The sequence below is a fragment of the Lynx rufus genome, unplaced genomic scaffold, assembly GCF_022079265.1.
Source record: "Lynx rufus isolate CCGP_SWC_20201006 ecotype Redwood Valley unplaced genomic scaffold, mLynRuf1.p SCAF_5, whole genome shotgun sequence".
Classification (NCBI taxonomy): Eukaryota; Metazoa; Chordata; class Mammalia; order Carnivora; family Felidae; genus Lynx; species Lynx rufus.
Genome location: NW_025814867.1, coordinates 109,588,135 through 109,649,082, shown reverse-complemented (window position 1 = coordinate 109,649,082; position 60,948 = coordinate 109,588,135). Strand labels below are relative to the sequence as shown.

The following is a 60,948-nucleotide window of genomic DNA, read 5'->3' as shown; positions in this document are numbered from 1 at the left end:
CCATTTTGAGTTTCTTTTTTGTGTATGGTGTAAGTAAGTGGTCCAGGTTCATTCTTCTGTATGTTGCTGTCCAGTTTTCCCAACACCATTTGCTGAAGAGACTTTTTTCCATTGGATATTCTTTCCTGCTTTATCAAAGATTAGTTGGTCATACATTTGTGGGTCCATTTCTGGGTTCTCTATTCTGTTCCATTGATCTGAGTGTCTGTTTTTGTGCCAGTACCATACTGTCTTGATTACAGCTTTGTAATACAGCTTGAAGTCCGGAAGTGGGATGACTCCAGCTTTGGTTTTCTTTTTCAGGATTGCTTTGGCTATTCGGTATCTTTTCTGGTTTCATACAAATTTTAGGATGATTTTAGTTCTGTGAAGAATGCTGCTGTTATTTTGATAGGGATTGCATTGAATATGTAGATGCTTTGGGTAGTATTGACATTTTAACAATATTTATTCTTCCAATCCACGAGGATGGACTGTTTTTCCATTTTTTTGTGTCTTCCTCAATTTCTTTCATAAGCTTTCTGTAGTTTTCAGCGTATAGATTTTTCACCTCTTTGGTTAGGTATCCTATGACTTTTGGTGCAGTTGTAAATGGGATCGATTCCGTGATTTCTCTTTCTGCTGCTTCATTATTAGTGTATAGAAATGCAACCAATTTCTGTGCATTGATTTTATAGCCTGCAACTTTGCTAAATTCATGGATCTAGCAGTTTTTTGGTGTAGTCTTTTGGGTTTTCCACATAGACTATCATGTCATCTGCAAAGAGTGAAAGTTTGCCTTCCTCCTTGCCAATTTGGATGCCTTTTATTTCTTTGTGTTGTCTGATTGCTGAGGCTAGGACTTCCAACACTATGTTGAATAACAGTAGTGAGAGTTCCTTTCTTGTATCTTTAAACATTTTTCTTGGAATTAAAAACTGCCCTATTTTTTTTTGGCCCCATGAATATATACTCACTCTTATTTTTTCAGATGCTCCACTAGATCTACTGTACACATTTAACAAGTTTTCCCCAAATAATTTCACAAGTCTGATCATCTATCAGTTATCACTCCCTCCCTGCCCTACCCTTTTACTCCTTTATTCTACTCCTTAGAGTATAGATCCTTCTGCTCTGATGTTCTTTTTGTTTTTTTTACTTTGAAAGTAAAAAAAAAAAATTAAATTTGAAATAGTTGACACACAATTCTGAGAACTGCTTTGCTGCATCCCTTAAGTTTTGGTATTTCACATTTTCATTTTCATTTGTCTCAAGATATTTTTTTATATCCCTTTAATTTCTACTTTGACTCATTAGATGTTCGGGAATGTGTTTAATTTCTGTGTATTTGTGAATTTTCCAGTTTCTTCCCGTTATTGATTTCTAATTTCACTTCACTGTGGTTGGAAACATACTTGATATAATTTCTATCTTCTTTACTTTGTTGAGACTTGTTTTGTGACCTAACATGATCTATCCTACAAAATGTTCCATGTGCCCTTGAGAAGAATGTGTTCTGCTGCTTTTGTATGTAATGTTCTGTGTGTGATTATTAGATCCATTTGGGTCTGTACTGTTGTTGAAATCTGCTATTTCCTTACTGATTCTCTGTCTGGATAATTTATTCATTGTTGAGAATAGGATATTAAAGTCTCCAGCTATTATTATATTGCTATTTCTCCTTTTAGTTCTGGAAGTATTTGTTTTATACATTTATGTAATATATCTGATATTCGGATGCATAAATATTTGTTAGATCTTTTGATGAATTGACCCCTTTATCATCACATACTGACCTTCAAAATTCAGAGAATAGTACACAAAGACTGAAGTTTTATTACATGTAAAATTTACCCCCCAAATATCAAGTAGGATGTCAAGGGGTCTTAGGATGGAGTGTGGACTATGACAACATATATTCACTGAAGGGGGTAGGAAAAAGGGAGATGACCTAAGTAATTTTAGAAAACTGTTTCGAGTGGATAGTATGTGTCATAGTCCATTTAGGGTGCTATAACAGAATACCATGGATTGAGTGGCTTATAAACAACAAGTTTATTTCTCACAGTTCTGGGGTAGGAAATCCAAGATCAAGGTACCAACAGATTCAGTGTCTGGTGAGGGTAGCTTTCTGATTCATAGATGACCACCTTCTTAGTGTGTCCTCACATGGTGGAAGGGGCTAAGGAGCTCTCATGTGTCTTAAGCAAAACAAAGGCATACATAAAGAAAGTCCCACACAGGGCAAAACATCCAACACAAGCTATGAGGTCTCTTTCATCTCTTGGTAAGGAAGTGTTGCAGGCTAAGGCCATATGTATGAACGACTGCATGCATGAGACTGCCTTTCCCAGCAAGAGGCAATTAAGGTTAAATGAGGTCATAAGGTAGGGCACTAATCCAACGAGACTGGTGTCCTTATAAAAGAAGAAAGGAGAAACAAGATGGGGGTGAAAGTAGAGATGCTTCAGATGACACTCTACTTCGCTTCCCTGTGGCTATGTTCTAGATTGCCAGTCAGGCTGGGTGGTTTGAAGATTATGTCATACAGCACAGGAGGGAGCTGAGGCTACCTATGAAGGAGGACCAGCATTGAGAGCTAGAAGGATTCAAAGACAGGATATGGAAGCAGCAGGAGGAGAAGGTCTGTACTGTCCAGAAGAGCTCCTGAGACCTCCAAGTGCCTGAGTCCTAGCCCCTCCACCTATGATATAGCACACACAGTTTCTGAAAAAAAAAAAAAAAAAAAAAAAAAAAGGAGGATGAGGAGACATAGAAAGGTATTTACCTACAAGCCAAGTAGAGAGTTCTCACCAGGACCTGAATCAGCTGGCACCTTGATCTGGGACTTCTAGCTACCAGAACTGTGAGACAATAAATTTCTGTTGTTCGAGCCATCCGGTCTATGGTATTTTATTATGGCAGCCTGAACAGACCAATACAGACACCAAATAATTCTTCCTTCTAGTCTCCTACCCTTGGCAGCATTTTCTTGTGGCCTATGGTGTTTTGGGGGATAGGGTGGTTGGTACCTAATATGACAGTCATCGTTTATTTTGAACAATGGTTTGAGAAGTTTGGGGGCCTAAATTTTAGTCGCTTTTTCAAAGGGTTAAGAAGCAAAGTGACTGAAACAGGAACTGATATGGGATCAGAAGTGCTTGTGTCCCAAGCTTCTGCCATCAGAGATGGAGCCAGATGGCTGGTAAATACCCCCCAAGTTAGCTGCATCAGAAACAGGCTTAATTTGCTTATCTAACTTTAAAAGATCCATGCTTTGTGTTTCTTAGAGAAATAAAGTTTAGTAATATTAGCATCTAAACTTTTTTTGCAGGTAGGTCAGAAGCAAACAGTTCCTTTGGTTTTTATGATGACATACAAACCTTATGTTCATTTTTCCTCCCAGTTCTCAAAGTTAGATGATCATAAATGTAGCTTTTAGAAATTCCTTATGCTATGTCACAACCTGAGGTAGAGGATTAAAGAGGAAGAGATTTGGGACACTGTGCTAGGGGACTTTTCATTTGTCATTTAATTTATTCCTAAATGCAGGTAGGGTTGCCCCTAATTTACAGTTGAGGAACTGAGCTGAGAGGAGTTGAGTACTTTGCCCCCTGCTAGTAAGAGGCAAAGCTGTAAGTCAGACCCAGTCAGGCCAGGATCCAAATCAAATATTTTCTGTATGATGGTATCTTTTCATTGGGAGTGTGGTGACTTTGTAGTCAGAGTTATTTTAATGAATTAATAGTGATATGCAGGACTCTCTGGTCCTAGGCATTCTCATTTGTGGCTACAATGACTATATATATATATATGTGTTCTATATATATATATATATATATATATGTGTGTGTGTGTGTGTGTGTGTGTGTGTGTGTGTCTTTATACTCAAATGCCTCAGAGTTATGAGTGCCTGTGTGCGAATGGGGTTATCAGGGATCACTAATGTGGTCCAAAACCATGACCTAGAAGTCAGCATGTCCTGTTTAAGTATTTGCCACTTGCCAGGCAGCCTAACTGTGAAAGAATAGGTGATGGGGTGCCTGGGAGATAGGACTTACAGCATAAGTTTATCATATGGGGCTCTTCATCCCACACTGAGGCAACGGAAGCCACCTTTTATGAGTAGGCCCTGGAAGACTGAATTTCTCCAGGAAGGAGAATGAAATGGTTACTGCAGAAGAGACAGCCCTGTGTAGAAGGAACCTTCTTTTATTCCACTTATAGGTCTAGGCACCCATGCATGTAGTCCTGCCATGAAAACATCTGAATAAGCACGTAGAGTCCATTGTGGTCAGTAAATGTAAAAATAATTAGTGGTAGTTGCAGTTTATATTAACTCCTCTTCAACCTTGAGATAATAGTCTGGGGGGAGGTCTATTTTTAGAGTCTGCGTTTGGCTTGGATAAATTCCATTAACTCCCCTGTGCACTGAAGAACACAGAGCAGGCCGCAATCCCTTCCACCTTTCTGAGCAGGGCTTCTGTCTGTCTTCCAAGGACTCCTCTCAGTTCCTGAATGTCGCATAGCTGCGCACCTTTTCCCGCTTAGAAGAATGTACAAAATAGGATAACCCGGAACTGGGGGGGGGGGGGCGGGAAACGTATGCAGGCATTTTTGTCCAGAAGTCCTATGCCATATAAAGGGAGAGTAAAAGGGACGGGGCTGTTTTAAGGGCAAATAGACTAAGTCGACTAATTGCAAGCAGGTAAAGACTCAACGACTTGCCGTCTCGGTGCTGGTGCTTGGCCAAGAGTGTTTTCTGGTTGAGGAAACAATAAATTTCGCCACCGACAGGAAAGATGGCCCAAGTAGGGGCTTCTCCGGTTTGGTCACTTTCGCTGACAAGAAAAAAAGGCTTGAAACCGATTACCCGTAGGAAACCTTGGTGTTCGAAGGCGAGAGGAGCCGGTCCCGAGAGTTCAGGTCACAGCGGTGCAGCGAGGCGACCCCCCCTCCTGCACGCAGGAGCCGGGATTCCAACGCTTCCTCGCCTCGCGGCTCAGAGGTTCGCGCTCGGCACCCGCGGCTGTCAGTCAGCGTCCTGGGCCCGCCCCTCCCGGGATTCGACCAATCGTAGCCGGGAGTTGGGGGTGAGGCGACGTAGCGGGGCCAGGAAGCAGGGGCCGGGCGGTCTGGCGCAGCGGCTACAGATCGGGGCGTCCCTATGCCAGGCGGCGGGAGAGCGCAAGGAGAGCAGCTGGGCCTGGAGGTGAGTGCGGGACTGCGGGTTGTACGCGGGCGCCGGCTGGGTCCTTGCCGCTCAAGCGACCCATTGCCTGGCTCCTCGCGTGCGCCTCTCGTCTGCGAAGCCCCTTACTCCGCGCGCGACAGCCCCTGAGTCCCTGGCCTGGTGCAGAGGAGCTCAGACAAGGGGATCGCGACCGGGGGCACTGGAGCCAGAAAGGGGAGACTCTGGCCGTTGGAGGGGGCAGAGCTGCAACCCCGGCAGCCTCGGACCTGAGTTGCCCGAGTCGCTGCAGGTCCCGGTAGGGAGGGGCGGGGCTGGCGCGAGCATCTCGGTCCTCAGTTTTCTGCACGTGCTGCAACGCCGGCAGGTGCAGCTGCCAAAGACCCCTCCCTAACCCAGTGCGGTCCATTTTGCGACGCCTCTCTCCTTATTCCCCAATCTCCGGTTTCGTTGCTGCTGTGGGCCCCAGCTGCCACTTGCCTGGCGATGTTCTCACACTTTGGACTCTTCTGGCATTACTCAGCTGACGCTTTGGGACATCAGATTCAGATCGAATGGGGAGAGAAGAGTGTGACTTTGCAAGGTGTGATGTGGAAACCCTGGCCTGGATCCGTTTGATCAGAGGCCACCAGGGTGGTGGTCAGGGGCATTCTCAGTCAGGATTTATGTGAATTTTGTGTGTAATTGTGTGTAAAATTTTCCTTTCTTTTCATTATTTAAAGGAGGATTGTTGCCGTATTTCCTAAAGATGAAGAATCACACTGCTCAGTGGGCCTTCCCCCTCCTCACTGTGGTTATCATTTGGAACATCAGGGTGTGCTTGAAGCTGGCGGGACTCCCAGACCCCGATCATTAATTGTCTGATTCCATGCAGTGTAGACAGCAACACACTATTATTCCTCCATGGTGTTTGGGTTCTGCTTTTCTTTGACTGTGCTTAGTTCTCTTCTCTCCTTGACAATCTCTGGCCTGATACAGTGCTGTTATTTGTTACTGAGAAAGGAAACGAAGGAAAGGAAACTGAAGTGAGGTCGGCTGTCCCTATTGCCCTGGATTCGGATTGTCCTGAGGGGACAGTGTAGGTTACAATTCAGAGATTATTTTGGAAATGCCATCCCTGACTGAATGATAGGAGTAACACCCCTGGGCACCGCATACTAGTGGTTCCCCTATTTGGCTATATATTATGATTAAATATTATAATATTTGGAGACCTCTTTTAAAAAGCTGTTTCTTGGGACTTGCTCCCACAGATTCCTATTCAGTGTAGTCTGATTCTGAGTCTAGTCTAGTCATTGGCGTTGTTAAAAGCTTACACGATGATATTAAGGGGCATGCAAGGTTAAAGAACACAGCCTATTAATGTGCTTTATATTTTCTCATAGCACTTAATACTCTGTGACTTAGTTAACTGGTTTGTTTACTTCTCAACCCCTCCCCTCCATGGAAGCATGGGGTGCTGCTTTGGTGGAAGGGCAAGGAAGGCCTAGGTGAGTCAGCACTTCGGGTGTGTGAGATGAGGGTACATGAAAGGGAACTAGAATCAGAGGAACCAAGTCCTGCAGACTTCTGCTGTGCTTCATCTTTGTCCAGGAGTTGACCTTGTTTGGTGATCCATCATTTTCACGGTCTTGGATAGGTCTCCAGTTCTTTCTCTAGATCCTGGCCCGTTAAGTTTCAAGGTCTTACTCAGTCCCCTATGAAACATAGCTGCTCTTTGTTATTTATTTTTTGAAGTATAGTTGATATACAATATTATATTAGTTTCAGGTGTATGTCACAGTGATTTGACATTTATGTACATTATGAAATGATCAGCATGATCAACGTAGTTACCATCTGTCACCATACAAAGCTATTACAAAATTATTCACTATATTCCCTGTGCTATATTTGCATCCCCATAACTTATTTATTTGGTAACTGGAAGTTTGTACCTTTTCATCCTCCTCACCTATTTTTCCCATCCCCCCATTTCCCTCCGGCAACCACCAGTTTGTTCTGTATATTTATGAGTTATATAGCTGCAATTTGGAAAGTTTGATATATAAGTATTTAAGTTTGGGAATATTCCTTATAAATCTGTCATTTGTCTCATGTAGGGGTCTGTGTTTTCTAAATTGAAATTCTAGACACTTGGTCTGAAAAGCACAATTATATAAATGTGGATAGCAGTTCAGAGTATTTAGGATGGGGCGTGTGCCAGAAATTGGATGTGTGGTTATCCTCTAATACATTGTCTTTGTGAAATGGTTGTCTAAGAACTTTAGTTCCCTAGAGGATGGGTTTACTGCTTGATTTTCTCTTCAAAGTACTAGCTCAACTATCTCATTGATGTTACTGACAACTGTAATTCCAAGTGATGTAAGCAATCACTTTGTAATTCTCTTATGAAAGAGGGTGGGAGGTCCAGTAGGTAATGACAGTCTAGGGTTGTTGTGATGGACCATAAAAAAGTTAGATTGGCTGGCAAGTAGTCTCAATCAACTTTAGAGAAAGAGACTCAACAGACCACAAATTTTACTTTTTGCTTGTCCTTTGAACATGAATATGAAACATGAGTAAGGGGTGGACTGACAGATCAGAAGGATTTGAAAACAAGACCACTCAAGTTTAAATTCCTCATGAAGTAATCATAACTTTTAGATCTGTCTGGACACGCTTGTTTTCTGTAGGTAGGATGGATTGTTGAAGTACATGGTTATTCTAGTCTTTAAGAAAAATAACATAGGAAGATTTTATCTTTTCTTTTTCAGTTATATTGCTATTTATAAAGTTTTGACCTTCAGCTCAGCTCTGGGAGTGATTTGCCGTGTTTAAGTTCATATATGTAAACATCCAGTTACGGTTTTTTATGAGTAGTAAAGGAAATGTTTCTCCTACTATGTTGTACTGAAATCTATGTGCATCTCAGTAGAAAATTATACTCTTGATTTCAAATACGTTTTCCTTTACGTTCAGTATCTTTAACCTATATATCATGTGCTTATCTCTGCTGGAGCAGGAAGAATGGTATAAAAATGAAAAAACATCAACCTATGCTTTGAATGTGGCAAGAAGAGAATAAGGGCTATTGTCGTGATTGCTTGAATGCAGGACTTCACACTGGAAGAAAAGTTAGATGTAAACTCTAATTTCTTAGTTGTAATAAGCATCTCTTCTTGGGAATTGGAGATTTCAAAAAAGAAAAAGGTAAATTACATTCAATAATATAGTTTATTTTCGGTTGATCTAGGAAACTTTTTCTTAGAGTCATTCCCATCTAGCACTTTTGTTTTTATTCAGTTCTAAGGCAATTTGAGATACCAAATGATATTGTTCTGCTGTCTTGGCAAACAGCTTTCTTGTTATAATGCCTAGGTTTTATATTGGTAGGAAAATAGCAGAGAACTGTTAAACATTTCTTCTTTTCACTTTGAAATTTTTCATTTTGTTTGTTTGTTTGTTTATTTATTTATTTATTATATTTTAAGTGTTTATTTTTGAGAGAGAGAGAGTGCGCACAAGCCAGGGAGGGGCAGAGAGAGAGGGAGACACAATCTGAAGCAGGCTCCAGGCTCTGAGCTTGTGAGTGCAGAGTCTGATGCAGGGCTTGAACTCAAGAACTGTGAGATCATGACCTGAGCCAAAGTCAGAAGCTTACCAAACTGAGCCACTCAGGCACCCCTGAAATTTTTCATTTTAGCTTGAGTTGTTTTCCTATATTTGCTTTAATATTCTGTTTCTCCTTATGGCTTATCTTTATTACTTTTAGAAACCCACTTTTTTTCTTTATATTTGTGATTTTTGTTTCCTGGCAAAAAATTAAGACATCGAGATAAAGATGAAGGAGAAAAACAGAAACTGCTGAGAGGTGACACCTATCAATATTTTAATATATGTCTTTTTAAAATGTTTATTTATTTATTTTGAGAGAGAGGGAGCATGAGCACGGGAGGAGCAGAAAGAGAGGAGAGAGAATCCCAAGCAGGGTCCTCACTGTCAGCACAGAGCCCAACACAGGACTCAATCTCACGACCCTGAGATGATGACCTGATCCAATATCAAGTCAGATGCTTAACCGACCGAGCCACCCAGGCGCCCCTAATATTATGTGTCTTTCTAAAGAGAGGTCTCAGTGCTCCTCAGACCACATTTGCTTAGATGTACAGATGAGTCTCTCACATCTCAGTGCTGTACTTGCTCATGGCGGGAAGTCAGGTCTTTTCTTGGCATGACCTTCCAGGAATGACTTTCAGTTTAAGTCCCTGGCTGTGAGGGGCTTCTTGCATATTTGCATTGCTACCTGTGTCCCTGTGGTCCCTGTAGCTCTGGGGTCTGCTGCCCTTGCCGTCCTTCTCCACCACTGGCTGCCACTGTGCTGCTGCTAACTGGCTCTGAATAACACATTGTCTAAACTGCTGGCGTTTCCACAGTACACAGACTATGCTTCCTATGGTGCTGCTGAATTTCTGTGGAGTGTCATCTTTGGCCTTTTCCCTCTCTGGGCATAAGAGAAACCTATGATTTTTATGGCCAACTCCTCGAGAAGGGTTTCTATAGAGGAGCAGTGTGCCCTGTTGACAGTTATTTCTTCTATTTCACTGCTATTCCTTCCCAGAATTTACAGGCACTTTGAGGTGAGTGGGTGCCTTGGTGTTGGAGAGGGGTGGTGTTGAGGGCTCATCACGTGGTTCGGTGTGTGGTATCCCTGTAGAGGTGGTCAGGAGTGCTGGATCTGTTCTAACTCAATTTAGGAGGGAAACCACCTCTTCCCTAATATGAGTGTTAGCTTTTCCCTGAGAATTTCTGGCGCCTAGTACAGTGTGTGGTACAGAACAGGCTTCCATAATTATTTGTGGCATGGATGGTTGAATCCACATATATCACGTAAGGGAAGACGTCCTGTGAGGGAATCAAGGAAGTATGATATATTGTTATTACGAAGCAGCTTTTTCTCTGATACATGGTTTCTGGTTTGTGTTTAAAAACTTTTTCTTTAATGTTTGTTTATTTTTGATAGAGAGACAGAGTGCCGAGCCAGGGAGGGGCAGAGAGAGAGGGAGACACAGAATCCGAAGCAGGCCCCAGGCTCTGAGCTGTCAGCACAGAGCCCCACGCGGGGCTCGAACTCACAGACCGTGAGATCATGACCTGAGCCGAAGTCAGACACTCAACTGACTGAGACACTCAGGGGCCCTTGTTTTTTGTTTTGTTTTGTTTTTTAATGTAATCATAATTGGTATAGTCTTGTCATGGGGACAAGAACTACAAATACAGAGAAGTGAAATCACTGAGAAGTGAAATGAGAAGAGAGTGCTGTGGGAGTTCAGAGGATGGAGAGCATGCTAGAATAGCTTAGCCCTGTCTCCTTTATGAAGCGCAGGTGAGGAAGAGTTGTTGTGGTCCCTGCGCATGGGAATGCATTGGATAGGTGGAGTGGAAGAGTGAGGGGGTGGCGGGGCATGCCAGACCCCATACAGAGCTAAAGGGAGTGCTGGTGCAGCGAAGTGTTCCCAGATCCTCCCACGGCAGTTATGCACCCTTTCACCTTGCCTTCTCCACCCTGCGCTCTGGTCCTCCTTGGAAAGTCTCGCTAGGAATAAAATATGAGTACTTTTTCTGCTTACCTATATCAAAATAACAACTGGGAGGGGCGCCTGGGTGGCGCAGTCGATTAAACGTCCGACTTCAGCCAGGTCACGATCTCGCGGTCCGTGAGTTCGAGCCCTGCGTCAGGCTCTGGGCTGATGGCTCAGAGCCTGGAGCCTGTTTCCGATTCTGTGTCTCCCTCTCTCTCTGCCCCTCCCCCGTTCATGCTGTGTCTCTCTCTGTCCCAAAAATAAATAAACGTTGAAAAAAAAATTAAAAAAAAAATAACAACTGGGGGAGGGGAGCATTTTGAATTCCTTGTGTGGGAGAACAATTAGGAGCAGCAGGCTCTGACATCCTCCACCTCTAGCATTTATGATGATGATTTGGGTGTCCTCTTAATTGTTGGGCTTAGTTTTTCTCTCCTGCATCTTCAGGGCAAGTGTCTTCCTTTCTGTGCCGTTACTCAGCTGAGGGAGGACCAGTTCCACATCTGCGCTGAGAGAGCTGGAAATCCAAAGGGCATTTCCTATCCCCTGCCATGCAGAGGGACAGCACTGTTTTCTCGAAGTCGGGATGGTTTGCACAGTATCCCAGATCTCCTCCTAAAATCACAAGGTTTCCTCCTAATGCTCTTCAAACACAGTTACTTTAGGAATGTTATATGACTTGAACTATAAGAGAAGGGGAGGGATTTTATTTACTTAGACCTCTAGAAGTTGAACAGTTACTTTAATTTTCTACCTCTAAGAGTTTGAAGACATTCTTCTTTGCCTTTTTAAAAAGTTAAAACCTAAATAGGTTGCAGGACAACTATCACTGTATTTATATGGAAGCCTGGGGTTGGGTTTGAGCAAGTTGTCTGGATATGGAACAGATCTCACTGTGCTCTGGCTCTTTGCTTTCTCCTCATGACTCTGGGCCTTTGAGAAGGTTAAGGAAGAAGAAATGTCATGTCCTTCCTCTTACCCCACCCGAGACCTTTGCAGTTGGTAATTTGTGTTCTCATCTCCCCTCTTTGAAGGAGTCCCTTGAAGAAAAATGTGCTTCTTAAATCAACCCCAGCCTCTCCTCTGTACAAAGAACTCTTTGTGATACTAGCAGAAAAGAAGCAAATTAAACTAAAAGCTTATCTGCAGCTCAGAAGAACAAGGAAATGGAGTTTTGAGGAGTGGAGGTAGCCTGGCGTCAGCCATGGGTGATCAAGACACAGCCAGACAATGTGGATCAATTTCTTCAAACTACGGCTTTTCTGCTGCCTGCTTGCAGTGCTGATGGTGGTGGTGTTGGTCATCAATGTTACTCAGGTGGAGGTGAGTACGTCGTATACTCCTTCATGACTAAGGGAACCAAATTAAGGGTTTGGGGCTAAGTAGCCTGGGAAATGTTGGTCATCAGAAAACTTACCCAGGCCATAGCTTTTGTTTTCATTTTCTCAGTAAGGGTTTGGGTCCCTTCAGTGGTTATATCCTGTGTTGTCACAAAAGGTACAGTGATGAAGATGACAGACATGGTTTCTTCACTTATGGAGCTCATATTCTCAGTGTGCACAGGAGAAAATAATGAGTAGTCATAATCATACAGTAATAATAAATGATAGTTTGAAATTGTGAACAGTACTATAAAGATAGGAAAGCAGTTTACTCTGTAGCAGTTTAGAGAGATGAAGGAAAGCTTACTCAAGGAGGGGACCTTTTAGCGGACTCCCAGCAAAGAGCTGAAGTGTCTCAGAGGAGGGAGTTGATGAGTCTGTTCTGAAGACTATCACACAAGGGCAGAGACTGTGTCTTCCTGAACCCCCTCAACTGCCTGGCACTGCGAAGGAACTTAGCAGTATCTCCCTCCCCCACTCTGCCACTCACTGCACAGATTCATAGGACACCAAAATTTATGGAGTGATTCTGTATAAGATGCTGCTGTCTGTCTTGTTGGCTTGTGGTACTTCTCAGGTCCAACGTAATTATGGTGTTTCTCTGCTTATTGGGTTTTGCTACAGATTGAATGTCTGTGTCCCCAAACATTCGGGCCCTGTGGGAGCTCAGATTACTGTTGTCTTTCATGCTTTCAAGTGGTTTTTTTATTCCGCCTCCAGGAGTTTCATCATGCACTTGTGCCCTCCAGTACTCTGCCAAGTACGCAAGTGGGACCCTCTGTAGATCTCCCAAGATCTCTCTCTCTCTCTCTCTCTCACTCTGTACGTCTCCTCCTGTCACTCTGTCCTGTGGATTCACCTTGGTCTTTCAAGACTCGGCCACATCTCTTCAACTTGAGCAGTTGGCCAGGCCCCACTTGGGTTCTGCTCTCCATGATGCAGCCTGGAAATGCTTTCAAGGGTGCAAGCAAAGGATCACCCCCTGTATTTCCTTTCAGGCATCTTTGTCATTTGTTGTCTGATGTCCAGTGTCTGGAAAACCATTGTTTCATATATTTTGGACTTTTTTTTTTTTTTAATTATTTATTTATTTATTTATTTTTTCTTCCACGTTTTTATTTATTTTTGGGACAGAGAGAAACAGAGCATGAACGGGGGAGGGGCAGAGAGAGAGGGAGACACAGAATCGGAAACAGGCTCCAGGCTCCGAGCCATCAGCCCAGAGCCTGACGCGGGGCTCGAACTCACGGACCGCGAGATCGTGACCTGGCTGAAGTCGGATGCTTAACCGACTGCGCCACCCAGGCGCCCCTATTTTGGACTTTTAAAAAAAAAAAAAGGTTATTTCAGGTGGAAGGGTAAATCTTACTGTTTTTTTATCTTGGCTGGAAGTTGAAGTCTAAGGAATTTGAATTTGAGGGGAAAGTGATAATTAAGAAGCTGGAGGGGAGGGGCGCCTAGGTGGCTCAGTTAAGTATCCGACTTTGGCTTGGGTCATGATCTCATGGTTTGTGAGTTCAAGCCCCACTTCAGACACTCTGTTGTCTGTGAGGAGTCTGCTTTGGATCCTGTGTCCCTACCACCCCTCCCCGCGCCATCCCTCTCTGGCTCACACTCTCAAAAATAAATAAACATTTATTAAAAAAATAAAACTGGGGGGTGTGGGGAGAAGGATTAATGGGCCAAGGAGAGGAGATAATGGGATCTAGAACACAAGTGGAGCATATAACTTTGTAGGATGAGAGACACGGTATATTGTGTCTCTCTTGTTCTTGTTGTTCTTGCAGTATTAAGTATGTAGGGAGAGCTGTGCTCCTTTCTCTGAGCTAAGAAGGAAAAATATCATGGTAGTTGGCAATGTAGATACATTCACTGCTGGAGGGTAAGACATTGAAGCAGTTCTTGCCCGTAGAGGAGGTGGAGGGTGGAAGGAGGAGAGTGCTGCCCAACAGGTTTGTGTGTAGGGCCTTGGAGAACAGGGTTGGGAGATAGACAGGGGCAGTAACTTTTCAAGACCAGAGGTGTGCATGGCACTCACCTTCACTGGTTTTGTGAGTGTGTGTGTGTGTGTGTGTGTGTGTGTGTGTTTTACCACATTCAACAGCCGGGGTATACAAATAGAGAAAACCTTGTATGGGTCTAGGTTCAGTGAGGAGACAGGAGAAGGGACAGAGATTTGAGAGGGCAGGCCAGAGTCCCACATCATTAATATGACAGTCAGGAAGGAATGTGAGAAAATTCCCATAATAGTCCAGCTTTAGTTCTTGAAAACTTCTGGACTGAATGGTAACTAACAGCTCTAATTATCTACACAAACACAAACTCAGCCCTAAGGGAGGGGAGATAGCAGTAATCAATGATTAAGACAATTTTTACCTTGCAAATAGCAAATAGGTCTTTTGTTGGAGTTCAGTAAAACATTTTCCCTGTCTGAAGAGTCATCTTGTCCCAGATGAAAATATTGTCATGGCTTTTAAACTGTTCAATTTATTACTGTGATGAGAACTGACAAAGAAGCTTGGGGTGGGGATGAGGAGTGGGAAAGCCTCTGAAGCTTGGCAGCCTGCCCTCCCTTAATCCCCTTTCCATCCTATGCATCTTGGTCCTGACTATACTTTTCATGCAATTAGAGTATCTCAGCATTTTCTAAAAAGTACACACTCAGTTTTAAGTAAAAATATCACATAAAGTGTATATAGCAATATCCAGCTAAAGATTGTAGAGGGAATCATTATTTCTCTGATAAGCTCTCATTGAGCATGGCCTGCATTTATTTATTTGTTTTTTCCTTCTATTCATTGATATATATACATATATATAGTTTTTTCTGATTATAAAAACAATACCAGTTTATTAGGACTTTTGGCTGCAAGAAACCTGATTCTGGCTGGCTTTAATATTAAGGACTATTTGGGGCACCTGGGTGGCTCAGTCAGTTAGGCATCTGACTCTTGATCTCAGCTCAGATCTTGATCTCAGGGTCATGAGTTGCAGCCCTGTGTTGGGCTCTGTGCTGGGTGTGAAGCTTACTTAAAAAAAAAAATTCACTGGGGCGCCTGGGTGGCGCAGTCGGTTAAGCGTCCGACTTCAGCCAGGTCACGATCTCGCGGTCCGGGAGTTCGAGCCCCGCGTCGGGCTCTGGGCTGATGGCTCAGAGCCTGGAGCCTGTTTCCGGTTCTGTGTCTCCCTCTCTCTCTGCCCCTCCCCCGTTCATGCTCTGTCTCTCTCTGTCCCAAAAATAAATAAACGTTGAAAAAAAAAAAAATTCACATGGCTCAGCCCCAAGTATCTGGTGATTCTTGGATTAGGCTGCTTGGGTCAATCAGCTGGTCTTTAAAAAAAAAAAAATCCAGTATAATTAACATACATTGTTATATTAGTATCAAGTGAAGAATATAGTGATTCACCAATTCTGTGCATTATTCAGTACTCATCCCAGTAAGTGTTCTCTTAATCCCCTTCACTTATTTCATTCATCCCCCTCCCCTCCTCCCCAGCTCTCTTCTGGTAACCACCAGTTTGTCCTCTATATTTAAGTGTCTGTTTTTTTTGCTTGTTTTTTTTTCTTTCTTTGTTTTGTTTCTTAAATTTCACATATGAGTGAATTCATAGGGTTTTTGTCTTTCTCTGACTGACTTTCACTTAGCATTATACCTTCTGGATTCATCTATGTTGTTGCAAATGGCAAGATTTCATTCTTCCTATGGCTGAGTAATATTCCATTACACACACGCATACACACCATCTCTTCTTTCTTCATTTTTCTTTATTTGGACACTTGGGTTGCTTCTATATGTTGGCTATTGTAAATAATGCTATAGTAAACATAATAGTGGTGCATATATTTTCTCACATTAGTGTTTTCATTTTCTTTAGGTGAATACCCAATAGTGCAATTACTGGATCATATGGTAATTCCATTTTTAACTTTTTGAGGAAACCTCCTTACTGTTTTCCACAGTGGCTGCACCAGTTTGCATTCCTACCAACAGTGCACAAGGGTTCCTTTTTGTTCACATCCTTGCCAATGCTTGTTGTCTCTTCTGTTATTGATTTTCGCCATTCTGACAGGTATGAGGGCATATCTCATCATGGTTTTGATTTGCATTTCCCTGATAATGAGTGATGTTGAGGATCTTTTTCATGTGTCTGTTGACCATCTGTATGCCTTCTTTGGAAAAATGTCTGTTCATGTCTTCTGTCTACTTTTAAGTTGGATTATTTGTTTTTTTGTGTGTTCAGTTGTATAAATTCTTTATATATTTTTGGTAGTAACCCTTTATTAGATTTGTCATTTGCAAATATCTCCTCCCATTCTGTAGGTTGTCCTTTTGTTTTATTGATTGTTTTCCTTTGCTGTGCAGAAGCTTTTTATTTTGATATATTCCCAGTTGTTTACATGCGCTTTTGTTTACCTTACCTTGGGAGATGTATCTAGAAGAATGTTGCTATGGCCAATTTAAGAGGAATTACTGCCCGTGCTCTCTTTTAGAATTTTGATGGCTTCCTGTCTTACATTTAGGTCTTTCATCCATTTTGAGTTTATTTTTGTGTGTGGTGTAAGAAGATTCATTCTTTTGCATGTAGCTGTCCAGTTTTCCCAGCATCATTTGTTGAAGAGACTTTTTCCCATTGCATATTCTTGCCATCTTTGTCATAGATTAATTGGCCAAGTAATCGTGGGTTTATCTCTGGGCTCTCTGTTCTGTTCTGTTGATCTATGTGTCTGTTTTTGTGCTAGTACCATACTGTTTTGATTACTTTGTTTGCAGTCTATCTTGAAATCTGGGATTGTGCTATCTCCAGTTTTGTTCTTTTTTTTTCAAGATTGCATTGGCTATTCAGCATCTTTTGTGGTTCCGTACAAATTTTAGGATTATTTCTTCTAGTTCTGTGAAAATACTGTTGGTATTTGATAGGGATTGCATTAAATCCATAGACTGCTTTGGGTAGTATGAACCTTTTAACAATATTTGTTCTCCCAATCCATGAGCGTGGAGTATCTTTCCATGTGTTTGTGTGGACTTCGGTTTCTTTCATCAGTGTTTTATAGTTTTCAGAGTACATCTTTCACCTCCCTGGTTAAGTTTATTTCTAAGTATTTTTATTATTTTTGGTGCAATTATAAATGGGATTGTTTTCCTAATTTCTCTTTCTGTTGCTTCATTGTTAGTGTATAGAAATGCAATGGATATCTGTCTATTGATTTTGTATCCTGACATTGGCTGCTCTTGAATAGCTGGGGTGGCTGCCCAAGGAACAAGAGTAAGAGTGGAAAGGAAGAGAGGAAAAGGGTAGCAAGGAGAAGAGGGGGTGTTGTGAGCATGCGTTAATGGTTTGTTATATCCTTACAACAACTTGAAAAGAGAGGGAGGCTGGAATATTTCCTAATAGGTAATCAGTAGGTAAGGGAAATTTTTTCTTTCTTTTTATTGAGATATAGTTGACATATAACATGTAAGTTTAAGGTATACAGTGTGTAGATTTGATACACTTATATATTGCAATATGATTATGACCGTAGGATTTCATAATATCATATACATATCAAAGACATGTATAACATAGTCTTTAATCCATTTTGAGTGGTGTAAGATACGGATTAGTTTCATTTGTCTGCATGTGATTATAGTTTTTCCAACACCATTTGTTGAAGAGACTGTTTTCCCCGTTAAGTATTTGGGCTCTCTTGTCAAGTATTAGTTGATCCCAGGGTTGCTTGGCTGGCTCTGTCAGTAGAGCATGTGACTCTTGATCTTGGGTCATGAGTTTGAGCCCTACATCGGGCATAGAGATTACTTTTAAAAATTTAGTTGATCATATATGTGAGGGTTTATTTCTGGACACTTGATTCTATTCTGTATTTATGCCAGTACCATACCGTTTTTTTAAATGCTTGTTCATTTATTTTCAGAGAGAGAGAGAGAGTGCACAAGCTGGGGGAGGGGCAGAGAGAGAGAGGGGAGAGAGAATCCCAAGCAGTCTTTATGTTCACCGTGGAGCCCAGTGTGGGGCTGTATCCCATGAACCATGAGATCATGACCTAAGCCGAAATCAGGAGTCAGTCGCTTAACCAGCTGAGCCACCCAGGTGCCCCTGTTTTGATTACTATAACTCTGTAGTGTAGTTTGAAATCAGGAAGTGTGATACCTTCAGCTTTGTTCTTGTTTCTTAGGATTGCTCTATTTGGGGTCTTTTATGGTTCTATACAAACTCTGTTTTTTCTACTTTTTATTAAAAATGCCATTGGAATTTTGATAGGGATTGCTTTATAAATGTCTGTTAGGTCCATTTAATCTAATGTATGTATGGTTCAAGTCCAATGTTTCCTTGTTGATTTTCTGTCTGGATGATCTGTCCATTGCTGAGAGTGGAATATTGAAGTCCCCTACTATTATTTTATTGTTTTCTCTTTCTCCCTGTAGTTCTGTTAGAATTTGATTAATATATTTAGGCGTTCTGATGTTGAGTCGGTGTATGTTTATAATTGTTTTATCTTCTTGATGAATTCACCTCTTTATCATTATATAATGACCTTTTTTGTCTCTTGTTACTGTTTTTGGCTTAAAGTCTATTTTGTCTGATATAAGTGTAGCCACTCTCTCTTTCTTTTAGTTTCTACTTATATGGACTATCTTTTTTTATCCCTTTGCTTTCAGCCTATGTGTGTCTTTAAATCTGGAGTATCTTGTAGGCTGCCTATAGTTGGGTCTTTTTTTTTTTTTTTTTAATGTATTCAGCTACTATTTGCCTGTTGCCTGGTGAATTTAATCTACTTATATTTAGAGTATTTATTGATATGTAAAGGCTTACCATGCCATCTTATTAAGTGCTTTCTGAATGTTTTGTGTTTTCATAGTTTCTTTTTTCCTATGTTTCTGCCTTCTTTTGTAAATTGGTGTTTTTCTATGGTGGTATGCTCTGTTTTTCCTTTCTTTCTCTTGTGAATCTTCTCTATGGTGTTGCTTTGTGAGTACCATGGAACTTACATAAAATATCTCTTCAATAAAGCAGTCCATTTTAAGCTTACAGCAACTTAACTTCAGTAGTATACAAAGCTCCACCCTTGTACTCTCTCCCTTTATATTTTTGATGTCACAATTTACCTTTTTTATATTGTGTGTTCATTAAATTACAGTAGCTATAGTTACTTTTAATGCTTTTTCCATTTAACTTTAATGCTGTAGTTAAGTGGCTAACACACTATTCTATTATAGAATTAGAGTTTTCTAATTTTGACTGTATATTTATTTTTACTATTATGTTGTATACTTTCATATGTTCTCATGTCACCAATTAGTATCTTTTCATTTCAGCTTGAAAAACTCTTTTCAGCATTTCTTGTAAGGCTGATGTAGTGGTGATGAACTCCCTCAGCTTTTGTTTGTCTGGGAAAGTCTTTATTTCTTCTTCATATCTGAAAGCTAACTTTCCCTGATACAGTATTTTTGGCTGGCAGTTATTTTCTTTCAACACTTTGAATATGTCTGTAGGGTTTCTGTTGAGAAATCTGCTGATAGCCAAATGGGTGTTCCTTTGCAGATTATAGTCTTTTCTTCAGGCTGCTTTCAGGATTCTCGGTTTTTTGACAGTTTTATTATATTGTGTCATGGAGAAGGTCTTTTTGCATTGAGATATTAGGGTGATCTATTAGCTTTGTGAACTTGGTCATATAACTTGGAAAATTGGCAGCTATTATCTTTTTAAGTAAACTTTCTGACCCCTTTTCACTCTCTGTTCTTTCTCAAATCCCAATTATTCTAATATTTGTACATTTAATATCATTCTATAGATCATGTAAGCTGTCTGTGTTCTTTTTCATTCTTTTTTTTTCGTCCATTTCTGATTGGGTTATTTTAAAGTTTAATTTTCCAGTTCGCTTATTCTGTTTTCCATTTGAGATGCTCTACTGTAGATGCTTTCTGTTGAATTTTTCATTGCATTCATTGAATTTTTGTTTGCTTCTTTTTTATGATTTCTCTCTGTAGATTTCTTATTTTGTTGAATTATCTGGGTTTTCTTACAGTTTGTTGAGTTTCCTTAAATTCTTTATCAGATGGTGTTAAATTCTGTGCCTTTGAGCTAGGTTATTGGAAGATTATTGTTATCTTTTGGTGATAATGTATTTCCTTGATTTTTCATGTTCCTGTAGATTTGCATTGCTGCTTTTACATTTAAAGTAGCAGACACTTCCTCAAATTTATACTATCTGCCTTCAGATGGGGTAAATTGTTTGTTGGTCCTATGATATCTGGGGTTTTCTCCACTCTTATATGGATACACCTTCCCCACATTTTTCCTTCTTCATATGGCATAATTCCTAAGCTTTTCTCTCTTCTGATTCTTACAACCCAGTAGGCTAGCCGCTCTTAATTTCTTTTGTTTTCCAGAAGGTGGCACTGTAACTCAGCTTTCTGGTTTCTTCTTTGCCCAGAGATACTAGTTTATTTTTCTGATAACACTCATTTATCAAACTTACACTTTCCACTTCACGTGGAAGGGTATGCGAAGAGCTGATGGCAGAATTGGGGGAGGTGTGAGTTTAGCACTCAGGGTGTTGGGGGTGCCTCATGGGTTTGGTGGGGAGATTGTCAGGTGAGATTCTCCCATAGGCTTGTGGACAGACTTTCTGCTAAAGTCCTCAGCAGTTAGCAGGACCTGCATCCTTTCAATGCCCTTTGATATTCTTATTTGCCTTTTTCCTGATCTCCTCCCTCCTACTAGACTCAGTACTCTGGGTGCTGCTAGAGAGAAATGGTTTTTTTTTTTTAGCAGCATCCCATTCAGCAAGGGTGGCTGAGCATTAACTCACCACTCTCCTTTTCCCTCTTGGAAGATAGTTCAGCCTCTGCACTGTGTTGTGTTGGGGGAGGGGAAGCACTGGCAGAGTTCCTGTTAACCCCTCCACTACATCACCAGTGGCATACTAGCATCTCCTCTAGGGAATGCTGGATTTCCACAGGTTCTTCCTCATTCACTGGGATCTGCCCAGGTCAGTACTCTTGAGGTTTTCCTCCCAACTGTGGCCGAGCTGGGTTGGTGTAAGTTCACTGGCAGCCTGTGCTGAGGTCTGTCTGCCTATTACCAGATGCACATATGGGCGAGACTTCTGGATTCCTGGCATATGGTGCTGTTTCCCACAACTCCCATAAAGGCATTTTTGTTTGTGGATGAATGCCTAATTCACTGTTGAAAGGGGGACAAAAAGAAGTAATGTATCAGGCTGTTACCATGCTGATGTCAACTCTGCTAAGGGAAAAATTTCAAAGTCATTTTTGTTTTCCTCCATTACTTTTTAAAATTAACAAATAACACCATGTTCTTCTTTCTTTCTTTCTTTCTTTCTTTCTTTCTTTCTTTCTTTCTTATTTTTTAAAATGTTTAATTTTGAGAGAGAGACAGAGTGTGAGCAGGGGAGGGGCAGAGAGAGGGACACACAGGATCCAAAGCAGGCTCCAGTCTCTGAGCTGTCAGCACAGAACCCAACACGGGGCTCGAACTCACAAACCATGAGATCATGATCTGAGCTGAAGTTGGATGCTCAACTGACTGAGCCACCCAGGTACCCCCCTACCATGTTCTCCTTTAAAATAAAGGCTCCTAATGAAATCTTTTCAACTGAAAATGTCTGTATGTAAGTGTAGAATGAAAGGGAAAAAAATACAGAGTCTGAGAACTCTAAAGGATTAAAAATCCCTTATATATTTTGGGGTTATTTTTACCTTGTATGGGATTATTTTTTACCATGTATAAGTTATTTTTATTGTTTATTTATTTTGAGAGAGAGAGAGAGCACACGCAGGAAGGGACAGAGAGAGAGGGAGAGAGAGAGAGAGAGAGAGAGAGAACCCTAGAGCCTGATATGGGGCTTGATCCCACGAATTGTGAGATCATGACCTGAGCCAAAGTCAAGAGTAGAACATTTAACTGACTGAATCACCCAGGTGCCCCTGCCATGTATAAGATTTTGAAGTGTTTTGGCATAGGTGGGGAGCTTGAGGAGTTTGTTTGGCATAGGTGGGGAGCTTGAGGCTCTACATTGAGCCAGCCAAGTGTCCCCTGAAGACTTTTTTAAGAGAACTTTTATGTTTAAAGCAGAATTTTTTTTATTATTTTTAAATTTTAATTTAGTATAGCTGGCATACGGTGTTATACTAGTTTTAATTAGTGTATTAGTTATATTATGTGTACAACATAGTGATTCAACAATTCTATACATCATTACTCAGAACTCATCATCATAAATGTTCTCTTAATCCCTTTCACTTGTTTCACCCACGCTCTCACCCATCTCCCCTCTGATATGCTTTATTTTGTCTTGTTTTGTTTTGTTTATTTTATTTTATTTATCAAATAGGCTTCATGCTCAGCACAGAGCCAATGCAGGGCTTGAACTTACAACCCTGAGATCAAGACCTGAGCTGAGATCAAGAATAGGACACTTAACTGACTGAGCCACCCGGATGCCCCTGATACACTTTATTTTAAATGAGTAGCCTCTTAAAGTTATTTTTTTCAACAAGAACATTTTTACTTGAAGCATATTTTAGAATACATGGCTCTAAAAGATATATATAAAACATTCCATCCAAGAAAAATAGAATAGCATTTTCTTCAAGTACACACACAGAAGAATCCTCTGGTTAAATAACATAAAAAGAGACATAACAAACATTACAATTTTAAGAAGACTAAAATCATACCAAGTATATTTTCCAACCACAGTGGTACAAACTAAAGATTAATAATGAAACAAAGCTGAAAAATCTACAATGTATTTCTTCTTTTTTTTAATGTTTATTTTTGAGAGAGAGACAGAGAGAGACAGAGAGAGAGAAAGACAGAATGTGAGTGGGGGAGGGGCAGAGAGGGAGGGAGAAACAGAATCTGAAGTAGGCTCCAGGCTCTGAGCTGTCAGCAGAGTCGGACATGGGGCTTGAACCCACAAACTGCGAGATCATGACCTGAGCCAAAGTCAGATGCTTAATCGACTGAGCCACCTAAGCAACCCCCCAAAATCTACAACGTAAATACTAAATTTTAATATGTAAATATTAACACGCTACTGCACAAGCAATTGGCCCAACAAGAAATTAAATGGCAAATCAAAATATGTCTCGAAACAAAAGGAAAAAAAACACAACCTTCCAAAACCTGTAGGATGCAGCAAAAGCAGATGAGTGAATTTTATGCTATAAATGCTCATATTAGGAAAAAAAATTGAAATAAACAACATTACACCACAAGGAACTAGAAAAAAGAAACTTAGCTGAAATTTAGTAGAGGAAGGAAATAATAAAGAAAAATCAGGAATAAATAAGAGACCGGAATAAATAATAACATCGAAAGTAATGACCAATTTTTCCAAAAAATGAACAAAGTTGGCAATTTTCTTAATTACATTAGCTAAGAAAAAAGAGGACTCAAAAACCAAAATGAGAAATGGAAGAGAAAACAATACAACAGATAACCACAGAAATCAATAGTGTGATAACAGATTACTATAAACAATTATAAACTAAAAAATCAGATAACTTAGAAGAAAAAACTCCAGATAATTCCTAAAAAATGTGGAAGTTACGAAGATTGAATCATGAATCTTGAATCCAAGAGGCGGGAAATCTTCTTAGACCAATAACAAAAATGGAGGTTGAATTAGGAATAAAAAAATCTCCCAGCACTGAAAAGCTCAAAACCACCTAGTTTCATTGGTGAAATCTACCAATCATTAAAAACAATAATAATTAATGGAAATCTTTATCAAAATCTTATGAATAATGGAATAGAGGGAACACTACCCTGTACCAAAGCAATATAAAAACAATACAAGAACAAAAAAGTCTGGTTTGTCCAATATAAGTATTGCTACTAGGACTGGATTTTCTATTCTTTTGACACCCATTTGCATGATAGGTGTTTCTCCACCCCCTTACTTTTAATCTGCAGGTGTCTTTAGGTCTAAAATGAGTCTCTGGCAGGTTTAAAGCAAAATTGACCAGAAATGTTTTTCTGTTAGTTTCAGCCTCTTGATTACCACTGTTCTGGACTGGTCCTCATGGTTCTTATTATGACTGCCAGCAGGACACTTTGAAAAACAACAGGATTTATTATTCATGGGTCCTGGAGGGTATACAACACACCTGGGGTCACACAGTGAGGTCATGGGTAGAGAAAGAAAAGAGTGTGGGCTTGGGGTTCTGCTGTTTTTGGGGTCCATGGGTAGGGGCATGGGGTTTCACAGGTTCATTCTTTATTGGTGAATTTAAAACATAAGAGTGGGAGTTTAAAGCACAGGGAATGGTCAGTTATCTAAATCAACCAAGATCTCTAAAGCAAAGGAGCCTTGTGTGGGAGGTGGTAGCCTGGCTCTTTATCTAGTCATTTGACTGCCAGTGTGTTTTTCTGAGATAGCTGTCTTTGAAGTGGAATTGAAGTCAGGCACTTGCATGACAAAATAGAAAGAAATGATTGTCAGGGCTTACATTGTAGGAAGATGACAGAGATTTCCCACATACTCTTCACCCCTTTACATGCTTAGCCTCTCCCATTATTATTTTTTTTTCAATATATGAAATTTATTGTCAAATTGGTTTCCATACAACACCCAGTGCTCATCCCAAAAGGTGCCCTCCTCAATACCCATCACCCACCCTCCCCTCCCTCCCACCCCCCATCAACCCTCAGTTTGTTCTCAGTTTTTAACAGTCTCTTATGCTTTGGCTCTCTCCCACTCTAACGTCTTTTTTTTTTTTTTTTTTCCTTCCCCTCCCCCATGGGTTCCTGTTAAGTTTCTCAGGATCCACATAAGAGTGAAACCATATGGTATCTGTCTTTCTCTGTATGGCTTATTTCACTTAGCATCACACTCTCCAGTTCCATCCACGTTGCTACAGAAGGCCATATTTCATTCTTTCTCATTGCCACGTACTATTCCGTTGTGTATATAAACCACAATTTCTTTATCCATTCATCAGTTGATGGACATTTAGGCTCTTTCCATAATTTGGCTATTGTTGAGCCTCTCCCATTATTATGTCACTCACCAGAACAGTAAACATTTTGTTTTTTAAGTTTGTTTGTTTATTTATTTATTTATTTATTTATTTATTTATTTATTTATGTAGAGAGAATGTGAGCGTGGGCAGGGGCAGAGAGAGAGAGAGAGAGAGAGAGAGAGAGAGAGAGAGAGAGGAGAGGGAGGAAGCCAAGCATGTTCCACACGCTGTCAGTGAGGGGTGGATCTTACCAACCGGGAGATCATCACCTGAGTCAAAATTAAGAGTCAGGTGCTTAACTGACTGCGCCCCCCAGGTGCCCCAGAATGGTACATTTTTTAACCAAGGATAAACCTACCTTGACATATCATCACCCAAGGTCCATAGTTTACCTTAGGATTCTCTGTTGGTTTTGTATATTCTACAGGTTTAGACAAATGTGTAATGATAACTGTCCATCATTATAGCGTTATACAGAGTATTTTCTCTCCCTAAAAATCCTCTCAGCTGTCTGCCATTTCTTTTTGATTCTTTCTGGGAGTTTCTATCTCTGTCTTTACAGTGCCTATCTGTTCTTTCATGTTGTCTGCTTTTTCCCTTAGAGGCCTTATAGATATTAATTATACTTGTTTTATTTTTTTATTTAAAATTTTTTGTATATAATTTATTGTCAAATAATCATACTTGTTTTAAATTACTGGTCTGATTATTCCAACAACTCTGCCATAGCTGAGTCTGGTTCTGATGCCTTATTTGTGTTTTCAGACTATGTGTTTTGTCTTTTAATATGTCTTACAATTTTTTGTTGAAAGCTGGACATGATGTACTGGGTAAAGGAAACTCTGATAAATAAGTTTTTAGTGATGAGGTGTGAGGGAGGTGAAGTGATTTATAGTCCTATGAGTGACTCTCAGTCCTTTAGGGAGCCTTTGGTATGGGGCTGTGAACCTCAAAAGTGCTTCTCAGTCCTCCCCCAACACTCTTTAAGTTGGATAGATGGTTAGAATGGGCTGGAGCTGGGTATGTTCCCTACCCCAGTTTGGTTAAGTTCTGATAAAACCCCAATAGATTAGGCTCTGGTAAAATAGTTTCTCTTGGGGGCAGGCCTTGTTAAGAAGAACAGAATGCTCTATTATATTTCAAAATGATTCCTTTTCTTCTTGTTTTGCTGGAAGTCTGATATTTATTAAAGGAACTTGATTGTGAGCTCCCAGAGGTGAGATCCACAGTGTGGAGATCTCTTTATGACTTTATTCCTCATCCTGATGTCACTGTGTTATAATAAGATAGCCCTGTTAAACTAGTAAGCTCTGGGTTTTGAGACAATGTCATACCAAGTAGTTTTATTAAAATTAAACTGAAGCAGAGATATATTTGGCTGATATAAGGAAATTTATTATAGCTGTGGTTTCTGTTTTTATGTTTCTGTCTTCAGTACTTGGACCATGAGACTGTTTCAGCCACATTCATCGACAGCAGTGGACAGTTTGTTTCCTCCCAGATGACAAGAATTAGCCGGAATCCTTACTGTGGCTATGAGCATCAGACTCTGTCCAGCCGGGAGCGCACGGAGGAGGACTCCCTGCTGGCTGCCTTACAGTGGCAGGTGCCTGATGTGGGTCCAGTCCCCTTTGTGAAGAGCACTGACCCTTCTTCCAGCTACTTTGTTATCTTGAACTCCGCAGCCTTCTTCAAGGTGGGAAGCCAGCTAGAAGTGCTGGTTCATGTGCAGGATTTTCAAAGAAAGCCCAAGAAGTATGGTGGAGACTACCTGCAGGCCAGGATCCACTCCCCTAAGCTGCAGGCAGGGGCTGTGGGCAGAGTGGTAGACTACCAGAATGGGTTTTACAAGGTCTTCTTTACTCTGCTCTGGCCAGGCAAAGTTAAAGTGTCCATATCTCTGGTCCACCCCACTGAGGGGATCAGAGTTCTTCAGCGCCTACAGGAAGAGAAACCACACAGAGTCTATTTCAAGAGTCTCTTCCGTTCAGGAAGAATTTCTGAAACCACTGAGTGCAATGTGTGTCTTCCTGGGAGTCTTCCCCTGTGTAACTTTACAGATGTCTACACTGGAGAGCCCTGGTTCTGCTTCAAACCAAAGAAGCTCCCTTGCAGTAGCAGAATTAACCATTTCAAAGGTGGATACCTGAAGGGCCTCCTAACTGCTGCAGAGACCGCTTTCTTCCAGAGGTAGGTGTTTCTTGTTCCAGGGGATAATTTTAAGGTCCTTTTCCACTGTTTTTGTCTCAATTAGGTGACATCATCCCATTTAGAAGACTTTCTTGTTTTGGTTGTTTGCTTCATATAACTTTCTGAAGTTGGCCCTATTTGGGAGAAGTAGCGAATAGGAAAATAAATAAATATTTATATTTTGTGAATAGTTTTTATTTTTATTTATTTATTTTAAAGTATTTTTAGATTTTTAAAAATGTTTAAGGGATCTGTACACCCAACGTGGGGCTCAAACCCACAACCCCAAGATCCAGAGTTGCATGCTCCAGTGACTGAGCCAGCCAGTGCCCCCTTGTGAATAGTTTTTAGAAAGTGAAGCTTAGAGCTTCTTCTAGTTCAAATTAAAGACCTTTTACCCTCAGATTTATGTTTTACTTCAGAACTACATAGCACATGGATAACTATATAAGAAAGATCACTTATTCACAGAACAGATGAAAAACATCGCCCAAGAACAGGGTGACAAGAAGTCTTGTAGTCAGGACACTGTTTTATCTTCATGTCTAATAAGCTAAAAAAATTTCAGGAGCACCTAGGTGGCTCAGTCAGTTAAGCAGCCTACTCTTGGTTTCATCTCAGGTCATGATCTCACGGTTTGTGAGATTGAGCCCTGCTTTGGGCTCTGTGCTGACGGTGCAGAGCCTGCTTGGGATTCTCTCTTTCCTGTCTCTCCCCTGCTTGGACTTTCTCTCTCTCTCTCTCAAAATAAATAAATAAACCTTAAAAACATTTTTAAGTGACATATTATCAGTTGTTAAAATCATATACTGATAGGAAAAGGACTATGAATATGACAACATTGCTGGGTTGACTTAATGATAAACATGGGAAACCAGGAATATCACGGCAAACTATGTTTTTTAAATTAACAGTTAGGGAAATTTTTGCATTATTGTGTACAAATTTCTCTTGTGGAACATAAGTGTAAAACTTTTTCAGCGGAAAATGCGGAATAATGTGCAGAGTGGAATGTATGGGATCAGTATGGATTAAATGTTTTCTTCAACATTTCGTACAGTTCTGAAGTACATGCCTAAGGAAAAAAATTATAAAAGCCATATGGCCAAAAAGTCCAATTACTTGACAGAATGTAAAAATGCCTTTTATTTTTTTATTGAAATAAATACTTAAAAATACTCCTTGGTGGAGAGGTAGTTTTGTTGAGTACCTCTGGGCAACCGTAAAAATTTTATGTTTTATGCCCACTTCTTACTCAGTGAGGGAAATGTTCCTACTATAACGTATGTAGGAGCTTCTCAAACAAAGCTCTGATTTTTCATTTCTGGAGTCTGCTTTTGGTCGTATCGGTTTTAAATACATGTTTGCTGGACTGATGCCATGCTTTTAGAGGGATGCTCTTAGATGCCAGCAGAGGGAGCACTATTCAATGTATTTACTGTACTGTTCTTCAGAAAACTGTCTAGTTTGTCGTGTGGCTGAGTATACAAGGACTTTAGCTTTAGTTTTAATCCTGGGTTCAATTTCAGACACGTTATTTATCAATGACGGTGAGCAGATGATTTCAGGTCTGTGTACTTTTTGCCTATGTGTGAAGACTGCTCAGTTCCTCCCCTTTAGGGTTGGGTTGTCAGTCTCCTTAGTGGCTTAGCAAAAAAGAGGAAGCACAGCTTATAACTTACTGAAATTCCATGTGGAAAAAAGTGGGAGAAAAATTTGAGAGTAAGTGTAAAATTTAAGAATATTCCTGACACTAAATCCTACCATTAAAACCAGAAAACACCTGTGAATCGTGAAGGATGAAATAATTATGTCTCTGTCCTTACTTGCACATCCTGGATGAGGCTGACTGATGGCACTTTGTAGTAGAATCATTAAGAAATTCTACTTACCTAGAAGTTTGCTGATAAGATGTTGCTTGAGGTAACATTTTTGGGAATCAAACATCTGATAGTTCTACTGATTTTTTTTCTTGCATTGTTTATTAGAATTCTGAAATTTTACATCAGCTAAATAAAAAGAAGAAGATTGAAATTGATTTTTTGAGGTGTCCTTGGGTGCTTTTTTGAGCTCATGGCCTGAATATGTTAAGCTGATACCCATTTTTACCTTTTTTCCTTGGTGGCTCATAGCATTGCTTAATTCAGAAAGGATTAAGCTTAGCTTTGGTCTTTGGTTCTCTAAATAACAGTTGGACAATTAAGGTGATCTAATCTTTGTTCTTTACTCCTAAAAAATGTTGGTTTTAGAAAGAACAACAGTACTTTGCTTAAAATATTCTGTTAATATAAAGGAAGGCTTTTTGAAAGAATGAGGTTCTCACATGAAAAGCTTCCCATATATTTTAGCATCATTTCATATTTTCTTTTTTCTAACTTTGTGCTTAAAAAAACTTTCAAATCATTAGAAACACTGCAAGAATAATAAAAATGAACATCCATATAGCTTTAACTTAGATTCACCATTGTTAATGTTTTGCCACATTTGCTTTCTCTCTCTTTCTCTTTGTATGTGTGTTTCTATATATGTCTGTTGATGTATAATTATCCCCCTTCCCAGAGCATTTGAGAGTAAGTTGCAGACAACATGGTGTTGCACCTCATGGGTATGCATCTCCTGGCACATGAACTTTCTCCAACATATAACTGTAACATATTTATCACACTTGGGGCATTTATCATTAATACAATACTATTATTGAATATACAGTCCATACTCAAGTTTCTCTGATTGTCCCAATAATGTCCTTTATAGCTGTCATTTTTATTTTAACTAATCTAACCTATGATTACTTACAATGTGTTTAGTTATCCTTTCTTTAAAATTTTGTTTATTTATTTTGGGAGAGACAGAGAGAGAACACAAACAGGAGAGGGACAGAGAGAGAGGGGGACAGAGGATCTGAAGGGGGCTCTGTGCTGACAGCAGAGAGCCCCATGCAGGGCTCGAACTCACAAAATGTGAGATTGTGCCCTGAGCCAAAGTTAGACGCTTAACCAACTGACTGAGCTACTCAGGCACCCTCAGTTATCTCTTTAATCTTTAATTTGGATGAGGTTTCTAGCTTGTGTTTTTTTGTTTGTTTGTTTGTTTGATTTTTTGTTTATTTATTTTGAGAGAGACAGAGACAGTGTGAGCAGGGGAGGGGCAGAGAGAGAGGGAAAGAGAGAGAATCCCAAACAGGCTCCACCCTGCTGTTGCAGAGCCAGATGTGGGTCTCAAACTCATGAAGAGATCATGACCTGAGCCAAAACCAAGAGTTGGACACTCAACTGACCGAGCCACCCAGGCGCCTCCTCTAGCATGTTTTTCACGACATTAAGGTTTTGATGTCACTGCTTTGTAGATGTCCCTTAATTTGGATTTGCTGCCTTATTGTTTCTACATGACCAGATTGAGGTTAAACATTTTTACAGGAAAATTACAAAGGGCATATTTTCTTCTTTTCCTTATCTTAAAGCTCTCCCCTGAAAGCAGTTTATTTGTGCTGTTTTAAAAGTCATGTTCTGGGGCGCCTGGGTGACACAGTCGGTTAAGCGTCCGACTTCAGCCGGGTCACGATCTCGCGGTCCGTGAGTTCGAGCCCCGCGTCAGGCTCTGGGCTGATGGCTCGGAGCCTGGAGCCTGTTTCCGATTCTGTCTCCCTCTCTCTGACCCTCCCCCGTTCATGCTCTGTCTCTCTCTGTCCCAAAAATAAATTAAAAACGTTGAAAAAAAATTAAAAAAAAAATAAAAGTCATGTTCTCTCCTAAATGTAACTTATTTAAACTATTTTCTAAACATACAGTTGACCCTTAAAAGTCTCAGGATTTAGAGGTGCCAACCACCTGCACAGTCAAAAATCTGCTATAACTTTTGACTTCCCAAAGACTTTGCTAATATTCTACCATTGACCAGAACCTTTACTGATAAGAACAGTTGATTAACACATATTTTGTATGCTGTATTACATATACTGTATTCTTATAGTAAAGTAGGCTAGAGAAAAGAAAACGTTAAGAAAATCATTAGGAATAGAAAATACATTTACAGGACTGTACTGCATTTATTGAAAAAATCCATGCATAAGTGGAGCTGCACAGTTCAAAGCCATGTTGTTCACACAAAAGACCTTGAATAGCCAAAGTAATATTGAAGAAGAAAACCAAAGCAGGAGGCATCACAATCCCAGACTTTAGCCTCTACTACAAAGCTGTAATCATCAAGACAGTATGGTATTGGCACAAAAACAGACACAGAGAACCAATGGAATAAAATAGAGATTCCAGAATTGGACCCACAAATGTATGGCAAACTAATCTTTGACAAAGCAGGAAAGAATATCCAAAGCAGGAAAGAATGGAAAAAAGATAGTCTCTTTAACAAATGGTGCTGGGAGAACTGGACAGCAACATGCAGAAGAATGAAACTAGACCATTTTCTTACACCATTCACAAAGATAAACTCAAAATGGATGAAGGACCTGAATGTGAGACAGGAAACCATCAAAACCCTAGAGGAGAAAGCAGGAAAAAACCTCTCTGACCTCAGCCATAGCAATTTCTTACTTGACATATCTCCAAAGGCAAGGGAATTAAAAGCAAAAATGAACTATTGGGTTCTTGTGAAGATAAAAAGCCTCTGCACTGCAAAGGAAACAATCAGCAAAACTAAAAGGCAACTGACGGAATGGTAAAAGATATTTGCAAATGACATATCGGACAAAGGGCTAGTATCCAAAATCTATAAAGAACTCAGCAAACTCCCCACCTGAAAAACAAATAATCCAGTGAAGAAATGGGCAGAAGACATGAATAGACACTTTCTAAAGAAGACATCCAGATGACCAACAGGCACATGAAATGAAAAGATGCTCAGCGTCACTCCTCATCAGGGAAATACAAATCAAAACCACACTGAGATACCACCTCATGCCAGTCAGAGTGGCTAAAATGAACAAATCAGGAGACTATAGATGCTGGCGAGGATGTGGAGAAAAGGGAACCCTCTTGCACTGTTGGTGGGAATGCAAACTGGTGCAGCCATTCTGGAAAACAGTGTGGAGGTTCCTCAAAAAATTAAAAATAGATCTACCCTATAACCCAGCAACAGCACTGCTAGGAATTTACCCAAGGGATACAGGAGTACTGATGCATAGGGGCACTTGTACCCCAATGTTTATAGCAGCACTCTCAACAATAGCCAAATTATGGAAAGAGCCTAAATGTCCATCAACTGACAAATGGATAAAGAAGATGTGGTTTATATATACAATGGAATATTACTTGGCAATGAGAAAGAATGAAATAAATTATATATATATATATATATACACATATATATATATACACATACATACGTGTGTGTGTGTGTGTGTATAATAAAGATTGAATGTTAGTTTAAGAAAAAATAAAGAAATAATGGCTGCAAACTTCCAAAATGTTTGAAAAAAAGAAATGATCCTCTTGTAGGCAGCAAAAACAAAAACAAAAACAAAAACAAAAAAACACATGTTGTTCAAGGTCAGCTGCACTGCCTTCCTTGTTTCTTGTCTCCCCATTAGAATGTCATTTCCCTGAAGGAGGAGACGCTGTGTGTCTTGTTTATTGTTACATCCCTGACATCTAGGACAGTGCCGGGCCCATAGTAGAAGCTTAAAAATTATATTTTTATTTTATTAAAAAATTTAATTCTAGTGTGGTTAACATACAGTGTTATATTAGTGTCAGGTGTATAATATTGATTGTGATTCAACAGTTCCATATATTACTCAGTGCTAATCAATAGAAGTGTACTCTTTAATCTTCTTTACCGATTTCACTCATCTCCCTGCCCACCTTCCCTCTGGTGACCATCAGTTCTCCATAGTTTTTTGTACTATCTGTTTTTTGGTCTCTCTCTTTTTTTTCCTTTGTTCATTTAGAAGCTTAAGAATTATTTAAGAACATATCTCTTTTGAACTGATTTTTGATAAAACAAAATATTGTGATTCAAGTTCACATATCAAGAATTTGGAAAGTTAGCATTTTATTTTTTTGTCTGTTTTTGGCCTAAGTGTAAGAGGTAATTGTTGTGACCCAGTTTCTGGCATAGTTATACCAAATTTCCAGTACTTTTTCCCTGGACTCCACACTCTCCCACTTTTTCACACAGCCCTCCATCTAATATTGTCCAAGCATGGACTCTAGCCCAGGGCCTGTGCTAAGTGCTGGAGACAAAAGGTGAGTGAAACACAGTCTGTGTCACTGAGGAGTATGTTTTAGAAAGAGACACTATAGGGCCATACCAATGGTGAACAAAGTCCTGAAAGAGCACATATCTGGGGACAAGTGTCTCTAGTAGGACTCATCTCTGTTCTGGGCAAGGCCTAAGGAATCTGACCTGTGATTTAATGCTACATAGATTTATAATCTGAAAATTAGATAGTGACGGAATGGACATTCTCATCAGTGTGAGCCATTTTCCGAGTCCAAGGGGAATAAAGAATTTAAACCAGAATTTGTCATTTTAGAGATTATACTCTCAGGGCTATGTGGTGAAAAATTAAAAACATATTTAATTTCTATTCACTTTATATATCCACATAACCTGCTTATTTTAAGAGACCTGGTTTATTAATTGATTGTGTTGAGTAGCATTTATAAGAATATTTCATCTTAAGGTTCTGTGAAATCCTGTTATTTTAATTTGCAAATGCAGGTACATATTAGAAAGTAAATGTTCTCAAATCTAAACTTGTATTCCTGTTATTCCTTTTAAAGTGGTGTCAATATCAAAATGCCAATCAACTCCAGCGGACCTGATTGGGTGACTGTGATTCCCAGGAGAATAAAAGGTAAAAAGAATGAGCTTGATGATTTGTTGTTTTTCTTGCTAAATGGGTTGTGGCTCTGTGGTTTCACTAAATGTTATGAAAACTTCTTTCCTCCTTTTAATATGCCATGGTTACTTCTGGGCACAATTGAAAATACTAAAAGAGCTTTTTAATTAAAATAAATCAGACCTTATGTGCATAATCTTGGGCTTTGCTATTTATACTGCTGTGAAAGTTGTCTTCTTCCCCTTCCCCTCTCTGGTTGGCTGCTCAAGAGACTTCAGTGCTATACTGTCCGATATGGTAGCTACTAGCCACACATGGCTATTTAAATTTAAATTAATTAAAATTAACTAAAAATTAAAATGTAATTCTTTTTTTTTAAACAAAATTTTTAATGTTTATTTATTTCTAAGAGAAAGAGAGAGAGAGCCAGAGCACAAGCAGGGGAAGGGCAGAGAGAGAGGGAGACACAGAATCCGAAGCAGGCTCCAGGCTCTGAGCTGTCAGTACAGAGCCCAATGCGGGGCCTGAACCCACAAACTGTGAGATCATGACCTCAGCCAAAGTCAGACACTTAACTGACTGAGCCACCCAGGCTCCCCTAAAATTTAATTCTTAAGTCACACATCCTCGGGAGCCATGTGTGGCTGGTGGCTACCATGTTGGGCAGCATTTTATATGGAATGTAGTGTATCCATCATTGCAGAAATTCTGTCGGATATCACTATTCTAGAGTTATCCAAGAAACGTGTATGAAATCGGCAAGGAAATTTTTAAAATCAAAAGCATTATGTTACTGAACTCTGGTTTTCTCAACGTGTGATCTCTGCATTAGCAGAATCAGCTAGAATTGCAGATTCTTAGGTCTTACCTCAGGCTACTGAATCAGAAACTCGGGCGTGGGGCCTAGCAATCTGGGTTTTAGCAAACCTTCCAGGTGATTTTGATCCATTGGCATTGGGTATTGTTAAAAGTAAAACAATATAGAGTAAATGTATTTGTTCTGTTTTAGCCACGGTGACTTTTAGAAAGAAAGGATGAATATTATTAAGGAAACTTATGCAGATGGCAAGGCCCTTTTGGCTGTTGAAAGCATATATGACAGTATATATGATAGATACTGCACAGATACTGGCAAACACTATTGCCATAGGGCCTAGGCGTGCAATACATGTGAATCTAGCCAGGGTGTGTATTAGTCATAAGCATGCCTTGTGTGAATGGTGGGGGAAGAACCTAAGTGCAAGCACAGCCTGTCTACAGCTCTTGCTGCTTTGTTGTGCAGAAATGTGCTCAGATGTATAGGGTTTCTTTTTTCCATGAACAAAAATCAGAAGTCTTAATCCTTAATCTTTAAATGTAATATCTCCAGATTTCAAAACATTGGCATCCAATTGCAAACATTTAAAATATTGTGTGGGCTAAATAAAATTATTGTCTGTGGCCCAGATACAGCCAGGATACTGCCAGTCTATATATCTCTGGTCTCCACTATCATGTGCCACAAGAAATCTCAGTCTTTTCCTAATGAAAGCTGTATTTTATTTACTTGAAGCCAGTGAGTTACTAATTTTATTTAAATTTTTTTTCAACGTTTTTTTATTTATTTTTGGGACAGAGAGAGACAGAGCATGAACGGGGGAGGGGCAGAGAGAGAGGGAGACACAGAATCGGAAGCAGGCTCCAGGCTCTGAGCCATCAGCCCAGAGCCCGACGCGGGGCTGGAACTCACGGACCGCGAGATCGTGACCTGGCTGAAGTCGGACGCTTAACCGACTGTGCCACCCAGGCGCCCCTTAAAAGATTCACATATGAAACATCATTAATAGAAATACTTTTATTTGCCTTTATTTGCCTGGGCCTCAACCTCGCGTCTGTTCCCCCTAGTCCTGCACTCCTCATACTCTATCCTTCTCTGCCCCAGCCCCAGTCTTCTGGCGTGGCTGCCTTATCCCTGGATGTCTAGTGGGATGGTCAGCGGGTGGAGTTTTGGATGGTTTACCTGCACCTGACAGGTCTCGATGTTCAGCCAGTAAGTGTTTGTGGGTTTGTGATGTACTGTTCTGTTTAGAGAGAACTAGTGAGAGAACTAGAGAGATCTGGTGGAACTAGTGAGACTTTTGATGGATTTTTAGAGGAAGAAAGGAACCGTGAATCAGTAGGAGAATAGCTTGGCTTTGAGAAGACCCCCTCAGAGCAGGTACATTACTGGAAGGAAAAGAGAAGGGAAATTGCTTTACATAACATCAAAGACACCCAGCCTTGGAGGACTTCACTGCAGTTCACTCTCATGACCAGCAGGGCGCACTCAAAGACCCTAAACCAAGGGCTCACATGCCTCCCACCTTCCCTCCCTATGTTCCTCCCTTCATTCCTTTCTTTCTCTTTTTTAATATATATATATTTTGTTTTTGGAATATTTTAGACTTAAAATAAGTTACAAAAATAGTATAAAGTTCCTGTATAGCCTACACCCAGCTTCCCCTTATGCTAACATCTTATATAACCACAGAATACTTCCAAAACTAAGGTTTTAACATCAGTACAGTATCATTAACTAAGCTGTAGAGTTTACTTGGATTTCATGAGTTTTTCCACCAATGTCCTTTTTCTGTTTTAGAATCCCATGCAGAATCCCAGGTTGCATTTAGTCACCATGTTTCTTTAGTCTTCCTTCTGTGACATTATCTTGACCTTTACACTTTGAAGAACTTTGGTCAGATATTTTTTAGAATGTTTCTAAATTTGGATTTTTAAGTGTTTTCTAATGATTGGAATGAGAGTATGCATTTTTGGAAGAATAGCACAGAAATGATGTTGTGTCCTTTTAAGGGAGTACATGATGTCAATATGTTCTGTTAACAATGTTAAATTTGATCACCTGGTTAAAGTGGTGTCTGTCAGGGTTCTCTTCTCTGTATCCTGGGGAGATACTTTGAGACTGTGGTAGGCTGAATAATGGCCCCCAGAGATATCCAGATCTTAATTCCTCAAATTTGTGAACGTTGCTATATATGGATGGCAAAGGAAATTTTGCATGTGTGATTAAGCTAAGGGTCTAGAGATGGGGAGAGATTATCCGGATAATCTGAGTGGGCCCTAAATGCAATCACAAGTGTCCTTTTAAGAGGGAGGAAGAGGGAGATTTCATACAAAAGCAGAAGACAATGTGACAGTGGAAGTAGAGAGAAATTTGAAGATGCCATGCTGCTGGCTTAACAAATGGAGAAAGAGGCCATGAGCCAAAGAATACAGGTGTGGAAGAGGAAAGGGAACAGATTCTTCCCTAGCTCCTCCAGAGAAAGCATGGCCTTACTGATACCTTGGATTTGGTATCGGTGATACTGATTTTGGATTTCTGGCCTCCCTCCAAAACTGTAAGAGGATAAATTTGTGTTGTTTTAAGCCACTGAATATGTGGTAATCTGTTATAGTAGCCACAGGAAACTAATACAAAGACATCCTGGATGTCTCTGTATTCCATCAGGATGTAAACATCCTATTTCTGCTTATACTTTCACCCACTAATTTTAGCATTCATTAATAGATCTTGTCAGCAGCAATTATTTGGGTGGTATTTAATGGTGACTTTCTAATCTCTCATTTCTAAGACATTTATTAATTGGAATTTTTCTGTAAGGAAGAGTTGTCCCTTCTTTCCCATTTATTTAATTATGTCCATATAGACTCATGGCTCATGATTATTTATCTCATTTTTTGGATTATTACCGAATTCAACTGTTATTTATTTTGTTGCTCTAATTGCTCCAATTTTGGCAATTGGGAACTTTTTTAATTTGGCCCCTATGCCCCTTTGACATGCTAACGTATATATGTACCTATGATACGTATATATGTGTATATATATGTGTGTGTATGTATACATATATGTGTATATATATGTGTGTGTGTATATGTGTGTGTATGTGTGTGTGTATACACATTTTTTTTCCTTAAGCACTTCCTTACTCTCTGACATGTTTCACACCCATTTGTGTGTTATTTGACCTAGACTTGGAAGGGTTCATAGTCTTTCCACTTTTATTATTTTACTTATGAATCCTATATTTTGAAGGGTTTTATTTCCCTATCAACATTTTTAAAAAGTATTAGTTAATTGATTTTCCTGCAAGTTAAACTTATTCTAAGGTGCATATTTAGTCTGCTGAACTGTTTGAGATTACCTGTCTTCCCCCATGCATGGGTATAATTCCAGTCAAAAGCAAAGAAACATAGCTTTTAATTAGATGAAAATAGCTCATCAGGGATAAGTATCTGGTTTCTGACAGGCTTTCCCAGTGTCAGAATTGCTGCTGAATTTTTATTAGCACCTGTACTGTGGTCCCTAGATCATCATAGCCTGATAGAAGCCTTGATGGCTTCTAACCTCTTCAACAACTAAACTAGAGTTCATATTTTGGGGAGAAGCTTACTGAGAGTTTGGGATAAAACTAGATTTAATAGCAACAGAATAAGCATTAACATCTTTGTAGCCTTTTGCTATTTTCTTTATCTTTTTAAAAAATTAATTAATTAATTATATTTTAGAAAGAAAGAGAGCCAGTGGAAGAGAGGGCCAGAAGGAGAGAGAGAGAGAGAGAGAGAGAGAGAGAATCCCAAGCAGGATCCACACTCAGCACAGAGACCGTTGCAGGACCCAGGCTCAAGCCCACAACCCTGGGACTGTGACCAAAGCTGAAATCAAAAGTTGGACACTCAACTGACTGAGCCACCTAGGCGCCCCTTTTCTTTATCTTTTGAGGTGTATCTTACGTACAGTATAGTATGTGGATTGCAAATATATAGTACAATGGAATTTTACATTTGTATCTGTAACTGTGGTAGGCTGAATTCTAAGATGACTCCCACTGATCCATGCCTTTATATAATTCTTTTTCTCTTGAGTGTGGGAAGGACCTGTAAATGTGATAGTATATCACTCCCATGACTTTAAAAAAAGAGATACTATCCTGGGCAGACCTGACTTAATTGGATAAGCCCTCAATAGGGACCAAGTTCTTCTTGAAGAAATTCAAAGTGTGAGAAGGCTTCCATGTGAGCGGGATTCTTTGTTGCTGGCTCTAAAGATGGAGGAGGCCATGTGGCAAGAAATGTAGACAGTTTCTAGGAGCTGAAGGGCATTCCCTGGCTGACAGTGACCAAGGAAACAAGAAACTCAGTATTATAACCACAAGGAACTGAATCTGGCCAGTAATTGAATGGGGTTGGAAGCAGATTTCTCTTGTCTACAGAAAGGAACACAGTCCTGCTGTCAACCTGATTTCAACCTGTGAGACCCTTAGCAGGGAACCCAGCTATGTCATGCCCTGGACTCTTGGCAGAACTATGTGATATTAAATGTCTCTTGTTTTTAAGTTACTAAGTTTGTGGTGATTTGCCATGCACCAATAGAAAACTAATACAATTACTGCCACCCATACAAAGATATAGAATGTTTAGAACGTATAGAATATTTCTAGCATTCCAGTGTTGCCCTTTATGATTAAAAACTATTAATACTACTATAGCATTGAACTTTCACAACAGCCCTTCAAAGTAACTAATAATTTACCCATTTTATAGGTAATTGAAGCAAGGTCCAGAGACTGATACATCATCATTTTGACATCTGCTCTGTGTCTGATGCTAGACTAGACTCTGAGAATACAGGAGACGAGTAAGATGAGAGTTTTAAGTGATTTCTGGGGTCTCCTATTGGAGACGTGGAGTCAGACATAAACCAGGACCTCTGACTCGAGTCTAGCCCTTTTTCTGCTATCCCTTAATATGCTTGGGAGGTGTGGGGGAGGATGTCTTAACGTTTGGGTTTGTCTGCAGTAGTGGAGTTCATCAACTCTCTAGTTTCTAAATGCATCCAAATGGTGGAGTAAATGATAAAATAGTGTTTTATGTTGTTCGATGAAAACCATACTAATGACTTTATGGATGAGACCTCACTATGAGGTTGTTTAGAAAATGGAAAGTTGCTATCACAACAAAGTGGACAAAGCTACTTTAAAAAAAAAAAAAAAGGTTTATTTATTTATTTTGAGTAGGGGGAAAGAGAGAGAGAATCCCAAGCAAGTTCCGTACTGTCAGTGCAGAGCCCGAGCAGGGCATGAACTCAGGGAACTGTGAGATCGTGACTTGAGCCAAAACCAAGAGTTGGATGCTTAACCGACTGAACCACCCAGGCACCCCTGGACAAAGCTATTTTAAAGACAACCACCTTCAGTTGGAAAAAATACTTGGTACAGAATACATTTTATTTGGTTAACTTAGAAAATCAAAGGGCTCATATGCTATGTAAAATCCAACTGACTGATATCATTTGGGAGTAGGAAGCTCCCCACAACTGTATCAGTAGTGAAATGTATGCCTTTGTAAACAGGACCACCTTTACCACTAGCTGGCTCTACCGCTCTCTGGGAAACTTCGGCAAGTCCCTCTGTGACGTACCATCTTCACCTTTAAAAGACATTTGGACTAGCCATTATCTGAGGTCCTTTCAGCATTCTTTTAATCTATAGGTATTTCTACCTGTACCTGTTTAGCTTCCCTCCGAAAAATGCTTAGGTTTTAGGGGACTAAAGTATAAAGAAAAAAATTAAATTCCCAAGGTTTTCCAGGGGGAGACTCAAGGGTAAACTCAAGCTATAATAACTGCTGTGTAGCCAGGACTTCTCGTAGTCCCAGTGCTTGACAAGTTGTACCTGAACAGCTCGACACACGCTGTCCTCATTTCTCATCTCCCTGAGATGGCACCCAAGCGTTCCGGTGCTAATTGTGTTCCTTGAGGAGAGGAATTGTTTGATTCTCTTTCTTTGTCTTGTCTTGTTTTTTCTCTCATGAACTATATACTCCTCATTGGCCTGCCTTTTACTTTTCTCACTTCTACAGATAATTCTATGCTATGAAGTTAAGGGACGTGTGCACTAACATGCACTCACTCATACCTCCCAGTCTTAATTCACACTGTCTCCCTCTCACCCAGCTCTTTCTAGATAGTTGAGGGAAATTTTTTTCTCTGCTCTTCTCTTGTTTTGTCCCTTTTGTGGTCCAAATAGTCCTCGTTTTGGCTAATGAATGACATGGGATGACACCCTTTGGAGGAAACTATAAGCTATGAGTTTTAAAGAGAAGCCAAGACATTTTAGAGAAGCAGGGACCTTAACCTGCAGATAATTGAAGCTATCCCTGCTGATTTTGCATAAAGATCTTATCTGCTTTTGATAACCATCCACAAAAACTACTTCCTTCACCATCAGTATTTAAGAAAACTGTAAAATCTAAGCAATAACTCCGTTTTGTTTTAAAACTATTTTGGGGGCGCTTGGGTGTATCAGTCAGTTAAGTGTCTGACTCTGTTTTGGCTCGGGTCATGATCTGATGGTTTGTGAGTTTGAGGCCCTCATCAGGCTCTGCGCTGACAATGAGGAGCCTGCTTGGGATTCTCTCCCTCTCTCTCTGCCCTTCTCCTGCTTGTGCTTTCTCTCTCTCTCTCCCCTTCTCTCGAATAAATTAAAAAAACCCACAAAACTATTTTTATTCCACATGTATAGTTCATTAGGGGTTATATTATTGATTTAAGAGACTTTCATATCTTATGTGAAAATGCATTCCAAGTTCCAAGAAATGCGGTCTTTTTAAAGAACTTCAGACTGCTTAAAGTCTTAATAAAGTAAGAAATGTTTTTGTCTCCACTGACCATAAGAGGGCAATGTAGGTACATGCATTACACTTTAAAAATCTGCTCTGTTATCTAGTGCTGCATGTGTGAAGAATTAATGTCAGTTCAGTAATTGATTTGCTTTGCTTGACTTAACTCTGGTAGTAAATAAAATTAACATTTGAATGGAAATGGTAATTGTTTCCTGTGTGATATACACTTTCCTTTATAACATGTATTTGGCACAGAATAGCCAAATCTTCTGAATTAACCATGGTAAAAAGTGTAACTTCAAAATCACTTTTAATTCCCCTTCTAGTAGATGTTTTCTTTGGGCCCCAGGTGTCTGCTCTGGAGCTCCCTGTCTGTATAACCTTGACATGATGATATAATGAGGAAGCTTTGGGCAAGGTGTGGTAACATAGTAAAGTCATACTTGGTAACATGTGGAGAAACTGTTTATGAATAAGCCAAATAAATATTTACCCCCCCCTTTTCTTTTCTTTGACAATAACATTTTCCAAGTAAAGCTTTTAAAAATGCTGTTTACTTTTCAGCTTAGGCCCTGAACCTTCAAAGAATTAGCAGATGGCTGAATTAAAAGGTTAAATATGCACTATCTGTCAAATAGGGCATCTTCTTTGAAGGGAATAAAACCAAAATAATTTTGAGTATTATCTTATAATATCAAGATAATAAGCTGAAAATAGTCACAAATATGGGGCTCAAATTTAGATTTCTGAGTTGTATAAACATTTGGATTTTGAATTGTGGTTTAACAGGTGAGACTGGAGAATTACTGGATTATGATCAAGGTTTAAGCTTTGGGGTGTGTAAGGAAGTGATGTAAAATAATTGATGGTATTTGAAGATTGTAGATTTGAGTGTTAGAAACAAGTAAGTGTACACCTTCAGGAAAAAATCCAAAAAGAAAATGGCTGACATCTACAAACCTCTGTTTTTGAGACGTGGTATATATAGCACAGTGGTTAGACCATGGGCTTTGGGGCTCACCTGCTTGGATCAGGTCTTGGCTTTGCTGCTTGTTAGCTCTGGATCTAAGTCAAGTTGCTGTTCCAAAAGGCAGGGTTTACACTAGGACCTACTTTAAAGGGTTATTGTGAGCATCGTATGAGATAATATATTTAATTGCAGAGTAAACTCTCAAGAAATATTAGCCATCCCTGTCTGTTTATTTTGAAGCACTTAAAGTGTGTTGTTTCCACAACAGCATTTTCCAAGGGAGGTGTTAGGGAAGAAGGATGTTGACTTTCCCTTTGAAGGGTGTCCTGCCTCTCATGTCATGTGTAGCTGGGCTACAGCCATGAGTACAAACTGCTGCTGCATTTTAAATATTGCTCATTGTAATATTTGTACATTCTTCTGAACCTTTTGTAACGTGGGAAATAGTTCTTTAGAGTGTGTGTATTTGGTTTCTTCGCTGTATTAAGTGGTGGTTATCTGAATTACTATTTGATTGCGGGACCCATGGGTTAAAATTTTCCTTTTATTAGGTTGAGGAACAGTGGGCTAATATTACTATGCGTATGTAAAATATGAATTTAAGGTGTTACTTGCCTCATAGGCCTTTGGATGAGAAACTTATTCTGGGAAAATGCTAGACAATAGTTAATGTCTACACATTTCCATGGTATTTGCCTGCCTTTATTTTTGGCTTTGATAAAAACATGCATAATCAGAGGGAATGCCCAAAGTCCCCTTTTTGCCTCTGTCCACCAATAATACCCTCACACACATTTCACATCTTCCTATTTTTGTGCAAAGGAGAACCTTTTGTAGCAAGGGGAAAGTCTGGGATTTCTTTGAGATGTGATGGTGGGAAATGTTACCCAGATACCAGCACGCTAACAGATATAGGGCCATAATTTTGTTTCTTGGAACATTTTCCATGTATGGTTAGTTGGAGGAGACTTTCAGAATATCTAATTTTGTTTCCTTTTTCTTCTCAGAAACCAACAATCTAGAACTATCTCATGGCTCAGGAACTTTTCCTTCTGGGTATTATTATAAAGATCAGTGGAGGCCCAGAAAGTTTAAGATGCGCCAGTTTAATGACCCTGACAACATTACAGAATGCTTACAAAGAAAAGTGGTGTATTTGTTTGGTGACTCAACAATCAGGCAATGGTTTGAATACCTTACTACGTTTGTTCCAGGTTGGTACTTTGCATTTTGTTTCATAATTCTTTTCCGCATGCACAAAATCAACTTTCTTCACGCCAGTGCCCGAGGAAGGGCATCAGGTGAGGAAGTAGTTATTTCTCTGTAGGACTAAACAGGTGTCCTGACCCTGGAGAGATGTGTGATGGTTTCTGATCCATGGTGGGGTTGTGATGTATTGATGGAAGCACTGGAATTGAAGTTCATACCACTGATGAGCTGTGTGACCTTGGACATGTTATTTACTTCCCAGGGCTTTATTTCTCCATGTGCAACGGGGCAGCTGGACAGAATCACCTTATAGGTGTCTTTTACTTCTGATATTCTGGGCTATAAAACAGAGGTGGACATTTTCAGTTGTTTCTCTCCTAGTTCTGTTTAGTCAGACTTCAAGTTTAAAATAGATTTAACTGGAAGGAAGCAGCCAAACAGACTGTGGTCCATTTTAATACATCCATGCAGTATATAGCCTTTCCGGTGTCATCTGCTGGGCATTCCATTGATATGATTCTGAGATGAGCTGGCTCCTACTGAGGGAGTCTTGGTAAGTCCCAGCATTCTTAGCTTCCTGGTGTCACTGCTGGGCTCCTGGGGTGCCCTCCAGACTCGGAATAAAGCCACACTCATTGGAAGGCCCTCCCTTATTCAAATGGGCCTTTTCCTCTTTGTGGAAGGTGTGGATGGAGTGAGGAGGAATGAATCTCAGGTAACAGTACTGAAGACCCTGCTTACAATTGAGAGAGCTGATAAATAATTCCATGGGAACTATTTTTGAGGGCTATACATGGGCAGGACTTTCCATAAAGCAAATTCCCATAGTTTGTTGTGAGCTGTTGTTGGTGTTGTTTTTCTCTTTTATTTTTTTTACACTAACCTCATTTCAGATTTAATTTTTCAAAGGAACGGAAGAAGTAGATACGGTCCCCAAAAGTGGAAAGTTAATTCCAGTTTTTGTTGTGCTTTTGTTTTTTTATTGACACAAGCATAGTTGAGTTTGGTCAATAAAGCATAAATTAAAAACTAGGAAAAGGGATATAATTTGTATGGCATAATGCTAAGCATGTTTTGATGCTGACTGGGCAGGGCCCTCCAGAAGTCTGTAGTTGTTTGTTTAAGTTCTAATGACAGAGCTCAATATTTCCGTTCATAGCAGTGATCACATTGAGTGTCATAATTATTTTCCACTGTATCCTTTGCAGATAGATTTTCACCTGATAAAGCCTTGTGCTGGTGCTTGATTTTAATCAAATGAAAAAAATGGTAGCTTGAGCTTGTTCAGTTTAAATGGAGCCAAATGCTAAGTAGTAATGATTTAGGTACGAAGATCTGGAAGAGGAGACTAGGACTGAATGGAGAGAAGAGTGAAAACTTTAACCCTTAAGAAGAATGTAGGACAATTAGGGTGTGATGTTAGTTCTTCAGAATTGGCTGTAAACTCCTTGAGAGCAAGGACTGTGACTTATCTATCTGAGCAGTGCTGGCTAGTGGCACTACAGTGGCTGGCCCTGAATAGGTACTTAGGAAGTGTTAATGGACTTGGATTGCCAGAAGTTACTTAGTCTGTTCTCTGTAAGGCACTTGTAGGGACATTCAGGGATATGAGACAGGCCCTCTTTCCTTATGGGGCATATGCTAAGTGATGAATTTTACAGACAGGGTTTTTCAGAAGTAACAAAAGAGAAATCCTGACTGATTCCTGGGACCTTCAGAAGACCTCAGAAGAGCTGGACTTTGAAACACAACTTAGATAAAGGAAAGGGAAAAGTGAATTCTAACTTGTCTGCTGTCTTTGTTATTCTTGTGACAGAGATAGACATTCTGTAAGACATTAATATGATTTTCCACCCATAGGGTGAAACTGAAAGTCAAAAGAAACAGGGTTGCTTGTTTCTTTCATGTATTTCAAAAAGTATTTGGTTACTGTTACGTGTTTACTTAAAAAAGCACAAGTTATAGCCCTCATCCTGGAAGAAATAGTATTTATATGTTAGAATAGTGATGTATAAATGCCAAATTGATTTTTAGATATTTAGCAATCAGTACCTACAGGAAGATTTCTTGACCTAATGGTTAGAAGTAAACAGGTCATTTTGCTTCTGAGGTATATAGACATACATATAGAATCTATTACTGATGGTTTAAATAATATGTTAGAATAAAAGTCCATTGAGGCCAGTGAAATAGGTATTACCTTTACAGTTGTACCTTTTTGTTGTACTTTTGTGGTACTTTTATTTAAAAAAAAAAAAAGTTCTCTTAAGCCACTAAGTAAAACATGATCATAATATATGTGCTTGTTTTGAACATTTTTATGAATTTGAATTTTCCTTGTTTCAGATTTAGTGGAGTTTAACTTGGGTAGTCCCAAGAATGTGGGTCCCTTCCTTGCGGTGGACCAGAAGCACAACATCCTGCTCAAATATCGCTGCCATGGTCCACCCATCCGTTTTACAACTGTCTTTAGCAATGAGCTTCGTTATGTGGCAAATGAGCTGAATGGCATCGTGGGAGGGAAGAACACAGTGATTGCCATAGCTATATGGTCTCATTTCAGCACCTTCCCTTTGGAAGTGTATATCCGGCGGCTCAGGAATATCCGTCGAGCAGTGGTCCAGCTCCTGGATCGAAGCCCTAAGACTGTGATAGTCATCCGGACAGCCAATGCCCAAGAGCTGGGGCCTGAAGTGAGCCTTTTCAACAGTGACTGGTACAACTTCCAGCTGGACACCATCCTTCGGAAGATGTTCTCAGGGGTTGGAGTGTATCTTGTTGATGCCTGGGAGATGACCCTGGCTCATTATTTACCCCACAAGCTACATCCGGATGAAGTTATTGTGAAGAACCAACTGGACATGTTCTTGTCCTTTGTGTGCCCCTTGGAGACCTAGCTTGCCCTGGAAGGAACTGGAGGAATCACATTTTCTGCATTAGAGACAGTTTATGGGAGGCCCCATGGAGATATTGCTGCTACTGATATGTACAAAATTTCAGAAAGAGCTGGACTTTATATAATGATTTGTAAGGAGCTTAGAAAATGCAGGTTGCATTTATATCTACCTACAGGATTTATTCCAATCTTTACATAGCCATGGGAGAACCATTATTAACAACATCTACGCACTGTATTGCCCTTGTAACCAAAGATGCTAATGAGTGTGTTTGAATTAGCCTCTCCGGAGAGGGGAGATTACTATGCTAAAAACTGAAAAATGTTCTGACCTAAATGGTTGGTAGTGGAGTGTGTGTAGCTTATCTGGTAAGGGCGATTGTGCTTATCTGCATGAATAGCACGGTGGGTCCATCTTCAGTGTGATGAACTGATGAGGCGTATGGTTAGGGGCTCCTGTGACACACTGGAGCCTGCTGTGTCTCAGGAGTTTCTCTTGATTCACCTTTTTTGAACTACTTGAAAAGGCCAGTATCTTTGGTTAGAATTTTTTAGTGAGAACATTTACAGTGTTCTGCTTTTATCTAGAAAAGAAGCAAAAGGAGAATACGAAAGCGGTTAATATGAAATCTGTGTGTTGCACTGATACTTGCATTGGGCAGTTGTTACTTACTTGATTCAGCTAAATTTTACATGACGAATACTTTAAAATAATCACTTTTGGAACTGGAAGGGGGAAATGTATAAATGGAAATTTATTTTTGTGTTTTGAAGTTTGAGGGTTTTAAGAACTGACTTTTATGTAAAGAACGCCGTTGTTTATTATAAACTTGTACAAGTTACTTCCATCAATTTCAAGTGTTTCTTTTTTGGTTGTTAGTTTGGATCACATACCAACATTAGAAATGAAAATCTAATTAGAAGTTAGATATTGAGATCTGTAACAAGTATTTCTTGATGGGGACATAAGGTACACATATCCTGTAATGCTTGGAAGTAAAAAACTGCTATCTTAAGATACTAACAATTTTACTTGACTGTCTTTGCCTTATTAATTTTAAATGGGTTTAGGCTAGCATGGGGCCATTTAGTAAGCACTCTTTTCTTTTTGAGCCAGAATGGATTACAATCTAGTTTTAGTTATCCCTTAATGGACATATGAAGAGACTGGAGAGACTTTAGAGATGAAGACTGATGCTAAAAGCATTCTCTTAGGAGAATGGGTCGCGGAATTTGGAGTTAAGAAGTTTTTTTTAATGTTTATTTATTTTTGAGAGAGAGAGACACAGAGTGTGAGTGGGGAATGGGTCAAGGAATTTGGGGTTTAAAATTTTTTTTAATGTTTTTTTTATTTTTGAGAGAGAGACACATGCAGAATGTGAGTGGGGGAGGGTCAGAGAGCGAGAGAGACACAGAATCCAAGCAGGTTCCAGGCTCTGAGTTGTCAGCACAGAGCCCGACGCAGGGCTTGAACTCAGCTGTGAGATCATGACCTGAGCCGAAGTCAGATGCTTAACTAACTGAGCCCCCCAGGAGCCCCAAGGAATTTGGGGTTTTAACTTAAAGAGTGTAGGGGCGCCTGGGTGGCTCAGTCATTAAGCATCTGACTTTGGCTAGGGTCATGATCACCTGGTTCATGAGTTCGTGCCCCACATCAGGTGAGCTTGAGGCCTGCTTCAGGGGAGCCCTGCTTCTCTCTCTCTCCATACCCCTCATGGGATTCTCTCTCTCTGCTCCTTGATCACTTGCACTCTCTCTCAAAAACAAACAGACAGACAAAAACAAAAAAACTTCCTTTCTTAGACTTGAGGGCCATCTTCAAATTTGTAAAATATATATATGGGGAAAAATATTTTTAAATTATTTGAGGCTAAGGCTCACCAACAAGTAGTTAAACATATTAAGATTGCTTAATTTTAATGGTCTTTAAGCTTTAGTGTCTGAGAATCGCCTGGACTATTTGATAAAAATACAGGATGCCTCTGGGAACTGTGGAATCAGACTTTGCTACAAGCATCCAGTGATTTTGATGCAATGGCAGTATTCTACACTTTGAGAAATACCAACTAAGGGAAGAAGGAAGATAGAACTAAGGAAATAATATTGCTTGTCTATTATTTCCTGGGCTTAATCCCTAACATTTAATCCTGATCACCATCTAGTAGTGTAGGTGATATTAGGTACGTTTTATAGATGAACTTGAGTTTGGATTTGAACAAAGGTATGTGAGAGTGCATAGCCCTTTGCAACTACAACTTGTTGGACTTTTGTAAAGAGAGATGTTCTTTTTCATATAAGGACTTTCGAGCATTTTCTAAAAGATTGCTGGAGGAGGCTGAGGCATCATCTTCCCAGGAGAATTTCAATTTCCACTGCCTCTCCAGGGCTTTGGAGTGACATTTCTTGTTTGTGCAAATGGTTTCTTGTGACCTCGTCCAGCTTCTATTACTTTTTGATTTAGTTATAAAAGGTCCTAAAGATTTGATGACACAGTTTCTTGACGTATTCTAATTCACTTTGTGCCTTTTCTAATTTGTCTTTCTATACTCTGGTGTGGAAGTTTAAAAAAAAATGCCTAAGTGTGGAGTTTGGAATATTACCTAAATCTTTCTCAGAACAATTAGATACAGTATTTTAATTTCTTCTGAAAAGTGTTTTAGGCTAGTACCACACAGTTGTAAATATTAGCATGCCAGCAAAATAATATAGTTTTATATATTTTCCATTATAAATATAAAAGACATCATTGTTTTTAGAAACTAAAATCTAGACAAAGAAAATCTATGCAAAGAATCTATAATTCTATCATCCGAATGTGGTACGCATTAGCATTTTGGTATATTTTCTTCCTGGTTTTTTAAAAACCACATAGCTATAAACACAGATAATATGTAATTTGTATCTGTGTTTTTTTATTTAGCATACAAATATTTTTCTGTGTTAAATAGTCTTCATAACTGAATTATAAAAGTCTGCCCAACAGTTTAGCTAATGATACCATTATTTACATAAGTCGGCCATTATGGTTGGGCATTTAGGTTTAAAATAAAACATTAAGGGGTGCCTGGGTGGCTCAGTTGGTTGAGCATCGGACTTTGGCTCAGGTCATGATTTCATGATTTGTGGGTTTGAGCCCTGTGTCGGGCTCTGTGCTGACAGCTCAGAGCCTGGAGCCTTCTTTGGATTCTGTGTCTCCCTCTCTCTTTGCCCTTACTCCGCTCACACTCTGTCTCTGTCTCTCTCTCTCTCAAAAATAAACATTAAAAAAATTTTTTAAATAAAATATTAAAATGGGCTTATATGTAATTTCTTTGGATTAAATGTCATATAGGTTAAAATTCATATGGATTTTTATTTTGGAATGACAGCATTAATTTCGCTTAGTGGATCTCCTCATTTTCTAGAACTCGATTGATTTGATGCTATTTGTGAAAGGAAGAATCCATAATTAGGCCCTTCTATGCAAATTATATTTTTTAGAAGTTACCTTATTAAGGGTAACCTTTCATTAGCAATACAAAACAGACCTTTGGTGTTCTGGTATGATCCATTTTACCATTCTGAACAACCACTATTTTATTAAATACCAGTTGACTAACACTTTGGGGTTTCAGGTATTAAGTTTCAGATTGATACACTGGGGTGCTTAAGAATATATGGTAAACCTTGACATATCCATGTTACATGCCAGAGGTGAGTCTGTTTCTGGGCCCTATTAAAGGAAAAAGTTATTACTGAGAGAGGCACAGGGAAATTAACACCCCACCCCCAAAAAGAGTGTTCAGCATTACCTTTGGGTTAATTCAGTTTATTAACAGTAGCTAGTTGCTCATGCTAGAAATTCCACTTTTTAAAAAAAATTTTTTAATGTTTTTATTTATTTTTGAGAGAGAGACAGTGCAAGCAGGGGATGAGCAGAGACAGAGAGGGAGACACAGAATCAGAAGCAGGATCCAGGCTCTGAGCTGTCAGCAGAGAGCCTCACACTGGCCTCCAACTAGAAATTCCACTTTAAATGTATTCATTCCCTTGTGTTAAACATTATTCTCTTCAGTTTAGGTCTAGAGTGCAGTTCTCAGTGCCCTTAGAATGCCTGACTGTTCAATGTACACTAAACACGATTTTGAAGGTGTTCTTTTTCTCTTTGAAAGTGAGACCACAGTCCCTGAGTACGAGGAGCACCTAGGAATTGTGGGAAGCTGGGGTGGTGGTGGCGGTGGAAGATAAAAGAGTTGCTGCAGGCGGAAGTTTATGGGATAGAAAAGGTAGAAGGGCAGAAAGTGAACTTTCTAATCTGTGTCTTGAAAATGCAATTACATTTTAACTGTTTTAAAAAGTGTGAATTTAAGTATAATATTTTCCTTTATAATATTCTCCATCAAATGAGAAGAAGTCAGACTTCTTTGAAGAAGGGCCTTCTGTTAAAGTTTTAAGGACCTTCTGGTGTTCAGCTCCAGATGCCGATTCCTATCGGAGAATCAGACATTTCCTGTCTAATTATAAAGCTGGATCGGAACTGTAACACTGCTGGGGGGAAGGGGCGGGAAGCAATGCAGGGAGTAGTTGTTAAGTGTCCCAGAAGGAAAAGGAGTCACAGTGAAACCAAATGTCATAGGCAAAATCCTTTAAGTGTTGCGCAATAGTTCATTCTCTGTTCAACCCACTCTAACCCCCCTGCCCCTGCGCCGATGAAACTAACGTGATCTTCTTGTTACAGACCCACTGCTTTATAGATGTCTCAGATTGTCCCAGATTGTCCTTTGTCTTTGAAAGCACGCGATCGCTCTACTACTTTTTGATTGCCATATTTTGAAAAGCTGTGTCGTAGAAAGTATCTACCTGCTCCCAAACTCTCCCCCGCATCTTGAAGCCACGCAGAGAAAGCTAAAAAAGAAGAGGTGAATCAAATGAGGGGGGCAACGCTAATGCCCGGTGTGGATTCATTGAGAATTTAAAAAGGCATCCCTAAGAAAAATGTTTTGTTTTTAGATTTGTTTCTGATTCCTCCGCGGGATTCCAGTCCAGCTCTTGGAGCCGGCCCTCTCGGGGAATGTCCGGGACTCGGGTCGGTACCTTTTTGGCTTGGGAATTTCCAGTATGCAGAAAAAAATCCACAAACCTAGTCCTCGTTGCCCCCTCCCCGCCTCCTCAGCCCCTCCTCTGTGCCCACGCAACCTTTCGACCGACAGTCTGTATTCTGTATTTTAGAAAATAGGTCCTTAGCTTCCCCCGCCCCCATTTAGAGTGATGAACAGAAAGCGGACGCTATAAAGGGGGACAGGGAGAGGGGCTGGCCTCTTCTTGCCATGAGGTCAGACGCTGAGTTTTAGAGAAAAAGGCTGCTTAACTGCTGCTGCTTATCATGTAACCTCAAAAGGAAACTGATCATCTTTCTCATGCTCTCACGTACTTGGGTTATTATCGCTGATTACAGCTGGAAACAATTGATTTGCCTTTACGTATTTCTATGACTTGGCTCTTCAAACACAAAGGTATATTTTTATTATTTGATATTTGGTATGAAAAACTATCTTAAATGCTAAGCTTTTACTTTTCTTTTCCCATATTCAGATTCTTTCCTTTGAAATCAGTCTCTGATACTTGGGTGATCATACTTGTTTTGGGGCAAAATATTGGGGGGCAGGTTTTTGGGGAAAGGAAATCAAGGATGTTTCTATAGCTTGGTAATGGCCATGAATCACATCTGTTTGCCTTGAAAACTCAGGAAGGACTAAGATTCTGGTGGAGGAGATAAATAGGATGCCTGATGGAAGCGTCATAAATCTGATGTAACAATTTATCTTTAGTCTGTGATGTTGGACTATGATACCCCAAGGCAGAAATCTCCCAGGAGGTTTGAGTGTGGATTTAGAAGTGTGTTTTCTCATTTAATGCCCTCATTAACTCTTATGTTAACCCTGTAAAATTAAAGAAAAGGATTACAAGACCATTTTATGAATGAAGGAAAGCCTGAACTTTGTTGACCTGGCTGGACCCTGAGATTTATAACAATCTGTATAAAGAATTTGAAGGAATTTTGTGTGAATAAAACACATTTCTAGGTAGGGTGGATTAGAGATTCTCTCCACCGGGATTAGTGGATTAGTAAACTGGCCATCAGGTGGGTGTGTCCCAAAGTGCATGACATTTATTATGTACGTTTAAGCACTTGATAATATATATTCCCCTACTTTAAATCTGCCTTCGAAAGAAATACATTATCTGGGCAGGTGAAATATATTTTCCCTCTCTCACATAGTAGGTTGTTTAGACAATAAAAGGAGAGAAACATTTGCAAGGCCTATTCGCTACCCTCAGCAATCTCTGATAGAGGAGCGGATGGAGCTCACAGATCATCTAAATATGCAGATAATCCTGAATCTTTATTTGGCTTCAGGATACAATGTATGATCCACCATCCACTCTCCATTTTGCTTAGTCACAGTTGGGCAGGGTGTGGGGGAAGAACCTTGGGACCACAGAAGAGTCAGTCTGGGGTGAGTCGCACAAGAAATCAATGCATGGCACGTACAATGTCGAATGTTTCACAGCATACTATCTAGCATGGAGATGGTGACCATGGTCAGCGTAATTTAGTTGCTCAGATGCAGACTATTCCTTACTGAGGAAATGGAGGCAAACTTTTCTCATTCTGTTTTGTCCTGAAAGAAGTCCTGCTCTCAGAAAGCAAAAGAAACCCTCTCAGAAGTTAAAGAGCCAATGGAGAGTACTACTGAGGGGGAAGATTTTCTATTATTCTGAGACCCACAATGAATTGTTCCTGAGAAAACCATTCCCTTTGGCTTATAGCTGACTGATCTGGTGGCCTCTTGAATTCTCCCCCACAGGTTAACAGGAAGATCAGGAGGCTGAACTTTGACCTTTTGGCTTTCTTGGCCTGATGATGAACGCCTGAGGGTGAGAAAGGCAGATATTCCTAACCTAGTGGGGTGTAGATGTTACCTTGGCCTTGGCTGATGTCGTTGAAAAGGGCAGTGGGATGTTTTCTAAAATTTATAAGATTCTTAGATATTTTAAATCAGTCATTTTTTGAATTTGCCTCAAAGTTACTGTGAATTTTACTTATAGGCATTTTACTGTGATTTCTTGTGAACTAAGGCTTTTTGGTGGTTTAGTACGCTTTTCACCTATTTGAATTTCCACTATTTTCTATGAGAGGAGGACACAACGCATACGTCTAATAGGGGAATTCAGCTCTCTGCTGACTGGCAGTTTCGGAGTTATGTAATCTTTAACAGGCTCAGAGAGCATTATGCCTCCTATGGTTTTGGTGAAGCCACTCATTAAAGCTAGCATATGTGGTTTCTGATTAAAGCACTTCCTGTTCCTTTAATTTGTGACTGTGAGGTAAAACACTTTCCTTCCAAATTTAGCAGATGAAAATATTTTACTGCTCCTTTGGGGGAGTTAGTAATAGGGAATTCACATTTATGAAACATTTGTGTTGGAAGTTGACCACCAAGATCTCATTTAGCCTTCATAATGGCATCTGAGGTAGACATAATTAGCTTTACTTTATAGATGAGGAAATTGAGGCTCAGAGGCATTGAGCAATTGGTTCAAGATGCCCCAGGTAGTAAGTGGGAGAGCTTGGATTTGAATCTGAGGAGGTTGTCTCTATAGCTTGCACCCTTACCACCAGGCCATTGGGATATTAGCAGAGTACAATGGGGAGAGGTCAACCTCTTTCCAGGGCTCTGATTTCCCCAGGGTCCTTCCCTTTCTCTAGCTCGCACCTGGCTACCTACCTGCTGCTTCCTGTTCAGATTTAACTGATAAAGTTGCCATTGATAACCACATAAGCCTTCCTATTTTAAGAAGACCCTAAAAAAATCTTTTGTACCTGCAAGAGTAAATCTGTCTGGTAGAATCTGTCTGATGAGATTGGCTGGGTTAGTGGATGAGGGAAGCCATTTTCAGACACAACACTTGCGATTACAAAGTAAAGGGAATCCTGCCCTTTGTTTACCTTGCCCCTCGAAGGGACGTTTCTTTCTGTGCTAAAAAAGCTGAGGCTTGGAAGAACACTGCTAGTCAAAGCTCTGGTGAAGGGCCCACTGCTACTGCTTCTGGAGAGGAGCTGCGGGCACCTAACAAACCCATTTACCTGCTCTCTACCATCCCTGTTAATGCACAGTAAGTTAAGTAACTACCTGAATTATCTTATTTCAGAGTAGCCCCAAAGATAGAAATTTGCATGTTTTGTATCTGTTGGTTTTTTAACAGTTTTGTATGATCTTTTTCTAGTTTGCATTTCCTTTAGGCCCTATAGAGTATGATTGGGGTAATTAATCTACTTAGTTAAGAAATCAAATGCTTACGGGGCACCTGGGTGGCTCAGTCGGTTGAGCATCCGACTTCGGCTCAGGTCATGATCTCACGGTCCATGAGTTCGAGCCCCATGTCGGGCTCTGTGCTGACAGCTCAGAGCCTGGAGCCTGTTTTGGATTCTGTGTCTCCCTCTCTCTCTGCCCCTCCCCTGTTCATGCTCTGTCTCTCTGTGTCTCAAAAAAAATAAACGTTAAAAAAAATAAAATAAAATGCTCTGATGAATTAAGGAAGAATTTTGATAGACATTTGTAAAGCAGTTCTTCTCAAACTTTAATATGCGTAAGAATTATCTGGAGATCTTGTTGAACTACAGGTTCTGTGTCAGTAGGTCTAAGGCGGAGCTTATCATCTGGCATTTTTAATAAGTTCCCGTGTGGTAATAGTCTGCCCGAGGTCCACACTTTGAGTAGCAAAATTACAAGTCTCCTTAAATTCTATAATAAGAAAAATTATGGAATTTTTTCTTTAAAATTTATATATGTCATTTAACCATGTAGAAAAGTAAATTCTGTCATGGTTATGTAAAACAGCAGTGGTGATGCTACATTCTTTTTTTAAAAAAAATTTATTTAAATCCAAGTTAGTTAAAATATGGTGTAATGATGTTTTTAGGAGTAGAATTTAGTGATTCATCACTTACATATAATACCCAGTGCTCATCCCAACAAATGCCCTCCTTAATGCCCATCACCCATTTAGCCCATCCCCGTACCCAACACCCCTCTAGCAAACCTCAGTTTGTTCACTGTATTTAAGAGTCTCTTATGGTTTGCCTCCCTCTCTGTCTTTAGCTTATTTTTCCTTCCCTTCCCCTATGTTCATCTGTTGTGTTTCTTAAATTCCACATATGAGTGAAATCATGATATTTATCTTTCTCTGATTTATTTTGCTTAGCATAATACATTCTAGTTCTATCCATGTTGTTGCAAATGGAAAGATTTTATGCTTTTGGATTGCTGAGTAATATTCCATTGTATATATATTGCATCTTCTTTATCCGTTCATCAGTTGATGGGCATTTGGGTGCTATTGTTGATAGTACTGCTATAAACATTAGGGTGCATGTGCCCCTTCGAATAGGAAATGCTACATTCTAATACATGATACCAAATATCTGAATTAAACTTTTGTGAAATTTTGTTAATCATCTAAGTGTTATATCTATACAATGGCAACTTCCAGATGTTTGAAGACACTAAAAATGAATTTCTCACTTTTTGTTCAGAAGTTTAGTAGTGTGCAGACACTTTTAATATTGCTGTAAGACTTTTGGACACATTTTAGCATTGGTTAGTATGTGTGCATCCCCAGTCCTGTGATTATGTCAGTCAAATTTGCTGTTTGTCATGGCGCCCATGTTTTTCAAGTGGCTAACACTATAAATCATGCCTTCTCAAAGAGGGTGATAGTGTTCCCAAAAGGGCAAATTTTTTTCTTGGCAGAGGGAAATATCTTAGATATGATGGTGGTTTGTGGCCTTCTAAAGGACCATAATAGTACATAAACAGATATATAGTATATCTGCAGTTCTAAACTTTCATCAGAGGACAGTTAGGGATGAAATGGTTAAAAAGGCTCCATAGGGAAGGGGTGTGATAATGAAAGCAAGGTTGGATACACATCTGTAAATGCTCTACATATACGTAGTCAATTGTGGTCAAAAAGATTTTTCTCTGGCCTGTCCTCTCTTTGTGTCTTGTTTTGTGTCTGCATCATTGCCATAGATTTTTAAAGTATCTACTTCCAGAAGGGGGTGATTTCTGGTATTTCCCCCCATATTTCTCTATTTCAGGAATATTTTCTTCTATTATATCCTTAAATGTTTTTAATATTTTAAGAAATTGTCATCAGATATACATGTCATAAAATTTACCATCTTGACTATTTTGAAGTGTATAGTACAATGGCATTAGGTTAATTCACAGTGTTGTCTAACCATCACTATGATTCATCTTCAGAAATTTTTCATCTTCTTAGACTGAAAATCCATATGCACAGAACAGTACTTCCTATTCCCCTCCAAGCCTTCAGCCCTTGGCAACCACCATTCTACTTTCTATCTCTATGAGGTTGACTAAGTGCTTCATGTAGGTGGAATCATACAGTATTTGTCCTTTTGTGACTAGCTTATTTCACTTGGGATGTCTTCAAAGTTCATCCATGTTGTAGCATGTGTCAAAAATTCCTTCTTTTATAAGGCTGAATAATATTCCATTGTATGGATATACCCCATTTCGTTTATCCATCCATTCCTCCATGGTCAGTTGGCTTGCTTCTACCTTTTGGTCGTTGTGAACAATGCTGCTATGAATATGGGTGTGCGAGAATCTGTGTGAGTTCCTGCTTTCAATTCTTTTGGGTGGTACCTGGATGTGGAATTGCTAGATCATATGGTAATTCTATGTTTAATATTTGAGGAACTGCTGTACTGTTTTCTATAGCACCAGGACAATTGCTTTTCACTCATTTTGTGCAGTATTTTGCAGAGTGCAGTGAAAAGGTGTTTATACCATGAATGTATGACAGAAAATGATGTGAAGATCAGAGTAAATAATCTGCTGAATGATTCACCACCATGACTATTAAAACAAATCAGCCTCTCCTACACACTCACCCTTGCCTGTCCACGTACTATAATGTATATACTTACAAACAAGTGCTTGGCTGGGAATAACTCGTATGGGAGTCGAGGCAATGCATTTAGATTCTATATGGGTCAGATCCTTTTGAAAATGTACACCCCTTGCCATGGATTCCCACATTTAAAAGAAACCTGGAGAGACTTGTGGGATGTTCAAGGATCAGAGCTACAGAGGTAACCCACAGATGCAAATGAAGGTTGACTGAACTGAGAACACCTTGAGTGTGGGAATTTTGTGCCTTCAGATTTTCACCCTCCTCTTCTTCTCCTCTACTTTCCCCTCTCACCTTGGCAATATAAGCACATGGTCACTCCATGAGTTTTGGTTCAATACAGAACGGGGAAAAAAACCCAGAATGACCCAGAATGATAAAAAAGGTGAATTTTAAATTATTTTCTGATCTGTGAAATACTATTTTTTTTTTTAAATTTTTTTTTTTCAACGTTTATTCATTTTTGGGACAGAGAGAGACAGAGCATGAACAGGGGAGGGGCAGAGAGAGAGGCAGACACAGAATCGGAAACAGGCTCCAGGCTCTGAGCCATCAGCCCAGAGCCCGACGCGGGGCTCGAACTCACAGACCGCGAGATCGTGACCTGGCTGAAGTCGGACGCTTAACCGACTGCGCCACCCAGGCGCCCCTGTGAAATACTATTTTGAACACTGTAAGAAGTTTCTATTTCATACCTTTGTCAAGGGTAAAGGAGGTGGGTCTAATTAGGGAAGACAAGGTTTGGAAGAAATAAAAAATGATCACTGGGCAAGACTACTGAATTTACCCTCGGCATCTTTAGTATCATGATAGATGATGGAACTATCTGAAGGTGGCAGATGACGATGTATCATGGACCTTGCCAACCCTCCTGCTTTGTGCTGATGTTTCATATCTTTTAAACAGGCAATAAAACAGTCTTGTTCATCTGTGGCATTGAACACCATCCAGCATTAAGATAAGAAAGGGGTTCTTAGACACAACACTAATGTCAAAATCTAGAGATGGTGCCAGACTCCAGCCAAAGTGTTTGTAGCAAACAGGTGGGGAAATGTAGGGTGATAATAATGTTGAAGGACTTCCTCTCTCCATCTCATACCTCATTTATGTTTGTCCATTATCCATGGTAGTTCATTTTGGGAGGCCTCTTTTAAAATGCAAATAGGCTTTGGGAAAGATTACTGTTTATGTCGTGGTGTGAATTAATTTTGAAATGCCTTCTTGACGTTTTACTAGAAGGGAAGGGCATGGAGACTGCCCTGCTTAGACTGCAGATATGGGGTGAGTTACAGTAGTAGGAGCAGCACAGGGAGTGGAATGTGAAGGCTAAAATCAAAGTTGATGCCTCCTGTACTCTCTTTCACCTGGCTTCCATATTTCTGTTCATGGTACTACCACTCTATCAATCTTAAGGTGTTGGAGTTACTTCTGGTTCTCTCCTATCATTGATGTGTCCAGTATGTTGCCAATTCTATGGATTATATGTCAGAAATATTTCTCTAAGCAATTCCTCACTTTCTATTCCCATAGGCACCCCTCTTGTTCTATCCTTTAGGACCTGTCACCTTGACTACTGCAGGCTGTCTGTCCTGATCACCTACGTTTCAGCTGTTGCTTTGTCCTTCCTAAAGCATGGCTTTGGTCATGCTTTTCCCAGTTCAAAAATCCTGAATGGCTCCCCATGGCTTATTACATGAACTCCAGTGTTTTCAGTGGCATCAAGACTCTGTAGTCAAGTCCACACTTGACTCCATGATTCTCTTCCATATTCTCTTCAAGTTTGGCGGGTGGTCCAAAGAGGCCAGATGCTTAACAATCAAGTATTAAATGGAGCTTTGAAAAATGGATAATAATTATAATTATCATCATTGAATGTATACTGCGTTCCCGGAGTTGTGCTAGGCTTATCACATACACTACCTCATTTAACCTACATACTGACCAAGTGAAGTTAATATTTCCAGTTTATGGATCAGAAAACAGTTTTAGAGAAGTTCATTAAAGCTACATGATTGTTAAGTGAATGGAGCTGGGATTTGGACCCAGTTTGTTTGGCTTCAAAACTGTGCTTTTAAGCAAAGGATCAGAAGAAAATCAGTCAATAATTCTAGCTTGGATAAAAGTTAGGGACAAGAATTGGTGTGCTGTTTTCCAGGATTATGCCTAAGGACTGCATGTTGAGTAGCAAATGGAAGTATGATGGGATAGTGCATTAGTTTGCTAGGGCTGCCATAATACAATCCCACAAACACATATAAATTGGCATATTAGTATCAAAACCAAATTGCTAAAATCACACAAGATAATATACAATGTGTGTAAAGTATGTGACACATCCTAGACATTTTAGTTCCTTTCTCACTCCCATAGTTATTATGACCATTGAGTAAACCTCTACCTGTTTCCATGTATATGGTTGGGAGGACCAGGGTGGGATAGATTACATATTGGATCAAAACCCGTCTAGTTATAACTTGTGTCTCTATAGCCTCTTCCCCCAGAGTACTTTCACATTTGTGCAGACTTGTTAGGAAAGAGCCCAATGTATTTAACTAAAATCATAATTGCAGAATTTGTAAGTCAGAAAACTATTACTATAGTAAACAGTTCCCAAAGTTGCACTAAACTGGCCACGAGGTTTAGTAAACAAGTTCTCCTGTTAGCATCTTTTCATTTTTTCTCTATTTCTAACAAGCATGCTCAAATTTCCTCTCTTAGCTTCATTCTGGATTTTACAGACTCGTCCTGTTGCCCCGCAGAGTGTCTTCTTCCCATCAGCCTATATTTTCCTTTATGGTTTAAAGGTTCCATAAAATTCTAGCCAAACAGGGTCTGGGGGACCAACAAAACAAAACAAAACAAAACAAAAAACCCCCACCCAATCCTTTAATAAAGAGTAGAGGATAGATAGAAACCAGTCATTTGTTAGTGTCATGTGTTGTGTTCACTTTAACTCTCAGAATGCCTGACCAGTGATTCTCAACCCTTTACTCCTCCAGCAGCTGGGAGATATGGTACACTCCCGCTAGGAAGGTGCAGCCTGGGATCGCGTAGCCCTGGAAAACACTTCCTCAGTGATTCTGATAGTCTTTAAGGAGGAATTCCCCCTCTGTTGGGGAATTATTGCTTTA

The 60,948-nt window shown here is 39.8% G+C and overlaps 1 protein-coding gene across 3 annotated transcripts; it reads left to right on the top strand.

The window, feature by feature from the left end:
• Positions 1-5,082: 5,082 nt before the first annotated feature.
• NXPE3 (neurexophilin and PC-esterase domain family member 3) lies at positions 5,083-47,855 on the top strand. Of its 3 annotated transcripts, none has more exons than XM_047099732.1 (6): positions 5,083-5,191; positions 11,766-12,054; positions 26,544-27,298; positions 34,039-34,112; positions 43,734-43,940; positions 46,282-47,855. In XM_047099732.1, the coding sequence occupies exons 2-6, from the start codon at positions 11,962-11,964 to the stop codon at positions 46,830-46,832; spliced, it is 1,680 nt and encodes a 559-aa protein (XP_046955688.1). In that variant the 5' UTR covers positions 5,083-5,191; positions 11,766-11,961; the 3' UTR covers positions 46,833-47,855. The 3 variants fall into 3 exon arrangements, with proteins under 3 accessions (XP_046955688.1, XP_046955689.1, XP_046955690.1); XM_047099733.1 differs by lacking the exon at positions 5,083-5,191 and adding an exon at positions 8,107-8,362; XM_047099734.1 differs by lacking the exons at positions 5,083-5,191; positions 11,766-12,054 and adding an exon at positions 21,633-21,675.
• Positions 47,856-60,948: the final 13,093 nt, after the last annotated feature.

Coding starts and splice junctions, on each gene's coding strand:
- NXPE3 (XM_047099732.1), top strand. CDS start 11,962: ATGTGGATCAATTTCTTCAAACTACGGCTTTTCTGCTGCCTGCTTGCA. Junction 12,055..26,543: donor TCAATGTTACTCAGGTGGAG/GTGAGTACGTCG, acceptor TTCTGTCTTCAG/TACTTGGACCATGAGACTGT. Junction 27,299..34,038: donor GAGACCGCTTTCTTCCAGAG/GTAGGTGTTTCT, acceptor TTCCTTTTAAAG/TGGTGTCAATATCAAAATGC.